The sequence below is a fragment of the Numida meleagris genome, chromosome 3, assembly GCF_002078875.1.
Source record: "Numida meleagris isolate 19003 breed g44 Domestic line chromosome 3, NumMel1.0, whole genome shotgun sequence".
Classification (NCBI taxonomy): domain Eukaryota; kingdom Metazoa; phylum Chordata; class Aves; order Galliformes; family Numididae; genus Numida; species Numida meleagris.
In genome coordinates, this window is record NC_034411.1 from 87,213,525 (window position 1) to 87,285,082 (window position 71,558).

The following is a 71,558-nucleotide window of genomic DNA, read 5'->3' on the forward strand; positions in this document are numbered from 1 at the left end:
CCTACCAGTTAACTCTGCTGCTCCTGTAAGTGACGCTGGTGGTTGTATCGTGTGACTTAACCATGTTTCTCTGATTACTGCTTGGTCTGATTACAGGTCACTGTTTTTGTGGTTATATTAAAAGTGTCAGTGTATTAAATAGCAAGAAATTGTCGTAACCCCATAGTTGTGCAACCAGAGTCTGTCCAGAAACCTGTGCCCAAGTCTGGCTTGCGCGCTGCCAACAGCTGGAAGCCAAGGGAGCACGTGGCACTGGCACCCACCCTCCTCAGAACAGCGTGGGCATCTCCAGCTAATGGAGACACGTTTTCTGAGCTCTTGCCTCTTGTTTTCTTCACCACAGAACTCAAACAGAAAATATGGATTCTGTTCTGCTCTCTGAGGTCATTTTAGTTTTCATAATTGATCTGGCTAACACAGTGACAGGGCTCAAATTAGCAAGCTATTAATAGGTCTGGCGCATTTTCTGAACGCAAACAGGGGTGACCAGTGCATTGATTTTCATGCTTAATTTCATCTAGAGTAGAGTAGAACTTGTGGCATCTGTGTTTGCCTCTTACAGAGGTACCTCAGGAACCCGGAAGGTAAAACAGTGCTGCTTCCTCTTGCATCCAATTTAGCACAGAGAAACCACTTGCTTGCTTAACACCCCAATAAGAATTAATTAGCAATATTTTAGGGAAGCAAAAACTTTTAATGTGAGAAAACTCACCTATTTGTACTGAGCATTTTGAGGTCAGGTGAGCACTCACCTGCTGTTAAGTGAAGGCCTCACGAAGACTGAAGCTTTCACACTGTCGAGTCTGGTCTTTTGCATGCTGTGCAGCAGCACCGTGCTCAGCTTTGGAAGCCGGATGGCCGCTTGGGGCAGCTTCTTGCTGCCACGCCCGAGGTAACCACTGGGAACACCCGGGTGCTCTCAGTCATGCTTGCAGATGTCCTGTTTTCAGGACTGAGGTGCTGGAAGGTGGAGCACAGCCTTGTTTTAGCGCTCAGGAGAGAATGGGCAACTTCAGTGCCTTTCCTTCACCTTCTTTGTCCCAATTGTTTTATACCTGCTGAACCTCATCTACTGTTTTGACAACAGATAGCCCTTAGAAAAGAGTAACTTTAATACATTCTTTTCTTGGTCTCCACCGCTTGTGTTGCCAACTATGTTTGGCTGCTTTAAGTTACTTTAACAGGGATGGATGTTGAAGAGAGCCAGTATGAAACTGGAGTGGAACGCACCATAGATGTTTTTTGCTGTGGCTTACAGCTGTGTGATGGCACGAGAGACACTTCAGACAGCACTGGCAGCTTTAAAGCTGGATTGTTCCGAACTAAGGGATCTTTAACGGATGTGGCATGTCTGCTTAGAGCACTGAGGACAGCAATAGTGGATGTGTTGCAGACCTTGTGTGGGGCAGATGACACAGGGTTTGGGAAAGTGGAAGGCAAATCAGAAATAATTAAAAACTAATGAGTAACTTAGGCCAAAGTAAGTTGAGTCCACGGTATCACTTCAGCTGTGGAGCTGCAGATTGTGACAATGACCTCCATGTCCTGAATAACCCTATAATGGCCTTAAAAAATAAAAATTGAAGAAATATTCTAAGCATCACTATGCTATTTTTAACATAAGAATTCCACATTGCAATTTCTGAGAACCTTTCACGTACAGTGTTATCAAGAGCTTTCACACTGTTAGTCAGCACCTCTTCTTCTCTTGCTAAGGTTCACAAGGACCTAAAACAAACACCCTGTTTCGAAGATGTGATTACGAAGCTAGTGATTCTTGGGAAGTAGGCACAGTCTCACAGCTGAAGACGTGGTGGCTTTGGAGGTCCCCACCTGAGTGCCACTTCTGCCCACAAGCAGCAGCAGCGATGCCCTCGCAGTGCTGCAAGCTCCCAGGAGCGCAGGGCAGAGGTCCCCACACCGCACGTATGGCCCAGGTTGGAGGCACGGAGCTCGGTGGCTGTGCAGTGGGACCTGAGGTGAGCTCCCAGCTCGGGTGGATGCTGCGAGGGTGTTGCTCCAGCTGTGGAGGCTTCCTCACACCCAGGGCGCTGCAGCTGCCCGCACTGCTCTTCCCTCCCACAGAGCCAACAGCTGAGCTTCAACTGGAGATCAGGTCAGGGCTGAGCAGTGCAGCACCAGCAGAATGCTGCCCTTCAGTGAACTAGCAGCAGAATGACAGGCTGCTCAGCGGGGGCTCTGAGCCTCCTCGGAAACAAACAGCAGCTGTCTTTCTCTTGTAAGTATGATGAACGGGGCCGAAACGTTCAAGTATAGGTGGTAATGAGTAAGACATTGTGCTGTTCATGAAAATACAATATACAGTTTATTGATTTCTTTTGTCGCTGTTTATTGCCATGATTTGTCTTTTTTCCCCCAAAGTCTATTTCACACGCTATGTATACAGCAGAGAAAAGTTGGTATCTCAGTATATGACAAAACAATTGTAGCTGCTTTTTTAAAAAAGGAGGAGAATGAAGGAAAGGCAAGATTTTGATTGATTCTGACAGTTCAGCAGAAGCACGTTACAACTTGCAACAGAGCAGTATCAACTCTACAGAAGAAATCCTGATAGCATTCCTTATTGCTGAAATAAAATGCCAATGCTACCGAAACCCATAGAATGCCTGCACCTTGCAATCCAAGGTACTTTGGTGCATGTGTATGTGTATATACGCGTGTACTTGTAAACAGGGCTTTTCCTTAGCTTCTGTGTGCTTTTTATGGAGACTCGATCACTCTGTGGTTTGCCAGAAGTAGCCACGAGGCAGTTTAATCCTGTTTGGTGTTGTAAGCCTGCCGCATAGAGGATTTCTGATGCTCCAGCAACGTGATGGACTTCTCAGAATTCTCCAGGTTTCGGAGCAGAGTCTCTAGCCTTCTTTTGATCTTCTTCTGATCCTCAATAGCACATCCAATTACAACGGACTGAAATTTCTGATCGATGGGTCCTGCCGGCACGTCAGACGTGCACGCACCATAAAGTGACATTAAGCGGATTTTGGCATCTTCCAAATCATCCAGGAGCTTATTGACGATTTCGTCGATCATCTTGGTGGCGTGCAGGAGGGACTCCTGCTGCTGGGCGTTCCGGATGGTTTCAACAGAAACCTCCACGGTGAGGGTTCGGCCCATCAGGCGGTTGGCGGTCAGGTTAAGTTCTTCTCTCTCACCTAGAGCGAAAGCAGAAGGTATCCTACGTTATTGGCTAACACATTCCAGTGCCAGTTATATCACTAAGACAAACAAAGTACTACCATTTTCCAACAAGGAACTCTGTTGTTTCTTTTTTTAAAGAAGCGACAATCAGTGAGATTTCGAGGGGCCTGAGCTTTTTTTAAATCTCTCTGCCTGAGTCCTACCTATGTCACAGAGGCTGGTGTCTTTCGATTTGAAATTAGGTCGTAAGCTTTACTAAAGGTATAAGCAATGTTTTTCCACTGCTGATACAGCACTTGCTTTGTCACCTTGAACTAAAGCATTTAGTATTAGGAAGAATTAATGGTTACGAAAGCAGGCACATGAGGGACTGACCCTCGGTGCCACTGTGAGGAAGAGTGTATGTATAAATATATAACACCACTAAAGGCCACAGAGAGAATGGTTATTTCTGCCTACCACATGCAGTTAGGGGCCATTAACAAAAAGGAAAAGGGGACCCCAGGGTGAGGGAAGGCCCTTCAGTAACTCAGCCAGCTGCAGCACAGAGCCTTTAGCTCTGGAGCAGCTCCCCTTGCTGTTTTGCCTTCAGGGCGGTCAGGAGGGCATGGCAAAGCAGCTTCTCACCTTCACTGATGTGCCTCATGTCCTGGCTGTTCTGTATGTTGTGGATCATTTCTAGCAGGGTTTCTTTTTCTTGTTCCATAGCAGATGCTGCGTCACGGAAAGCCTCTACCCTGGGCGTAGTTAAACCAAACAAAGTCTTTCAATAATAAAACAGTTTTTCCCCCAAACAACTGCCAAGATCTTTCAATTATTAAAAAAAATCAACAAAAGAACCCCACTGCAAGTGTAGTCAGCTCGCAAATATCTGTGGTCCTGCCTCTCCGACTCTGTGACCTCCTCCTATATAAGAACTTCGTTTTTCAAGACACAACATCATTTAAAAAGTGAACAAATGAGCCAATAAATAGAAAACAACCAGCAATTCAATCTTAAACCATTTGTTTTACCAACAGTGCTGTTGCATCCTACTGCACAGCCAGTCTGAGTACTCAGAGCCCAGCCCCACACAACCCTGCACCCTGGCCCACACCGAACTGGGGATTGCCATGAGCTCTCAGCTGAGAGCAAGGCCCCACGGCCCCTGGGCGCAGGCCGGCTGGCTCTGCTCCCACAGCGCTTCCAGGGCAGCAGCACTGCCACCCACCTCCATACCCCACAGGCTGTCAAATCCAAGATGGCTTTGGAACCCCATGGCTCCTCTGCAGGGTGAGAGGAACAAGAGAGACAGGCAAGGCGAGCGTGTTTGGTTGCCTTTATGGGGCTGTCCTGCCGAGCGCCTGCCCTCACGTCACTGTGGTTTGTTTCTCTCCATAAGAGATGCAGCAAACTGGCAGGAGGCTCTGTGACTCACAGAGAATGAAGCTCCGTTCTGGTCAGCTCCTATTTCTGGGCTTGCAGGAAAGCACGCAGTTGAGCCATCCTGAAATTGGACTCCTTTCCCAGCACAGCTCACCGTGCTGAAACTGACGCATGGCACAGTTCTGCCCAGCTGCATGCTGTGGCATCGCCACTCTTCACCGCACACAGTGACATCGTCTGGTCTCCAGCATGTGACAACACCACGCAAGAAACTTGGGTCCCTTTCCATATCTCATGGCTTGTTCCCTGCCACAGCTTTTAGGAGAGTGCTTTCACACTGAGCGATGTCACCTGGAACAGCACATGGGGAACAGCTGCCCAGGAGAGCGGGGCTGGGGCAGGTGCTGACTGCACCTGCAGGACAGGGCTGGGTGCTTGCAGAGACCCCAGCTCCAAACAGAGCATCACACGAGCCCGGCCAACGGCTTGTGGTGCTTTCAACACAGCTGGGAGACCTCGATGCTGCAAACAGCCAGGGAATGCACCCAGCCTGACACATTGGTTAAGCTTGGCCAAAAAGGGGAAGCAAACCAAAGCACTGCTTATTCTCTTCAGTTCATTCCTCTTCCTTGCTTTAGAGTGCTCTTCACTGGCCATCTGCTTGACAAAGCACTTCTCTTTCCTCCCGGTGTTGCTAACTCAACTGGTGGGCACCAGTGAGCCGTGCCCCTCTCGGCACCACAGCTGGGCACAGCCATGGGATAGTGACGGTCATCGATGGCTTCTTCTGCCGGACAGGACGAGCTGGTGCTCCTTCCCCAAAGGCTGGCAGGCAGCAGGGGTCGTGGGAAAGGCAGCGCTGGGAAGAGGGAGGAGGCAGGTGGGGCCAGGAACTCACAGCTTTAAACTCTCACACCTCACACACTCTGAGCTCAAGGAATGGCTCTGTTTTACGAAATCTTTAGGCCGAGTTACTCAGTAAAAGCGCACGCTTCAGGCCCTCCCTTTCATGTTAATGTGAGGAGAAATGGGAAAAGTTAATGCAATGCAAATTCTGGCCAAGAGTAAATATTCCTAATTATTATTTTGGATGGGTTAGTAAGAGTAATAAGGCAGGTGGAGTCACTCCATACTTCAGATGTCAGCGCTTTATAATTTAGGAAGTCTAGCAATATTTTCATACATGCCTCACCGTGCCTTTTAAAAAAATAGTATTGTCACAACGTGGAAAGTTCATTTTGGTCCCCAGAAAGCTTAAAATTAAAAGTGCAGAATTTCACTTTTAACAGCGTTTTTACATCAACTCAGGTATGGCACTGCCCTGACTTAAAAAGCAACAGCCTGCCCTCAGCGAGCGGGCTGACCTGTGGCTCTTGCCAGCTCTGCTGGGCCCTGTGAGCAGTGTGAAAGTGGCCCAGCAGCACACATTCTGACCTGGGTTATTTCCAAAGAGAGTGCCTAAAATACCGCTGCTTCCAAGATCAAGCTACCGGTTCATGGCCTACAAAGCCAGATGATCAGAGACGATGATTGTGTACTAAAAAAAATTACCAATTACACTTTTGATGGACATGAGTTTATAACCAGATCTTGAGAACTGATTTATTTGCAATAATTACTTCCTGGGAATTATTCTAACCACTTTGCAGAGCACCCCTGGGATTTTCGTATTTTAGTGTTTCCATGAACAGCAGCCCCACAAACGCCCGCTCTGGCACCAAGCACATTCCAGAGGGAGGGACAGGAAAGCAGCATCTCACAGCTTCCCCTCTCCCGTGTTACTCCTTCCAAAAACGCCCAGTTTGACCAATTGCTAGCAGCATGCCAGGCCTAGAGAACCCTACAAAACAACCTCAGCTTTGAAAGACCTGCAGGGCCCAGCACTTTGATCCCCACCTGGCTCCCAGTACCACTGCTGAGGAAATAACCACCTCACAGCACGAGAGGGGCTGGCCACGAGAACCTGGGAGCATTCACTCAGAAACATGCAGGTCTGACTTCAGAGAACTGGCCTTCTGGAGTTCAGCCATGAGTCTGACAGACGCACTCAGAGGACAGGAGAAAAGGGTTGAGAAAGGCCTGGCTGTAGCTATGGGGAGCTAGAGCCCAAGCAGGGCAGGATTGCTTCAGGAACCAGCAGCCTGGGAGGAAGGAAACAAACAGCACTCACATCGGCCCACATAGGCAGGGAGACAGGTAGGGATACGTGCTGAGAAGATGCTGGGCAGGCTTTGTCAAGGTGAGGGTTTGAGTTCCTACCAGTAGGTATTTCAGTGAATGGCTTTCTTAAAAAAAATAAAGAAAGAAAATAAACCACCATACGTCAATACAATCCGAACTGCCAATATACAGCCTTTGCCCACAGTGAAGGAGGCCCGGAAAGGTCACGAGGAGGTATCGGATTGACAGACAGGATTACACACCCAGTCACGCCACTGGCCATTTCTGTGGGTTCCGGCACTGCCCCTGCCCAGCTTGCTCTCCTGGCAGTGAGGGCACCTGCACAGAGTCCAAAGGAGACCCTGCTCCCAGCAGCTTCCTCTTCTTGTAGTAGGCTGACAGGTCCGTGCCTTACTGTGGTGAGTGCAGCAGTATGGGCTTCTTTCTGCTGGGTGAAAATATCCAATCACATTCTTACTGGCGTGTAGCTGTTGCTTTGATCATTAGCTCAATATTCCGTGGATCGTCTGAGACTAAAAGAACCATTCTTTACTTCTGACTTCCCTTGGTCTGAGAGCAATGAGATGTGCCGTGCTGTTCTTCCCTGCATGCCATGGACATGAGCAGAGCATTCCCTGGAGGAACAGGTGGGCCAACCCGTGCTTTGTTCCACGAGCAGAAACGTGATATCCGCTTTCCTGGGACAGCTGCAATAACGCATTAACCACGGGCTTGCTGAAATAGTGCACTGCAGCTTGCCTGCTGGAGGTGGAGGTGCATTTCCAAAGGGAATCGGGAACACTCAGCAAGGGCTCAGCTTTTTTGCTGAAACAGAGCTCAGCCAAGGTGCCAAGGCCAAGAGGGGCTCTTCAGCTCGCTGTCCTCAGCTGCTCCTGCTGGGCTGGGGTTTATGGAAATGAGCGGTGGGGAAAGGGCTAATCCGGTGGAGAATGGGAGAAGAGGTACAAGAAGTTATAAAGGGAAAGAAAGAAAACAAAAGCAGGAGTCTGTGTTTGTGCCTGTGCATCGTTAGACCTGGAACTACCTGTCCATTTAATGCTGCCATTGGAATACAGTGACTCATAAACAGAAAGCTGCTTCCAATGGCTGCTGAGATCCCTTGGCACTGCGCAGTAAGTCAGGGCAGCGGCATGTCCTGAGCCTCTGTCAACACCCACCCCTCTGCTGCAGTGGGGGCCCAACCCTGGGCACCACTCAGCAGCAGCTTCCAGAGGTGCCTCAAATATTGGCAGGAACTGCAAGGCCCCAGGGAGCCGTGCATCCCGGTGGCAGTGTGCTGGCGGGTACCAGCCCAAGGCAGCCCAGCACGGCCCTGGGAGAGGCAAGGAGGGGAGAGCAACTCAGAACAGCTCTTCCCAAAGGGATGTGGGCTGCTGACGGCCAGCCAGCCTTAGGCCACCTGATGGCCAAGCCCCTCCACAACCCCGTGGTACACCATGGCAGTCCTCACTGGTGGCATTCACAAGTCATCTTGCAGGGCTGCAGCTCAGCCACACCGTCTGGAAGAAGAATTAGCCCAGGTGATCTTCCTCCTGACATTCAAATGGCTTTAAAGTGAGGCGCCTTCACTAGTTACACACTGAAAAATAAAGACTTGGCTGACTTTAATCAGAGCATTTTGCCTCTATTCTGCCATCATTCCACACTTAGAAATACGCCTCTTCGAAAGGCCCATGGCAAACGGGAGGCTTTCGTTTTGGCCTTCATTTCTGGCTAATCAAACTGTCTGCTTTGTGTCAGAGTTGCTCAGCACATTTAAAACCACTTTTGCATACTCTCCTGCTCATCGAGCACGGCATTTTGTAATTACACACTACTGCACTCCATCTGGATGCGAGCAGTGAGACTTGTTTGCAGGCAGTAACTTTGTTTAGTCAAATCCAGAGAAGCCTGTGAAGAGCTTCGAGGAGATTTAATCAGTGAAAGGATAACACGCTGCTCCGCGGAGCTGCCTCCCGAATAATGCAAAGCAACGCATGCAGAAAGGGAAAAACCCAGCTCTCATGGGGCTCTGTAATTACGGAAAGACCTGGAAGCATCCCGGGTGGCTCTGAGAGCCGATCAGTGCGGGCAGCAATGCGGGGTGTGTGGGACAGCACTACTGCTGGGTGATCAGCGGCGCCCACCTCACCCGGGCCATGGTGAAACATGGGTTGTATCTGGAGCTATTTAGAAATACAACTATGCCATAGAGTGCAGTGCTTTTTATACCACAGATGAAGGTTTCAGACAGGCAGACGTTAGCGCGGGCAGCACAGCGAGCCCCCAGAGGGTTGGAAGTGCGGAACCTCGCCGGGCTCAGTGCCTGGCCTGAAAGAGGCACGGAGGGCACGAGCGTTATTGCACTTCGTTACCTCTGAGCTTCCAGCACCTTCCCGCAGAGCAGCGGCCTGGCGTTAAACCCACCGGGCCGGGAAAATCCGTTTTTCTGAGAAAAACGTCTCTTTCCACGCACCCATGCGCCCGCTCCCGGCAGCGGGCAGCCCCTCCTGGCAGCGGGCTCCCGCCAGGCCCGGCCGTCCCCTCCCTCCCAGCCCGGCCCTGCCCCGGGCCCGCGACCCCCCGCCGCCCCGGCCGCACCTGAGCTCCAGCTGGTCCAGGTTCTCGAGCAGGCGGCTGGAGCGGTCCGCCATGGAGGTGGAGCGGTAGAAGCGGCCTCGGAGCTGCCCGGCGGACGGCGGCTGCTGCTGCTGCTGCTGCGGCGCGCCTTCGCTCGCCTTGGCGCTGATCTTAGCCTGGGCCATAGCACTCGCCCGCTGCCGGCGGCGGCGGCCGCTCCCTCCCCGCGTCCCGCAGGCGGCGGCGGCGGCCGAATGCCGGCGTCCCGCTCATGGCCAAAGAAGGAGCCCGCCCGCCGCCTGCCCCCGCGGCACCCCGCCTCCGCGCCCCGCCTCGCGGCGCGGCCCGCCGGGCACCGCGGCCCGGCCCCGCATCCCGGGGAGAGGCCGCCCCGCGTCCCGCCCGCACTGACGCCCAGGGTCGCCGCGCCAGCCCCCCGCGGCAGGCCGCCGTGCTCCCACAGCGCGTCCCGCGCACGGGCCCGACCGGCACGGCCTCAGCGCGCTGCTCGGGTCCCCGCCGTGCTCCTGACAGGAGCTGGGCCAGTGTCAGCACCAGCGTCGTGCTTCCTCTCTTGCTGAAACTGGGACTAAAGAAAGGGAGGGAAGGCTTTCAGTATCTGCACTTTAGACGATGGCCATTATACAATCACGGACTGGCTTGGGTTGCAAGGTGCCCACCCAGTGCCTTCCCCCTGTCGTGGGCAGGGCTGTCCCCCACCAGCTTAGGTTGCCCGGGACCCATCCAGCCTGGCGCTGAGCACCTCTAGGGATGGGGTACCCACAGCTCTCTGGGCAGCTGTGCCACTGCCTCACTGCCCTCTGAGTAAAGAATTTCCTCCTGACACCTAAACCTCCTCTCTTTTCATTTAAAACCATTTGCCCTTGTCCTACCGCTACTGAACCGTGAAAAACTCAGTCTTGCTCCTGTGTATAATCTCCCCTTAAATACTGAAAGTCTGCAATGAGGTTTCCCAGATCCCTTTCCAGATTGAACACACCCAGCTCCCTCAGCCTTTCTTTACAGGAGAGGTGCTCCAGCTCTCTGATGATCTTCATGGCCCCCTCTGGACCTGCTCCAACACCTTCATGTCTGTTTTGTGCTATTAGTACAAGGACTGCAGAAAATTTGGAGGTCAGGGAAATCAGACTGTAAGCAGAGCCAGAACTGCCATTCTTAAAACCACGGTGCTTCAGATGCTCCCACGAACAGCACACCTTCCTGGTCCTAACTGTACGAGACCCTGACTTGCTGTTAAGGAGCAGCAGTTCTAACCACTGTAGTCTAATTCAATACAAAAAGGCTTATGCTGGAAATTTTCTGTTCTCCCTCAATGCCCAACAGAGCTATAAGTACACTTAATGGTAGGGGGAACCACAGTCAGTAATGATGTTGGTGGGAGATCACATTTCACTTCTCCATGTGGAACAGTACCTTCCATTGGAGGAGCTCAGGAACCAGCTCCCACAGAAACCCCTTGTTTCTCAAGTTCCAGCAATTCAAGGCATACAAAGGCTTCACTTGCCATTGCTGTGACTGTTTAAAAAGGAATTTGCTTATCCCTAACTCCAGGTTTGGGCAAATACTGCATGGCTCCAGCAGCCCAGTTTTTGGCACCCAGCTGAGTGGGATTGTGTTGCGCAGAGATACTGCTTTGTACGCCTGTTCTGCTGTGAATCCAAATAGCCGTTTTCTCAGACTTGTCCATTCAGAGTGCTATCATGTCCCAAGCCCTCTCATTAAATTAATTGTCCAAGTTTCTTTGTTTTACACAGATGGATAAGTGAGACTTGCCTGTGAGCTTGTGTGAACAACCTCATGTGAACAACTGCTCCAGCCATCTGACTACAGTCTTTGTAGAAGAGAATACCACTTTCCACCCCAAACACAAAACACAGAAAGCCTTTGTAGCCATGACACAGTTTGCAATCATTTTTTTCCTAGGATCTTGCTATTATTTCTATGCCAATTTATTACGTGTCAGTCAGGCTGTATCAAGTAATTGGCAGCTGAATGTTTATGAATACTTCTTCCTTGCATGTAGGATCTGCAACAAAATCTAGGCACAGAAGGCTTCTTAGCTGTGTACAAACATAGCCTGTGTGACTTATCCTCTGATGGCAAAATGTACTTTTACCCTGGGAGTGAGAACAGCACAAACAATGGAACCAAAATGCACAGTAAAAGCAAAAATGGTCTTCCTGTCAAAACTCATGGTTACTGTCTGTGCAGCCTAGAGTGCTTTCCCATTTAGAAACTTGCAAGGACTGTGGAAACCGCTTTTCCTGCCCCTGAGATGAGTAGATGCCCCCTTTTCTCCTCAGGTGCTCTGTTTCTTGGTGAGATAGAGAAAGGGGCAGTTGTCACCACTCTTCCAAAACTGTAGGTGGTTGGGCAGAAAGGCAGGGGTCATTCTCTGAGGAAAGGGAGGTGGTCCACAGCTGAATTGTGGCAGGAAGTGTGGCAACGCAGAAGGCAGTAATTAGATCCTGCAGGGCCAAAAGACCATAGGAGGAGGAAGGGCCCTCACACACCTGAAGCCAAGCACAGATTTCATGCTCCTCATGGTCTGTGGTGAAGAAGGTGACAGCTAGGTCAGGGTTGCTTCATGCTGACGTCCCTCTGTCCCTAACTCATCCACAGCTGTGTTCGTGACTGGCCTGTGCAGCCCTACGAGCACCAGCGAGAAGTGTGCAATGAGAAGGTGTGCATCTCACAGTGAAGTTGCAGCTCTCATTTAAACTACAGGCAGCATCATGAAAAGTGCATATCACTTACAAAATAAAGCAATGTAGAGGGTTTTCATTTCACACACACAAGATTTGTTGAGGCAGCAGAAAGAGCAGCTTTCCTGGGCCTCAGACACCTGATCTATAGAAGGCCAGAGGCAGTGTAATGATCCACACCAAAAGCAGCAGCATCCCATTCCAACATTGTCTTGTTCCAGACCTGATACATACCTTGTCACATACCTGAACGCTTACATATGAGCTGTCATGGAAGAGGATCAAAGAGAAAGTCCACACCCATGGAAATGCCACAACAGATCCTTTTCCTCCCTTCAGTTGCAGGACCTTCATCTGAAGAAACTTCTTTATACACAGGTGTTATGGAAACACAACAGTTGCAATATACACCATGGGGTGCAGCCACAGCTTTGGCCAGCCAGCCAAAGTCAGCTTGGAGCACAGGAAACAGCAGGAAAGATGGGCCAACATGAGCTTTTAGGGTACATCTTCAATAAAAACATGTGCTGCCTGTTACAGGAGGCTGGCCCCTCACTTAACACCTGCTGAACCTGCTACTGAGCATTAGTAGCAATAGCAGGAGGCAAATTAAAGCTAGCTTGCGTTTGCCTATACACACAGTCATTTCACTGCACAGGCAAGCCCTGCGGTCTCAAGCTTGTCAGAAGTCTGAGCAAGGTCCTCTATCTCAGCATCCATCTCCAGGCTGGTGTGACCATTTCAGGGCATGCAGCATTTCGTTCTCATGGAGAGGAACACAGCTCAGAAAAAGAGCCAGTGAATTCTGTGCAGCCACGGACGCTAGGCATGTTTTCAACAGAGCTCTGGAGCAAAACACAAGCTGAGGAACTCCTAGAAAACACGATACTGCAGTCAGAGAAAATAAGCTTCCACAGATTTAGAAAGAGAACTTCAAATCTAACTTTCCACGTGTGCACAGCTTTGCCATCTGAATGCACACGTGTTGTAACTTACCTTAAATTTTGACATATTTATACCCACTTTCATAATATCTTGGACCGTATTATTTGACCCAGAGCATAATTTCTAGAAGAAAGCTGGGGAAGGTTAGAAATGTTAAAGAAGTATGCAGATGAAGACTTTATTGATGCTACTTAGCTGGAAAGAATTGCCAGAATGCATCTTAGCGTTAATGCCAGCCAATTCTTCTAAATTAATTTTGAAACTATTCGTCATCCATCCTCACGTCCTCCCAATTTACAGCAGTCACTGTAAACACCGCTAGGACAGCATAAGCAGATGATAGAACACTTCCTTTTAAGAAAGACGGCAGCGTAACTTCATACCTCTTTAAAACTTCACCATATTTGGTAAAGATTTGGTAAAGGTTTGCATTCTGTGAGTGCTATAGGAACAGCAGAAGTCATTTCTGTACATCTTGAAGAGCAAAGAAAATCAAATAACCACCCAAAGACATACTGCTACTACATATACAAAGCAAGCAGTTTATAGTAAGCTAATCTCATCCCTTCATATTCTTGTATTTATTATTAAAGCTCTACAGAAGCAATAAGGCAGGCATGAAGTTCAAGGCTACAGCGTGTTACAGTTACACCAATTTATCTGGTATCTGAACTTGTCTCTGAATACGAACAACCTGGTGGTTGCCAGGTTGAGATGAGTTTTTTCCCTCATTATAGATAAACATAAAAAAGCACCACACAATTACTTTTCAGTAACAAAGGGGGAACTCAAACATCAGCATAGATGCAAATTATCTTAAAAAGAGCAAGAACAAAGGGATGCTGGGCAAGCTTCTTATAACATACAAGCTGTGCTTGTAAATGCAGACAGATCTCACAGAATACCTAGGGCAAACCTCAAAGAGTTCAGCCAGTTAAACAAGATTTCCCAGGCAGAAACATTAAATTCTGAAACCAGATGTTTACAAGACACTTATTTCAGCTGAAGAACAAGGTGCAGTACCATGAGAAGCTGGTGACTAACAAGTCACAAGTCTGCACATGCAGAGTTTTAAGAATCCTCATTTTCTCTGTTCTTCTGGAAACAGAAGTTATCAGAGACCTGTAGTGGCAGAAAACATTGTGAAGAAAAATTTCAGAGAGTATACGATTCTCAAAGAAAATAAGGACAGATTTGAAGACACAGATGATTCTGTAGACTATTTCTACTGGAAGAAGCATACAGACTAGAACTCTAGATGGTTTATAAGAGCCACAGAAGTAGAGGTTGGGATTTGCTACTCGTTTCAGTAAGCAGATGAGGAGGCCAGTATATCAAGGCTAACTTTAATAATTACAGCTCCAAGGATAGAGAATCTATATGCACACAACTTTTTTTAATGCAATTTATTAAGTCAAGGCTCATTAGGTAAAATCAACCTTAAATTTTATGACAGAATGAAATATTATGAGGAATAAAGTTTAAGTTCAAGATCTAACACAGCAGACTCTAGAGAAGACTATCTAGCCAGGTTTTAGACATTTGTTGTCAAGCAAAGAACATTCTCAAGATGAAACATTTTTTAATAGAAAAGAATTTGCAACTTTATAGTGTCTGTGCTGAAGAAACCTTCCCAAAACTTCTTACTTGGATTAATGAAAGCTTTGTCTCATTTCACTTTATATTACAAGGACTCAGTGTGAAAAATTCTGAAATTGATTTAGCTTGAGTCATTAGCTGAAGGCAACTCAGTGTCTTCTAGAACAGTGCTTGCTCAGCAGCAGTATGGCACTGCACACCCCAAACTGAACTAATTAATCCAAAATTTACAGTGGGAAAGCAAGCAGCTGATGCAATGGAAAAACATCGCGAGATTCTGTTCACTCTGTAGCATTTTCAGAGCCAATTCACTGAAAGTGTTCAATCTATTTTCTGGAGATTCAACTGTTTCTTCAGGTTGTATGATTGCAAATGAGTTCAGAAATAAAACTAGTGAAGAATCTGGTGAGTTGCTTGAGAGACAGCAAATACATAGGAAAAACAGTGTCAGTTTTCCAGCTTTTCTAATCACGATGACATATAGTAGTTGTTCTAACTCTTTGGAACTGATGGCAAGTAAAATCTAGCTTTCCTCTTCTCTGACTCTCCAAAAATAAGTATTCCTTTGCATAATAAATATTTAGATTTACAGCAGTTGCAAGCAAACTCACAGGGTAATGAATAAAAAGAAAAGCTGGCATTTTTGTTACATCAAGATTTCTTTCTTAGTGATTGACAAGAATCATTATAAAGTAGCACAAGCTGGTAAAGCTGGACACCTTGCATAAGAATTTTAAAAGAGGGAAATGAGAAAGGTGGCATAGACAGCTTCATTTTAAACATTATAATAATTATTCACCTAAAAATAAGAACAGTACAAAAACAATGGACACAATTTCTTTATCCCAGGCCACATCTTCATAAACAGAAGGGACCAGTAAAGACCACCAATATATAGGAATTATACATCTTAAATTTGTTCACATCTATTTCAAACTGGAACTGCAAAGTTTCCTTAGCTTTTGTTCATTTACAAATTTGTTCTGTCCTTAGATGAGAGAGATGTACCAAACCTGGTAAACTTCAAGCCACCTAATCCAACGCTTCCATACTACTACTGAAAAAATAGACACATTTATAAAAATAAAGATAACAGAAACTATCTGTGCAGTTCATGGTCCTGATTCTGCCATTTATAACAGACAGCATATTAAAAAAAACTGTGGTCTCTAAGGCAAGACCATCCACATACAAGAGCTGAGACCATATGTTCAATTTATACATCTGGGAACTAAGCTTCTCTTTATAACAAGATTAGCTAAGCAAGTCAGTCTGAGACAATTGAAGTTTACTATTTTTATCTGTTGCAAAGACCACATGAAAAAGTAAAGACAATCACATTTTGTGACAGAAAAATTAAATATAAGAACCAATTAATAAAATAATTAAAGCAAAACAAAAAACAACCAAACACATAGTAACATCAGCCCACTGATTGGGCAACAACTTATACAGCCAGACCAGTGAGACTTAGCCATCATCCATTAGAAACAGAATGTGTAAAGGCTTTAAAGTGTATTTTTATAATATATAATATATTGCAGCAGATATCCATAAACTCTATCAGCATGACAGAGAACATGAGATTATAGATCTAACAATTCAAGATACAGACATGTTTTTGAAGCAGAATTTCTAAGCCTTTGTAAAGAGATGAACAAGCTTCCATTTTTGCGAGCAGCTTTGATGACACGGTATTAGCATACAGAAGTATTTTCATTTACATTTCCTCAAGGCTTCTCTTGATAGCTTCTTCTAATCCTGCATCATCCTCTGTACGAATACAAAAAAAGATTATAATTTCAAACGGTGGTTGATAAGTAGTCAAACACAACTGCATTATTATTACTACACAAAGCAGCAGATTACTTCTGTGGACAGTGTCAGCAGACTGAGAAAAAAGGCACAAAATCAAAATGAGAGTTATTTCCCTTCTTACATCTTCTTTTGGCATGTTTGAAAGGTAGCACAAACAAACATCCTCTACAAACTTTTTCTACATTAACTAGGGGCAGCCTGGTGATTAGACTGAGATTGTCATGCAACTATGTGATTTACTGGTCAAAGATCAAGATTAGCACCCATACATATGCACCAATAAAGTATTAAAAGAAAGACAAACGCACAAGACAAGCAGAGAGGCCTCAGTGTTTTCACTCCAGTTCCTTATCAATTGATACTATGATATCTAAACTGTAATTTAACATTACTAGGAGGACATAAGTAGAGATAAAGCCATTAACCATAAAAGTAGTCCAGTTCAGGGCTGTAACGTTTTTGATGCTGGGAACAAGCCTACATGGGACTCATCTTGTTTATTAACAACCTCTCATAAACACTCTTCATAATTCTCCAAATACAAGCCCTATTTTGACCTTACCTTTAGGTTGTGTTAGGCACTAACTGTTCGGGGTTAGTGAATTAAATATCCTAAAGATAAACATGGTAAATAATAATATTGACACTGCCAACAAAATTATAGAAGCTTTCAGATATGCTATCATTCTTAAACAATTCATATTCTGCTTTAGGAGGACACAGGTATGTTCTAGAACAAAAAGATGACTGCGTTATGTCTATTCCTATGACAAAGGAAAATGAATAATTACATATATCACAGAATCACAGAATTGCAGGGGTTGGAAGGGACATCAAGACATCATTGAGTCCAACCCCTCTGCTAAAGCATGTTCCCTACGACAGGTTGCACAGGCAAGCATCCAGACAGGTCTTGAATATCTCTGTAGAAGGAGACTCCCCAACCTCTCTAGGCAACCTGTTCCGGTGCTCCATCACTCTTACCAGAAAGAAGCTATTCCACATGTTTGTATGGAACTTCCTATGTTCAAGTTTTAGGCCATTGCTCCTTGTCCTATCGCTACACACCACTGAGAAGAGCCTGGCCTCATCCATTTGCCTCCTGCCTCCCTTCAGATATCTATAAACATCGATCAGAACCCCTCTCAGTCTTCTTTTCCGCAGGCTGAACAGACCCAGGTTACTCAGCCTTTCCTCATACAGGAGATGCTCCAGGCCCTTAACCATCTTTGTGACCCTCTGCTGGACCCCTTCTAGGAGATCCCTGTCTTTTTTGATCTGGGGAGCTCAGAACTGGACTCAGTATTCTAAAGGTGTCCTTACCAGGGCAGAGTAGAGGGGGAGGATCACCTCCCTTGACCTGCTGGCTGTGCTCTTTTTAATGCACTCCAGGATACCACTGGCCTTCACACATAGACATAACATTTAAACAATTTTCATTATAGTTATGCACTTGCTGTATTTAAGGTTCATATTTAATATTTTTTGCAAGGCCTAGTTTTGAAAAAGAAATGGTATCAATTAATGCTCTCTCATGTCAGTAAACCCATCTTCATTCATATGGACTTTCTTGCAACATCTGATACTACTGAGAATGAGCTAAGTTAGTTTCTGAAACAAAAACATAAGACAGTCATGGAAACAAAGCCACACCTACAGGCAACTGCTCTCATTAAAATAAGTTGTCATTAAATCTCTAAGACTGTTCAGTTAAAAAAAGATTGAAACTATGACTCTGTTACTGATGTTGTACAGCTCATTCCACAGTGATACCTGGACTGTCCTATGTTCCCTGGAGCTGCTGAAGCAACAACTTCTGTCCCCAGTGCTTTAGCTTTCTCCTCTCAGCAGTTCCTATCTCTATTTCCTTTTTATCTATTTCTGGGGTTGATTTTGCCTCCTCATTTCCTCGTACTCCATTCTGCAGCCATGCACACAGCCGAAGTCAGGCTGGTTCCTAAGCTCAGATGTCTTCTGTACAGAGACAGAAGAACTGTGAAAACTTGTATGTACCAAATGCCACCCACTAATGGGAATATCCAGTGCTGAGGGCACCTGAGCATGGCAGACTTTCAGGAGTAGAGGTGAATATGTTGTATTTTTAATAACTATTGAGTAACAGTTTGTAAATTTGTAATTGAATAAATTCTGGGAGGAGTCAGTTATCTTTATCATTGCACTTGTCTGAAGTATTTATTTTATTATTGTTATTTGAAGTTATTTTTATTTCCATCAAGTGGAAAGCGAGAGTCAATCTTTTTAAGCAATGCATTACTTTCAAAGCGCAGTGTAATCTGTTATCAGAATTAAATGACCACATTGTACAAGCACCAGCATTAAGCACAACAGCAAAAGGATGAAAATACTTTCAATAAGGAAAGATTTCAGCAGATATTCGTACTGCTGATTCAAACCTGTGCATTAACCTACAGCTCTTTTTTAGAAGACAACAGTGCTTTATTTAGATACAATATCCAGTTTTGACCTACAGTAGTTCCATGCACAGCCAGAGTTAATATTAAACTGGTATCAAGTGAGCTCAGTCACGTCTTTAACCTCACAATACCCAGAGGTGAAGCAATAAAAATACATTTTGAGTCTGCTGAAATACTTTCCAAGATTGGAAGTTATTTTTTCCTTTTAACTCGCAGTATTCTTAACTACTTATGATTCCTCAGAATATTTTTGAGAGTATTCTTAAGAGGTCACTTGACATAAAAATGATTTTAAGTTTAGCTTCTGAATCTTCTGTAAATAATAGCATTCTGGAAAATACAGAAGTAAAAATTAAAACAGACCTTCTTGTTTCTTTGTTTCTTCTAAACTCCTTTTCACTGTTAGTTTGGTATCATCATCCTCTTCACTATCGGAACCTTAAATGCACAAATTAAATATAAATTAAACATTGCGTCTAAGAAAAAAAAGTCAGACACCTCTTACGTTTCTTTCACTGCAACAACATTGTATGTTGTATTTGAACTGCCCTTGTTACAAACCGAAAATCATGCCAAAACACGCCATACTGCATACATATAGTGGTATACAGCTGTATTTTGAAGTGTCTAGTAGGGATTGGTGCACCTAAACTTCTTTTCCCCCACTTGTTCTAAAAAGAGTCTCAGAAAACTAAGGGTTAAAAACCAAACAAGTCAATTAGTCCCAGCATATATTCATTTTCTCCCTAGAGGCTCTTGCTGTTTTAGGAGATGGTCTCTGTAATGAGGTTGCATAACACTCACAACAAACTAGGTCTCCTCTACGGTCACAGCAACAGAAGCACTTCACACACTAGAAAACAGATGCAGTATTGATTAAGTTCAAAGGTGAAGGATGTTTTGATACAGACATTTAAATGACTGACGGTGCGACTTTCAATGAAACAAGTTAAGTGTTTAAAGTGACTTCCTAAAATTTGTCTTCAAGCCTCTGACACATATAGCTTGTCTAAGCAGCAGCATTACTGACTCTCCTGTTTCCAGGAATAATCTTCAGCAGCTACTATCAAACAGAAATCACGAATCCACAAAGATGCCAGAATCCTCTGGATATCTACTGCAGCTAAAAACGTCTTTCTCTAGTCTGTTGGCAGCTCTAAAAAGGCTTCATAGGCAATCTGGGTAGAATAGATACCTCCCTGTATATCACCAACCAAAGCAAACAAAATAGAAGGAAAAAAAAAACCCACACAAACCCAAACCAAACACCATTAAAATCACTTACGAAGGCAAGAAAAAACACAAAGAAAAAAGACTACACAAGTGGCTTCTCCAACTCATTAATGACCATGTTAATCCACCAGACTGCTCTAAAATGTGATGGTGTGCCCCCCCTCACTCTCCCCTCTCCAGCCAGACCATTTCACCGAAATACCGGTTGCTTTCCAGCTTGGGCTGGCTGCTGGAGAAACCAGCACCTTGCTCAGCAGCTGACAGCTAATCAAGAAAGAACTGGCCAAACCACAAGGTAACCTCAGTGCTGGACGTAAGCAGTATGACTATGAGACAATCACCTTACCCCATAAACAGTGAGCAGCCCACAAACCCCTTCAGCTCTCCTGCATGACAGTGGACTGTACAGCAGAATTTCATAGAATCATAAAATCATTTGAGTTGGAAGCCATCTAGTCTAACTCCCCTACAATGAACAGGGACATCTACAGCTCGATCAGGCTGCTGATCCAGCCTGAGCTTGAATGTCTCCAGGAATGGGGTACCCACATCTCTGGGCAATCCGTTCCAGTGCTTCACCACCCTTACCGTAAAAACGTTTATTCTTATATCCAATGTACGTCTCTCCTCTTTTCATTTGAAACCATTTCCCATTGTGCTGTCACAACAGGCCCTGCTAAAGAGTCTTTCCCCTTCCTTCTCACAGCCCCCCTTTAGATACTGAAAGGCTGCTATCTGGTCTCTCTGGAGCCTTCTCTTCTCCAGGCTGAACAGCCCCAGCTCTCTCATCCTGTCCTCACAAGAGAGGGGTTCCAGCCCTTGGATCATTTTAGCGGCTCTCCTCTGGATGTGCTCCAACAGGTCTATGTCTCCCTGTACTGAGGACTCCACAGTACAGAGCAGAGGGGCAGGATCACCTCCCTCAACCTGCTGGCCATGCTTCTTTTGATGCAACCCCAGACACAGTTGGCTTTCTGGGCTGCGAAGGCACATTGGTGGCTCACATCCAGGTTGCCACCAACCAGTATCCTCAACTCCTTTTCGGCAGGGCTGTGCTCCATCCTTACATCCGCCAGCTTGTACTAACAGCGGGGATGCCGCAAGCCAGGTGCAAGAGCTGGCATTCGGATTTATTGAACCTCATGAGGCTCACCTTGGCCCACCGCTGGAGTCTGTCTAAGTCTCCCTGATGACATCCCCTTTGTTAGGCGTGTTGACTGTACCACCCAGCCTGATATCATCTGTAAAGTGCTGAGGGTGCACTTGATCCTACTGTGACTGTCACTGATGAAGATATTGAACAGCACTGGTCCCAGTACCGACCCCTGAAGGACACCACTCATCATTCAAGTTGGGATACCTCAAGGTTATGGCAACAAGACACCTTGCTGATACACATCCTCAGTAAATGATCAATAGTTTGCTTTAGAGAATTCACAGATCACAGGGGCTGGCAAGGACCTCTGGAGATCATCTCGTCCAACCACCCTGCTAAAGCAGGTTCCCTACAGTAGGTTACACAGGAAAACATGCAGGTGGGTTTTGAATATCTCCAGAGAAGGAGACTCCACAACCTCTCTGAGCAGTTTGTTTCAGTGCTCTGTCACTCTCAAAATAAAGACCATTTTTAATCAGGTACTTATGGAACTTCCCGTGTTCTAGTTTGTGCTCATTGCCCCTTTTCCATCACTGGGTACCGCTGAAAATAGGCTGTTTAAACTTTGTTAGCTTCACTAAGATTACATCTTAGATTGAATGTGCACATACGGTCCCTTAGAGATAGACCAAGTCTGAGACTAGAACTGGATCCAGCTGCATCTAGGCTCCTGACCTCTGCTGAGGTCCTGACGGAGTTTATAAAGCAAGGAGGTCCACTCTGAACCTCATGACTCAATGGGAGGGTCCCTGGTTGAATGTTTTGATCCCTACCCTCTATGCTGTAAATAATCACATGTACCTCGCCATCTCAAATCTTGTCATCTTATTCATGTTTAAGCTTTATTAAATCACTATTTTATATCAATAAATATATTGCTGCTTCTCTCTCACAACTGAAATGGATAATTCCATCTGTGACAACCTGTTAGAGATATTTGAGGCAATCACTCCCTAACTCATTTCTTGGCATAAGTATAACGGAAGAATTGAGATCTTGAGACCAATAAGTAGCAAGGCACAGTACAAGAGATTCTCTGGTTTGCTGCCATTTTAAATAAAAATGCATTCAGAGCACTTTTCTGGAGGTGGTTTTTTTTTTTTTTCCAGGCAATTTGACAATAGAAGCTGGCAAATTGGAAAGTCAATATTCTTCAGATGCAACTTGCATAGCTGGTTAAATAGCAAAGGATAGGAGCAGTCAGAAATTTAGCACCTTCTTCCAGATATTAGCTAAGGAAGTCGGCTTTCCTGGAACTGGTTATTGAATCAGAGAGTATTTACCACAAGAGAGATCACAATGGCAACCCAATGACACAGTGCTGGAGCACAGCGCATTTCTGCTTACTCCTGACTTCCCCAACACAGGCAATAGGTAAGCCAAAGACCCATTTTTTTCAGAATACAGCTGATTACTAAGGTGGATTTTACTGTCAATTAGAACAGTTATAAATATTCAAACAATTTGTAGATGCGTTACTATTTTAGTTCATTTAGAAGGTTTAGGATCTCAGGTATTAATTCAGGCCTCATCTTTCTGAACTGTTTTTTTTAACCAGTCACACCACTTTAATTACACTGCTGTAATAACATCGGGCACACATCATATTGGAATGGAGGTATGTGCAAACTGGCATGCAAAGCATTTAAATGTCTTAAAAACAAGTTGCCTGTTCCATGACTTATCATGACTGCTAATATGCAATAACTGAATACTGCTGAGTAGTTACATCATGGACAGGTTTGCTTAAAGCACAGCTGAAGAAATACCATTCCACTGGCTACACCTGTAAGCAAGCCTATTTCATTGGTACGTATGGTTTGAAGCCCGTGGACATGAAAGCATAGTTCAAACACAGTAAGTGGCAAGTGTCCAATCATGCACTGAGCTTTCCACATATTAATCTCGGTTCATAAAATACACTGATCCCAAGTCAATGGCACTATAAATTGAAATAGAAGAGCTCAAAGTATCTATGAAACTTGAAAACAATTAGAACAGATGATCTCCTGCCCGGTGGGAGGGGGGAAAAAAAATCAGCTCTGAGTCAAAGGTGGTTCTAAAGCATGTTGGAAGACTCATGAGCTACACTCTGCCCCAGACATCTCAAGGTTGGTCATTATTTGATAGACTCCGACCCCCTCCCTCTCCCCCCCCCCACCCCAACTAAATTAATGCATATTCAACTTTCCACAAAAGCAGTTGCTGGACTCTTAAATCTTTGAGCTGGTAAAAGCTATCCCATTAAGAGGTCAGTAAATGGCCAAATGTTATCTAGGATTTTTTTTAATGCAAAAGCTTGTCAGTATCTTAGACTGTACTGACTTTGCCTATCCAAAAACCAAAGCACAATGTTTATCCACAATGCCACCCTTCCCACCCAAATCTACACAGAGCAAAGATTAAAGGTGTCATGTTGGTTGTCTGATGAGGCAGGCACAAAAGCAGCAATGTTTCTATACCAGAGAATTTACAGGTGTTCTAATATGTCCCTGCTGAAATCAGGAATAAGACGGTAACAATCAGAATAAAGGCTCTCTGTAGGCAAAAATTCTAAGCAGAAATGTTTCAACACAGAAGGGGGTAAGGGACAGGAATTTAGCTTGCTTTAGGGGCTAGACAGCAAGAACTAAATATGGAATTCATCAGTTGCCAATCAAAGCGCTGGAACAATCAACTGATTGAACAGATGCATTTTTAAGTCAGAAGAAACTGGGCTGACTTTCCACGCTGTACAGGCCACTGTGATTGTTCTAATGTTGTTTGTAGCGTGCCTGTATCCCGTGGCTGAACTCTGCTTTCAGGAGATCTTGGATTCTAGTCAATATGCTCCACACGAGTATCACGGAACTACAGAATGGCTGAGGTTGGGAGGGACTCCTGGAAGCCACCTTGCCCATCCCCTTTGCTCAAGTATAGTCATCTAGAACTGCAGACGTCCAGGACCATGTCCATGCATCTTTGGGGCACCTCCAAGACAACTTGTACTGGGGAGCCCAGAACTGGACAGGGATGGCCTCACCGGTGCTGAGTAAGCAGGAAGTATCACCTCAACTTGCTGGTACAGTCCTCTGAAGGCAGCTCAGGAAGATGTTGGCTTTCTCTGCTTCAAGAGACCATTTCTGGCTCATGGTCAACTTGTGTCTACCAGGACACCCAAGTCTTTTTCTGAGGAGCTGCTTTCCAGCTGTTTGACCCTCAGCATATAGCAGGGTTGTTCCTGCCAAGTGCAGAACTTCACAGTTTCCCTTTGTTGAACATCACAAGGCTCCCGTCAGCCCACTTCTCTGGCCTGCCCAGGTCCCCTGATCTATCAGCCACTTCTCCCAGTTTTGTGTCTCTGCAAACTTGCTGAAGGTACACTGTCTCACCATCAAAATTAATGGACATATTAAACAAGACTGGATCGAGCACTGATTCCCAGAGTATACTGATAGTTACCAGCCTTCAACTAGACTTTGCACCAATGACCATAATATCCTCTGGATTTGTCCATTCAGCTGGTCTCCAACCCACCCCGTCATCTGCTCATCCCACCCACACTTCCTCAGCTTGTACATACTTCATCAGCGTACACTTCTATTTTTGCTGGCAACTTTGAAGACATAGCATAAATGAGAATGTATAATTTGAAGAAATCAGGCATTTCCCATTTCTCTTGTAAGAAAAGCTTAGCACACTCTGTTAGCTCCCAGAACCTCTGTGGTCAGAGAAGAAGCAACTGCCCAATTCACGAGTCAGGACATCTTAAGATATGGCCTCTTCTCTCGTACGTTTTGCTAAATAAGCAACAGACAAGAAACTCCAATTGTACCCATTCTCTCAAAGAAATCCTACTGCTCTCTACTGTTCTCATATATTGCCAAATTCTTGATAGAAGGAAAAAAAATAACAGGAAGGCAGATCTCGTAAGAGCATAGAGCTCAGTGATCAGGAAGATTAACCCTAAAGATGGGTGTAAATATAGTAACTTGCCTTGAGAGATACACTACAACAGTGCTTCCCAAACCTCAGAAACCTGCTCTCCAAAGGGACTGTTAAACTGCCACAGAACACAAAAGTGTCACCAAAAGTGACACGCGTTGTCCTGACACCAAAGTGTCAGCCTGAATCTGGATTAGCTGCTCTCAGAATAATTCTGTCTCAGAATAATTCCTGTCCTCTACCTGACACTCTTCTCTTACAGCCTCCCCAGTTACTACCACTCCCTCAATAGATTCCTTTAGGTTTGCTGGTTCCCCCATCACGCTGGAAACTGGATTTCCTTTCTCTGGCTTTCATCCTCCTCTCTTGCCTTACTGTGAAAACACACCTCATGACTGCTTCACACTTCAATCGCACACTAATTAATTGCACCCTACCTCCCTTTCCCTCTCCTACAATCCTTTCTCTTAGTCTTTTTACTAACTCCTTATTTCATCAGTCTTTTTATCATCCCGATATACAGTAACATAAACATCACAAAACTAACTCTCTCTCCAACCATTGGCTCTTTTCCTTTTTACAGTAGACATGTGAAGCTTTAGGGCTAACTTATAAAAATAGCATTAAAATTACTTCATTCGGGATCCTAAGGACTACTTCGCCACAACTGTGGCTATCAATCATGTACAACTTTTGTGAGCATTTTGACTTTAAAACAACGTTCCCTGGCTTCCATAATCCTTTCGTCTACTCCTCCTTCACTAAATCCCTGGAGGTTTTTCCCCACATACTCCTCCCCAGTATCTAGTACTCTGATCTCTGTTTCTTTGTTCAGTGACATCATCCATAAATGCAGGTACAGCTGCTCCCTGCTGAGGGCTCAAAAACCCAGAAAGCCATCTCTTCCTCAATGCAAACTAAAGCTTCATTCTGCATATCTCTCCCTGCAGACCTTCATTCCTCTGTTCATTCAAGTGTAGCATGACTAAAAATAAAGCTCTATCCCCAATTCTGCTTCAATTGCATTTTTTGGAAACTGTGGCCAGTATCACGGTGGTCACACAGACTTTCATTTAATCTTCATCTTAGACACCTCTCTAAAAACTCACAGTCAGGTTAAATTAAACCCTGAAGCTTTGTTTGTATAGTCCGGATGGTGAGGTCTTCCCAGTTCATCCACTTGGTTACAGTTCTTGTTGAGGCTCATTATCTTTAGTCTTAACATACTGCTTCCTCCCTAGGGCATGTATACGTATATTCAAATATACATCTAAGGGATGTCACTGACATGCCAAAGCTAGTAACGACTTCCTGTGGTAGCTAAACACAAGACCACAACTCAAGGGTGGCTTTCTTATCAGTCCCTATTGCTGCAGGTTGTGGCCACTCTGATAACTGTGTAAATAAAGCATTAAGTGCAAAAACTGTAGTTACTCTAGTAGGCATGGTGCAGCTACTGTGCATCACACTACAGATGCTCACGCCCTTTGCGTTAAGCCTCTTTGGACAGGAGGGGCTGGAGGCCATAACCTAATTACCTGCTGTCTGACACAGCTGATAACCTGCAACATGTACAGGAACTTCTCTTTTTTTTTTCCCTGTTTAAATGACTGCATGTAGTACAGTTTCCACAGCAGTTCTGCTGAAAAGGTAAAATGGTTCACAAGGTACAACAGTCAGACTGCCACCCATCCAAGCAATCCACCCGCTTGCAAGCTAATAATAGCTCTACAAAGATGATTCAGGTAAACTGCTTTTTCATTTTGAAGATCATCCAATACCAACAGCTGTTTTAATTTTTCAACACAACTCTCTGTGGTCACAGTTTTAATTTCACCTATTTCCTCCCTCCACAATAATGCCCATAGGTTTGAGACCATTGGAAGGCAAACAAACCTTGCTTATATTTCCTCATATTGAGCTGTGTTTCTGTAACAGGACAACAGGTTATACCAGCCCACAATACACAGCGCAACTTTCCACCTCAGCCCTCTGATACTGGTCTTGCTACATGTACGGAAAACTTGCAAATGCCTGCTGATGCTGCTGACCCACACAGTGAAGCGCATATTTTGAGGTGGCTGCATCTTTTTCAAAAACCTTCACAGACTCTTGGCCATGACACCAACTCACTGCCCTGAGTACACAGTCCTGTTATCAAAACTGAGTTTTCTAATGTCCTGTTTTAACATAGGAAGAGGAGAAAACAGGCAATTTTTACTGCCTGGGTTCCACTCTGTTGACACTGACAGCAGAAGGGACCTAAGAATGGCTCAAGACAATTCTGTTCACTGTGAGTTTGCCCAGGACCATGACACACACACGATTCCAGCAACTTCTTGCTCAAAGTAAGTAGTTGGTTTTGCTAATAACCACACATACAGCTTTAGTGAGATGCACAATGACTGTACAGTCAGTAAGTTCAAGTCTGGGGCCTCTCAACAATCCCCATCACCATAATAGTTATGTTAAATATTAACATAGTAAAGCACATGAAAAGAACGTTTATATAGGAAAATTCAGGTCTTCTATGAGAGCTTAAAATGTTTTGAAATACTAGGAAGTATTTAAACACATCTCAGCCTCAATATCCTTTACATTAAAACAAGACTGCTCAAACCTCTGATGAGTCTATATAAAAACAGTGTAATCACTTTAGCATGACAGTCTTCAGTACATCTGGTGCCTGTCTCATCAGGTTTACAAACCTGCAACTCATCTGCTCAAGACAAAAACTTTCCCATCTTCTGTTTGAAGATGAAGAGGCCCTGAAGGTATTACAAGTCCCATCACAACCCAGCGAGCTTTAAGTGGAGCACATTTTTAAAACATGCTTCAAAATATCCCAAGAACATGTAACACTGTGCAGTATTAAAGGCCTTCACTGGTATTTTTCCTCCAAATAGAGGTGTGAGCCATGTGCCAGTGAAGACAAATAACAAGGGACTGGACGTCAACACTTGGATGCAGGACAATCAGAGTTAAAATAGGCAAAGATTTTGGGAAATAACAATGGCTTTAGCAGGGTCACAGATGTCTCAGACACAGCACAGATCAAATAAAGCAGATTTCAGTAGAAATCAATAAGTAAGCACATCACAGTGCTCTAAACAGCTTTTCTTCAGACAGAAAGGAGGTTTCAGACTGAAATAACTGTTTGTTCCAGGTTTTGTTAGATACAACAAAAATGCGTAGTTAAGTCTGGTTTCAAAACTTGTACCAAGCAAAATGATCTTCTGAGCTGCATTTCATTGCAATACAATACAAGAAGCACCAAGCAACAACTTGTTTTCAACAGCACAAGAGCTCAGTTATTTTATTGACGCCTACGCTGCTCGAAAGACTGTATTTGATGTTGACTTTCTACCTTTTGTGGTATCTGAAATGCTGTTTAGCAAGGCACACATCATGTCTCCTTCAATGTGATGGGGATTCAGAATGCGAGCTGACCGCTGAGTCATCTTAAATTGAGCTTCCAGTTCCAGGAAGCTTTTGTCTCCAGAAAGTACAGTGAAAGGAATTTGCTTGGGCAGGTGCTCATCTAGCCGACCAGCCTGTATGGAAACAAAAGACAGATGTTAAGACTCTACTTTTATCTTATGGGCTTTGGCTAGCTTTTTGCAAGAGAGCAGTTCGTATGGACAATAAACAGCAACTTAGCTCCACTTTTATCATTATATGGAATTTATACTACCATGAAAGGTATTTTTTCCTCAGAGGCACTAAAACAGGTTCCCTGATAAAACTAACTGATAGAACACTACACTGGTGAGACGTCATGACACCTCAGATTCCTGTCCTTCATCTACACATCTCCCAACCCAAAGCCCTAGGTCTACTGAACACGGGCACTGCTCTTTGTCAGCTCAGCAGGGTCTCTGAATCAGGCACTCATTCAAGGCCATCCACCTCCAGACTGGGGCCACTTGAAGGGAGAGGGAAAAGTTACACTTCATTCTGAAACAGGAACTGTAATACTTGTTGTATTTTTTATTTTTATTTTTTTAATTCTTCATTTCCTAACCAGCTCCCACCTTTTCACAACAAACTGATGTCTTTACACATCTTATTTGGAATTACATTTGTATTCCTAAAGAAAAAAAAAAAAGCACAGGGCAGAGTGATGACGATAGCTACATTTACTGTATTTACCCATTTAATTTATGTTGTGTGGTCTTCATGCAACCCATAATTCAGTTCATATGGCAAGAATAAAACGTATGATATTCAGGGTTACCCAAAGGTATGAGGGGGTTCCTTCAAAATCACTTCTCAACAAGTTGTCTCCACTCAATTCAGCGATGGTTCTATAATTCTTTTTAGTGGACACAGAAGTTGTGTGAAGAGAATAGAAGTATCTCACAGCTAATTAGTATTTAACATTGATGGTATATGCCATCTGCCACCCTTCTCTCAAACTAAAACAACAACAAAGAGAGCACACACCAACTTACATGAACACAGAGTGCAAAGTCCGCTGCCTCTCTTCTGGTACCACAACGTGGATGAAGGAAGAAACATCCGATCTTGTTAAGGTAATTATAAATTTTGCACTGCACTGGAGGTTTCCAGTTACTGTATCCTCCTAATCATTCAAAAAAAAAGAAAAAAAAGGATAGCAATGTCACCATGTATTAAGAATGCAAGGCAAAAGTAAAAGGTAAAACAGGCTTTAAAGACAGAATTTATTTTGACAAACGTGAAAGCTGAAAAAATACATTACCAAAAGCCCCAAAGCCCTTGTTCTTGGGTTAGAAAACCAAAAATGAAAAAGGAGCTAGCCTGACCCATACACAAAGCCACTCAATTCAATTTTCTGTGTGTTTCTCTACATCACGTACGTTTAGCCACAGTAATGCATCTTTTCCAGTTTTAAGCACTGTTAATGGTCAACGTGCAGAAGCAAAGGAGCTCTTAGGAAACCAGTACAGTAATGGAAATGCTTCACTTACAGAACCCTGTACTAATGCAATGCCAAGATTATTCCCAAGAGAATTTATAAGTAGATTGTCACGTCAGAACTCTTGAAAGAGAAGATCCAAGAACTGGAGCAGAAGCTGGAGACAAATAGTAAGAGACCAGACAAACACTCGGATACAGTCAAGGATAAGAAAAATGATGCCATAATTAAAAAAAATAAAGCTGGAATTTTCTAAACAAAGTAGTCTAAAACATGTAGATACTAGCTGAGAAAATAGTTAACAGAGAACAGTAAAAACAGGCTGAAACAGGTTGCAAGGGAAAGGAAAGGAGCAGCAAGTTTTTCATGAAGGAAGCAAAAACCAGAGGATCTTGATATTACCACGACAACACAAAAACAAATGAAAAGACAATTTGAAGGAAGTGAATCTGAATTTCATGACATTCCCAAACGCTAAGAAACAATGGGTCTGCAATGGGGAGGAAAAAAAGTGTTGCTTGATCTTCCAGGTAATATAATAGCCGAATATAAGAAAGGATTCTGAATGGGAAGTGAAATCAGTCATTGACTGCACTTCATGTGAGGACTTGTGAAACAAACACAGAAACAGGCCACAGACGACTGCGTATTCCCAAGTGTGACAAAGAAGTAGAAGTAGTCTCCAGCAGATTTTTTTTTTTTTAATTAATTTCTAACCTAATGTCTATGAGGGCATCAGAAACAGCCACAAAGTTCAAGGATTTAGTAACAGATGACTATACAGAAAGGATTTAGGGGCGTTCTGTCCCTGAGAAAAATGGTCTTTCCAAGTTGTTCTCATCTGCTGTGACAGCCATGGCCACTGTCATTTGGGAAAGACCTGAAATTACCAACTCTGGCATGTGGGGGTCAAGAACAGCTGACAGAGCTGTAGTTACTCTAGTGGAGCTAGCCCACAAGACAGAAAACTGAATGTCTGAGAAGAAAAACAACATAGAACCCGCTCAATACAATGGGGGGAACTGAAAGAAAAGCTAAGATTTTATTTTAAAAGAACAGGAATTATAGACATAATGCTGCCCTTATCATTAAAAAACAAACAACACAGTCAGTGATGCTGTTCGGGAAGCACAGAAAAACATGAGACAGGGATGTCACTGTCTCTTCACAAGTTAAACGAACAGGAATAGCATGCATTAAGTAACTCTGTAAACTACTGTTACGGTCTACATGAACTTTAGTATTCCCAGGCTTTGCAACAATCCTTGTGACACTACTAAACTACTAAAATGTTTCTCAGTACAAATTGGGCCCATTTTAATGGCCACTAACTCTTCAGCATGGTTTTACAGTTCAAGATCTTTAGCAACCATTCACACTAGGCAGCCTGAATGCATCAACCCCATTTAGAAAGCAAGAAATTTAGTACAGAATGACCAGAGAGCAAAGAAAATTAAAGTACAGGAATGTAAAACCATGCCTTTTGGATCTACAAAGAAAAAAATATATGACAAGGACTTGGAAGTTAGAAACTAGCTAGAAAGAATTTTTTTTTTTCCTCTGAGTATTATGGGTTTCCTGAGAACTAAGAAAAAATAGCATGATATCGCCTAAGCAGGGAAGCCAAGAAGACTCCCAAAACCATTTAGCAATTCTGGAACAGTATTCTATAAGGAATAATAAGAGCAGCAGAGCTTACGGTAGAGTTAGAAAAGTTCAAGAACATTTCTATTACTTTGTATCTGTGATGTTATGACTTAAGAGGCCCCAGTGGCTGCTTTTTTCCCCGCGCTCTTCATTCTCTCAAAGAATCTCTGCTCAAATACGTGTGTAAACTCACTAATCTTCTCCTCCTTTGACCACTTTACCTTGAAAGCCCCAGATAAATGTTCCTTGGTTCAGGTTAGCTGGCAGCTGTGTGAATAAGCTTCCCCAGTTGTCCAGATCCACCAACACAATGTGAGTCATGGTACTCAGGTAGTCAAGATCAGGGAGTTCACTGTCTTCGATGAGATAAACAGGAACATTTTAAGTTTACTCAACTTTCTGGTCAACAAACATACATTAATTCAGATACATTTTGGAAAATTAATGTATTAAACTATTACATAAGCTGAAAGTCATAAAGCATTATCCTATTTAGTGGCTACATTGTTTCAGCATTGTTTTTAATCAATTGAAGTGGCCTTTAGTAATACATAAATTCGATAAAAGACAGTAGAATCTAGCAGTATGATGCTGTAGAGCTAGATGGTTTTATAGTAGGCACAGAGAGCTACTTCACTGAGACACTGATCATGTCTTTAATAGTATAATTAACATTCAGCTCTGCACTTTCTACTATGGCACATCTGTGACATTTAATTGCTTAAAACCATATTAGCACATAAAGTGTTCAGAAACATACTTTTTGCTGTACATTAATCAAAAGTATTATGACACCGCACGTAATTAAAAAATACTCCCAATTTCTGAATGCAGAAGGTACACTTTTAGCATTCTTGATATCATTCTTGGAAGTGACATGAATTAAAAAAAATTAGAAATGGACACTTCAGGCAAAGCCATTCCAGTACATACTGTGAAGAGAAATTCTCAGCTGAGATATATTTGCAAGCTAAACTCAAGTGAAAAGACGGTGTAATAACAGGACTGCCCACATAGAAAGCACTGCCAGCCTCACCAATTTATGCATACAAAGGAAGTAAGTTTACTTGTGTGTGTATTCTACTGTGCCTTCACATTTCTAGGAGTTCAATCTCCACCTGGGGTCCTGAGTTGTTGTTCTCCTTTTATCATCAAATTATACTCTCAAGTAATTTGAAAAATTACATGTGAGAGCCTTTGCACTCTCATCTGTCCGCTTTCTTTTTTTAAAACTTCACGCATAAAGGTATATAGCAATGAACTTAGATCTCAAGTATTCAAAATGCAACTTTGACAATAAAAATAAATAAATTCTGAGCTGATTTATAGACCAGATACAGGCAAATGATACATTACATACTTGTATCAGCATTAAAACAGTCTGATATTTTTCTAATATAAAAAGCCTTTAATTTCTGCAAACCCTCACCAGGCTCTTTGGAGCATGCCGAACTTTCAGTTTTCCCTTTCTTTCCATGGATTGGTCCCTGCAGGGGAGGAGACTCTGGTCTTCCCTGAGTCTTGGATGGATTCGCATGAAATTTTAGTTCATGGGTTTTTTTTTCCACGCAAGCCCCACTTGCCGTGAACTTGAATACTGCATTCTCTGGTTCTGATGCAAAACTTGATATATCAGGTTTCTGTAAGAAGCAGTGTTTCATGTGATAGTGCTGATGTGCACTCTGAAGATCGTCAAAATTCTTGTTGCATGCAGCACATCTAACAACATACATCTCTTGCTTACTTTTCACTGATGTGTGGCTGTTGAGATGACTGTTCAAATCTGCAAAATTCTGTGCAGTTGCAGAACACAAGCAGCAGCGAAACCATAAGTTTCCTTCCTGCAGCATGGCTTTCTGACAATTTATGGAATCATTCCTCCTGTTCACTTTGGATATATAAGTTGTCCGGCAACCACAGGTTAAATAGTCTCCTTTTTCTTCTGGGAGGAAGTCATCTTCTTTTTTTATTGATATTTCCACCCGCTCAGGCACAAATACATAGTCCATGCTATGAGACTCCTCATAATGGATTAGAAATTCTTTGTCTGTGTCAAAAAAGAGATTGCCACAAAGGCCACAGAAGTATTTAATTTTTATCTCCCCATTATGACACTCTTGGGAGTGTCGCTGCAGTGTTCCTACTTTCCGAAAGTGATTTTTGCAAAATCCACAGCAATATCTGTGAAATGCATGGCTTTCTAGGGACATGCAATGCTGCTTAACGCTGTCTTCAGATTCAAACATCTCCTCACAAATGTGGCATTGCCATTTTCCCAGATTAGGACATTTTTCAGGAGAGATTTCCATAGGGCTAGGAATGGCATCTTTCCTTTCATCTTCAGAAACGTACACTGTGTCAGAAGCTGATGCCATAGGTTCATCCTCCAGAGCTTCTTGCTCATAATAGTAACTATGTCCCCCATGGAACTCAGTCACATGTCTCATGATATCCTCTTCTTTGAGGAGATCTACAGAGCACGCTCTGCACCAGTAAAGAAAGTTAGTCAAGTGTGCTCCTCCATGGAATCGGCTCATATGCAGGCGGATGATACTTGAGTTTTCAGCAAGCTTTCCACATACTGCACATTTGTGACAGATCCTATTTGCTGACAAAATGTGTTTTTCTACTGACTCTTCTGTAAGAAACTTCTGAAGGCATTCACAAAACCAGGCTTTCACTTTGCAAGCACTACCTTGGCTTTGGTTTCCGACATGACCTTCGTTGTTTTTTTTTAAATCACTCTTCCGTTTTGAAGGAGTAAATTCACTTTCACTGGCTGACTCATTCGAGCTCAAATGTCTCTTAAGCAATGGTCTTGACCAATCCACAGTATGGCACAGATGAGATGCATTTTTATTTTTTTCATTGATATGACAGAACATCAAGATAGACTCTTCCATTGTAGTATGAACTTTAACGTTATGCTTAGTGCTTTGCTTATGCTGCATGACCTGATTCTCATCAGCAAGCAGCTTCTCACAGTTCTCACAGTGACCTTTTGTTTTGAATATCTCTGCAATCTGAGAGATCCTCTTCTTGGACACTGCCATAGGGCCAGAATTACGACAACGTGTTCTAGTATGGATTAAAAATATACATATATATATCATAAAGGTGTATATCAGAAACATTTTTAAACTTTCAGATATACTTAGAAATTTTAGCCAGTATCTACAACGGTGTGTGTAAGTAGTGCCCTGAGTTTACTTTAGCTGACTTACTAGCTTGTCAACAAAAATATGCAATGCCTAGCTAGTCTGCATTTTAAAAAGAATTAGGTATTCATTTCCAACGCTAGCACTTGGATTGATACTCTACGTTGCTCACGCAGTACATCTTAGAAATCAAATGCTGAAAACTGAGAATAATGGAACAGAGATCAATTAAGTTCAGTTGTTCTCTGTCACAAAAAACAACAACAACAACAACAATATTGACCAGTGATTTTATGGATCAAGAGAGAGTAAGAAACGTGGAAAAGGAGGGTTTTTGTTTTGGATAGTCTACCCAGTAAGCCAACATTCAGATGGTCCTAGGTGCCCTGTGAATTTCATTAGCACCGGAACATAACACATCAGTGTCGGTTATATAAACACGCTGGTTATCAGTTACGCATGTTCACATTATAATGACAGCTGCCTCTCACAAACCTGAAGTGAGCTGTTAATTCCATATGGGAGCGTAGTATCTGTAAGCAGGACATACATTTCACTTGGAAGGGAACCTCTTTGCAGAGAGATATCAGCAGCTTCTTTGCATAGGATGGGAAAGGTAGAGGAACACCAGCCTTCATTTCTATGACACAGAATGGCAGAAAGCACAGTCACACGTTAAGAGTTCTTTCATAGTATTTCAGCTTTCAGACATTTCTACAATTGTACTTATTTGTCAGAGGGTTCAGAACTGAAGTTACTGTGTTGTCAGCTGAGCTCCAGCATTTCTGCAATGGAAGCGCTGCGTAAAATTGCATTGATTTGTTAAAATTCTGTAACAATCTTATTTTTGAATGTACTAGCATCTTGGTTTTCATATTCAGCGATAGATGATTTCCCTCCTTCTACAAGTTCAGGTCAGATCTCTCTCTTGGGCAGCTCTTTACCAACTTTCTGACTTTCTGCCTCTCCATCTATCACTACCTACCTACTCCTACTACGTACACTTTTGCTTAAAGCCACAGTGTGTTTAAGAAAAAAATAAAAAAAAATGGACACTACTCATTTAAAAAGTTCTTACATACTTGGACCATCTCTCATTTCCAAGCACAGCGTTACAAATGTTATTTTAATCTTCTACTTAGTAAAATGTAATGACCAGTAGGATATAGCTTAAGTTTAAGTCTTTCAAGCATAGCCCCTGTTGACAACATTAATCCTGAAGACCTACCAATGCAAAGGAAAAGAAAAAAAAGGGGACTTTAAGTGCTATCCATCTCTCTATTTTGTGTTATTCATCTTTTCAAAGCAATAGGTCACCAGTAATTTTTTTTTTAAACCCACAACCTGATTTTCAATACATCTCCAAGTCAGCAAATTCACAATTAGCATCCTAATTGGGAATAAAACTACATTAGATGAGCAATATACATGAGAACTCCAAACAACACAGCTGACAGACATTTCCACAAAGATGACAGTACTATCTCAGTTTATAGGAATATCCTCAAAGCCCATCCTTACTGTGTACTTCCTGCAGCCACACTGGGAGAGGGCAGAAGTGACAGATACGATATGAAGATGAGAAACTCTGCAGATCCTTCGATCACATAAGGCTTATCCTGAAAGCTAAATTATCTAAAACATGGCAGCTTCTTGAATAAAAAGTCAAGTCCACCTACGTCTCAGCCACTTACCTAAGATTAAATGTTCTGTAAGAGGGGATGCTTTTAAGTTTATAAGGCACATACTCAATAATTTTTTAAGATCTTACAGAATATGCAAGGCCTTAAAAGAGAAACAAGAATTTATTAAACAAACTTAAAAGCCTTAAGCTTTTTACATAGCAGAAAAATATAATTCATATCACACTAAGTATAAATTATCAGAAGGAATGAGGAGCATGCTAAGTACACTTAGTAGCAACGCACCATTCAATTTAGAAAGATGGGAGAAGTGGTTCTTTCCTGACATATGATTCAAGCATTCATCTCTTTTGGTGAAGAGGAGGAAGCAGCATGGGCACGCAAAACACTGAATATGTTGTGGAGGGAGATCTTTTTCATGTCCGTCATTTTGATTAAGCTGGAAAATAAAATGATCTGATGAGAAGAAACACTGAATCAACAAAGGAGTCCCATTTCTTTTCATGTCTTTCCATTCCTCTCCACCTCATTGGCAATATTTTCACTTTTAGACTTTCAGCCACCACATGTATGTTTATTTTCACGCTATGTGCTTCAGCTTGTGAGACACAAGTGGAATGGTCAAACTTCTACCTCAACTTCAATCGCTGCTTCCAGGGACAAAGTCCTTCAATTTTACTTTTTTTTTTTTTTTTTGCTTATTCTTCCCTTCTTCTGTCTCCCTCAAGAATCTTCACAACAGGTTTTCGCTTTCTTGAGGATTACTCCCCCTTCCTTCCACACCAAAACAATTCCATCCTTCTGCCAGCTACAGGAGACAGTGCCTTTCACCAAACTTGCCTGTAACTCCTGCTAACGCCTCCAGACATACCACTGGCACACAACTTGGAATAAGAGGAGAAAGAGTAGAGACAAACTACGATGCAACCTGTCAAGCTTGTCAGATATGATAATGTATCAGGAGTTCCTGGTACTGCCTTAAATTAGTCTGATTTTCACAGTATTTAATATTTCCCCTGAATTTAACAGGCTAGGTGGGTAAACAACAATATTTGTTATTAAAACACTAAACTTTGAAACGGTGACCCATTACACAATTCAGCACCTGGCTGCTTAAATAAAACCATGCACTCTGAAGTTAGCATCTGAGCATCTGTGACTGAGCTGAAGGGAAAGACAGACGACATTATAAAAGAAAAAAGGGAAAAGAATGGAGGTAGGGAACAACAAAAACCGCAATTCTATTAGCTTATATTCAAATCAAAACTCAAATGCTAGATTGTCCTGTTCCCTTCTGCAAGTTAACTAGCATGTAGCATCAGACACGTATCAACGGAGACACTGAAGACAGCAAAGAAACAACTGCATCTGAGTTGACTCAAGTTTCTTTTCTAACTGTTGCCTCTTTTTTTTTTTTTAAAATATCCTTTTTTGTTGCTCTTTACCTCTTCTTATTTCACCTTAATTTCTTGACTTCATCTTTCATAGTTTTGGAGACACAAATAAAGGGGAATATCTATTGAAAATACCAACAAGGATAAAAGGATCAAGACAAAACTACAGTCATCTTTGATGTACACCACAGAGTACAAAATAATGGTCAGACTTAATGGGAGTACTGTCAGAATACACCAAGCATTTCAAACGCTGCAGAATAAGAAAAAACTATTTGGAAGAATAATCAATGGAAAGTGAAAGGAAGAGGGCTAAAAGGGAAAAAAGTGCATAATTACATGTCTTGATAACCCTCTATTATGTTCAGTCAGTTGAGTTACTTATCCTTATGGTCTTGCCTTAGATAAAAGATGGTCACTGTACTGCTGAAAGGTTGAAAATGTTTGGCAGCATATCACACAGGCAACAGCATTATTTGGGGGTCCATGTAATGTGACTGTTGGGTCACAAGGAGAATGATCAAACCTAGAGAGGAAGAAATAATTAACAAACTAGTACCCTATTGACAGTTTTAAAAATACGTATATATGTTCTTATAGGAAAAATGAGGTCTTTTGAATCTACTGGACAAAAACCTGCTAAATCAGCCTGAACTGCAAAATTCCTCAATCTGCCTACCGTTAGCTTTGTCAGTTGAAATATCCCACATGAAAGTGATTCTCTCTGCAGCTAACCGGTTATAGTGATCTACTGGTAAAGGAATCACACTGTTTTTAAGAGTAAGAGAATAAAGCCTCCATTTCCTACAAATCTGTATTTGTTTTTTTTTCATTTGTTCATTTGGTGTCTTTTATGTTTGTTTTTTAAAACTTGCCTGTATTGGTTTTGGCTGGGATAGAGTTAATTCCCTATGCAGCAGCTATGTTTTGGACTTGCGAACAAAACTATGTTGATAACACAGGGATGTTCTAGTTGTTGCTAATAAGTGCTCCTACAGAATCAAGATCTTTTCAGTTTCTCATGCTGCCCTGCCAGCAAGTAGCTGGCATAAGGGAAGGAACAGGACCAGGACCGGCCAACCTCAACTGGCCGACAGGATGTCCATTCCACATGGCATGCTTCACAGTAAAAGCCAGGGAAATGAAGGAGGATGAGGAAGACGTTCAGAGTTACGGCATTTATCTTCCCAAGTAACCACTAGCTGTGATGGAGCCCCACTTTCCTAGAAATGGCTGAACATTTTTCTCCCGATGGGAGATAGTGAATGAATTCCTTGTTTTGCCTTGCCTTCCAAGCACAGCTTTTGCTTTACCTAGTAAGCTCAATTCACTGCAATCCGAGTTTTCTCTCTCAGAATGGGCGTTGGAACGGCCTTCTGGAGACCATCTCATCCCTGCTAAACTAGTTCCCTAGAGTAGGTTACACAGGAAAGCAACAAGGCACGTTTTGGAGTATCTCCAGAGAAGAATCCACAACCTCTTTTGGCAGCTTGTTCCTGTGCTCTGTAACCCTCAAACTAAAGAAGTTATTTCTCATGTTCAGATGGAATTTCCTTGTGCCCATTGCCCCTTGTTCTGTCACTGGCTCAATCCACTTGACTCCTGAACATCAGATGTTCATAAGCATTGATAAAGATCCTCTCTCAGTATTCTCTCCCCCAGGCTGAACAGTCCCAGGTCTCTCAGCCTTTCCTCATAAAGGGGATATTCCAGGGCCCTAATCATCTTTGGGCCCCCCCTCTGGACTCCTCTCTAAAAGTTCCCTGTCTCTCTTAACTGAGGAGCCCAGAACTGGACACAAGACTCTAGATGTGGCTCACCAGGGCAGAACAGAGAGGGAGAATCATCTCCCTCATCTTGCTAGCCACACTTTCTAAACACATCCCAGGATACCACTGGCCTCCTTGGCCACAAGAACACACTGCTGGTTCGTGGTCAGCCTGTTGTCCACCAGGACACCTGGGTCCTTCTCTGCATAGTTCCTTTCCAGCTCAGCCCCTAACTTGTACTGATGCATGTTATTGCACCGCAGGTATAGAACTCTACACTTGCCCTGGAGGAACCACATAAGGTTCCTCTCCACACAACTTTCCAGTCTGCCTAAGTCTCACTGAATGGCAAGCACAGCCCTCTGGTGTGTCAGCCGCTCCTCCCAGCTCTCTTCTACATCTCTGATTTTCCTTCCAATCTCACTGTGAGGAGGCAGGTAAGCAAGTGACTGTGTGGTGCTTAGCTACCTACTGAGGTTAACCACAGCACTCTCTTTATTTCTCCCCTTACTGTCTACCTTGGAACACTGACACTAGCCAAAACACAGTGTATGCTGGAATAGACCGCAGATGTAGTGAGTGACAACTAGCAATAATCATCTATGAACACATGTCTGGTCTAAAGCTACTCTTTGCTCATCTTTCCCTTCATTTGGAGCATCTTTTTAATCCTACTATCAAGTTTTATACAGCTCGTATGTACTTAGTATGTTACCTCTTTTTCAAGTTTGGATAAAGAAGTAACACAAATGGAGCACTTAAATCCTGTTTCTCAGAAAACCACATATTGAAAATGCTTAAGAAGTGGGAGAGAACAATTCTGACTGAAGGAAAAAAAAAAAACAAGAACAAAAAAAAACAGCCAACAACAGAAGAACCTCAAACCAGTAAGTTACATCACCTGTATAAAATCTGCAACACACTGCTCTCCAAATGGAATTTTGTCACCATAGGCAGTTTAAAGTAGATCCCATGTAGATGTTTTAAGTTCAGACATACTCTTTCACTATTATTTCTTGTAATATGTCCTCACCTTTTCAGGTGACCTAGAAGCAGATGTCCATTATCAAACTTTCTGTTGCAATGCATCACAGGACAAGAAATGGGACTTCTGTTGACTTGTGTCTGACCTGCTCTCTGACAAACACCCCTTCTTCCACTGTTAACAGTGCCTGGTTTGAGACCTGTGTTATAAAACAAAACACTTGACCATGGTCTCAATTATAAAGGTTTAAAAACAAAGAGAAAACACAAACGCTAAAGCATTTAGAAAACACCGTAAGATGATTCTTAAAAGCGTGCTGGCAGTGACTGTAATGCAATTCTACAAGAAGTCTCCTCTTTCAGTTCAAGAATCTGTCTCTTCAATACCTGGAAAGATTTCTTCTAAATCTAAAAAAAAAATTTATTTTTTATTTTTATTTTTTACAGAAGTTATACTTATATACGCATATTTTCCTGAGCAACAGTACAATAGTAATATTTTTCTGACAACTTTGCTGGTAGAAATAGCTAACATTGCCTTAATGCCTTTTACATTTCATATATTTAATTTCCTAAGCAACAAAACACTAGATTAGTTTTTGAGGAAGCTAATGTAGAACTTTCAAATGCCACATTCTAGCAAAGTTAATATTCTAAGATTTGGCTATGTGTACAAGGCACCTGCAAGCTCCATGTCAGTACTGCTTAATGCAGCTACCAGATGTTCTATCCTGCAATGCAGCACTTAGAAATAATCTTAAGTGAAACCTTAAAAATTATATTAAGTGAATTAGCAGTGTCTTTAAAACCGTATCACTGATACCTCTTTTCAACATAACCAAATAATTGTTTATTTCTCCTGCTATGTATTTACTATTAATCTTTGATTCCTTATTACATATTTGAAATCTCATCTTTCCTATTCTTACCTGGCATTTTTAACCACTGGTCCACACATAATCTTGCAGCTTCTGTGTCACTGTGTTCCCGAATAAATTCTAGTTCCTGCAACCCGTGAGCATACTGGGAATCAACTTTCTCCTGACAGGGAAAACATGAGGCAAGGTGGTGATCAATTTTTACTTTTATTTATTTATTTATTTTTTAAGTCCAAGATTAAGTATGAAAATCAACTAAAACTTTCAAAATTTCCACGTGGCTCTCTACATTAAAAAAAAACGCAAGGAAAAACCTTAGAACAATGTCTCACTTCTATATCACACAACAAAGATGGAATATAGCAGCAATATAATGAGTACTGATTTTTATCACTTAAATACAGGCTACAGCTCTTGAAATGTGATTGCTGAAAATAACTAAATCATCCAGGGTGACCTGGACAGGCTTGAAAAATAGGCCCACGTGAACAAAATGAGGTTCAACAAGGCCAAGTGCAAGGTGTTGTACCTTCAATCCCAGTTACGAGAACAGAATGGGAGAAGAACTCCTTGAGAGCAGCCCTGCCGAGAAGGACTTAGAGTCCTGGTGGATGAAAACCTGGACATGAGCCAGCAGTGTGCACTCCAGCATGGAAGTTCAGCTCTTTAGTGGGCTGCATCATAAGAGTGGTGGCCAGCAGGATAAAGGAGGTGATTGCCCCCCTTGGCTCTGCCTTCACTGAGGCCCCATCTGGAGTATCATGCCCAGACCTGGGGCCCCAGCACAAGAAAGATGCGGAGCTGCTGCAGCGGGTCCAGATGAGGGCCATGAAGATGATCAGAGGGCTGGAGCACCTCTCAGATGAAAAAAGGCTGGGTTTGTTTAGCTTGGAGAAAAGAAGACTCTGAAGAGATCTCATTGCAGACTTCCAGTACTTGAACGGAGCTTATAATCAGGAGGGGAACCGACTTACTGCACGGTCTGATAGTGATAGAACAAGGAGGAATGGCTTTAAACTAAAAGATGGGAAATTAAGAATTTCTTCCTAACATCTAAAGTTAACTCAGGAAGTACTGAGGCACTGGAACACACTGCCCAGAGAAGCAGTGGATGCCCCACCCCTGGAAGCGCTCAAGGTCAGGTTGGATGGGGCCCTGGGTCCTATGACCTAGTGGCTGGCAACCCTGCCCATGGCACTGGGGATCGAATTAGATGACCTCCAACCTAAGCCATTCTATGATTCTATGAATATCAATCTTTTCCCTTTTTATTAACAATATTGGCTCTGACAATACAAAAAACTGCCAGTAGTAACAGCCAATTAAAACATCTCAGTGATATGTATACATTCTATGTATGCATTCTGAGCAATACAGCCTATAAAACTTGACCAGACTAGTCAAATAGGAAGTTCAAGAAAGCACTTTCTTTTCATATAAATTCTAGCTGAGAGAACTAATACAACACAGTTCAGGTTTTCACACAGACTGCCAAGCCCACAGGAACACCACCTTCTAGCTATATACCTTCATATAGTGCCTACTCACAACACACAGTTCCTTTGCAGGGAAAGGGGGGAAGGCAATTAACTTTCTTCTATCAAACTTAAGTTTCTGAAGCGCATGCATAACCAAAAAAGTTAAGGTCATACAGATAAATAAAAATGGAATGAAAAATAAATAAGAAGCAGCTTTTCTTAATATTTTCTTAGCAGCCTATCCCTGCTGACAGAAGGTTTCAGTTACCTACTCAAAAAAACCCTGCACTGAAAACCACAGACAGAAAAGTTTCCCAAGTTCCATGAGTTATCAAAATTCACTTAGCTCCTTCTTCGTAGATGGGTCAAAGCTAACTAAGATATATACATTCTAAGACAAATCCAGGTACTGAGCAAGAATGCCAACTTGAATCAGCTACGTCACATTTTAACCCACTGGTCTCACTTCTGTAGGAGCCCGTGCACGTGTGGCTGTTTTTTCCAGACACCAGTTATCTGATGGCTTGCAACTCTAAGACCATCTGTCTATGGGAAAGTACAGAACCATGATCCACATGCAGAATTAACACAGCGTAGCCCAGCCAGCACTTTCCTGGCTCCCTTTCACTCATGCTATATATATGCATATACATACACACTCAGTGAGATTCTATAATCTCTGGGCTCTGCACCCATTAAGCTTCCTATTCTGTACGTCAAATATCACGTCAAAGAGTCAAAAAGTGTGAAAATGGAAGGAAAAAAAAGGATGTGTCTCACTAAAAAATATATATATATATATATACTTACTGCTATAACAAAAACAGTATGCTATCTGTTAGTGGCCAGGACCATTAAGCTACAGTCCAATCACCACCTGAACAATCACAAATTATAGGGCTTATGACATTTGTAGTTCCTGAGAAGACATCAGAGAGAACACCTGAAAGTACACAACAGCAACGTCTGTAAACATCTCAAATTTCAAGCACTGCAGTTACAAACATTTGCATGTTGCACAGGGATCCACTGCTAGCAGCTTCCTCTGTGTGAGATGAAAACTCATGGCATATTTTGCTAATGCTTCCAGCATTCAGTGGGGCATGCGGGCTGTGGAGTACCATCTCTTCCCACAGCAATGCATAAATCACAGTATTCACCCTCCATTCTAGTAATCTCCTGGGTGGTACCATACAGAATAACTGCAGTGCAAATCGTGTGACTGAGGAGAGTACCTCTGCTTTATGGACAGTAACCTTCCAGAGTTTGGTTACTGTTAAGAGAGTAATCACTAGCTCCTTTGCAAAGATGGTGCTACACCTCAAGGTCTCATCTTCAAACCTTTTTCAACATCAGTATAAATAAAGACAGCATTACCTCACAGTACAGCATCTTACTGAAAAAAAACCCAAAAAACAAAAAAAAAACCACCAACAATCCTATTTATCAGATTACAGAGTCAGAAACACATGGTAAAACGTAGGCAACGAGAGCTTTATATGCTGAAACTGAGACGTCACCTCTGCTATATGCTCACAACACAAACGTATGTCATGGTATGACATCGTATGACAACATATCAGCTTCGGTATTGTGAGGGCTCCATTTGCTGGCTCCAGGTAAGGTGCTGAGCACCTGACTGCTCTGGAAGTAAAAGCCAATCAAGGGAAATTCTCATAGAGAACGTGGTCATTCAAAAAAGGAGAGGTGGATGAAGACATCCAGAGAGCATAGCAGGATGAAGATTACTCCACACTCCTCTGCAAGGTATTTTTACGATGGATAACTTTTGTAATAAACTATGAAAAAAAAAAATCTATTTTTAAAGCCAAGAACTGAATGCCCCAGGTAATGAAAAATGAGAGTGCTGTGTGTCCTACTGCATTCTGAAAAACAAGATATAAAGCCTACTATCTCCTAGCAATAAAAAGCAAAACTTCCTTGTCCCCTCACCCCTTTTAGGCAACATTCAAATGACAAAGTAGATGGTCTGGTTTCTTCATATGTTTTAAGAACAGGTCTCCTCTGACATCATAACAGTTTTGATTCTTTACAAGAAACAACGTCCATGTTGAATACACAGGCTGCTCCAAAAGTAATGCCTCCTATTTATTTCAAAACAAACAAACAAATCCTGCTCATCAAAGGCGGCCAAAGGCAACCTACCTCAAGAGATGGCTTTTGTTATTTCTCATGTGGACTGGGGTTCTTCTGCAGAAAGCACAGAACACCTCTCTTACAGACAGAAAGCACAGTTACCAAGTTTGGTATGGAGACATTTTAACAGAAAACATTCTGGTCTATTGGAGGGAAAAAACTTGCTACACCGCTGCAGAAATCCAAAGCAGTTCCCTTCTTTTCTCTGTACCAAGCAGGAATTTGCAGATTGATTGAATACCATACATGGTTTCAGTCAGCTGGGAACACCAGAAAGGATCGCTCATCTCCTTATAACCCAGGCATGTACAACCTGCAGCCTGGGCTGTATGCGGCCTGGTGCAGCTCGAAATGCAGCCCGGCTCCTGTCCAGGGCCATCACAGCAGCAGCTCTGCCCCTCCAGCAACCGTCACTCAGCACCAACCAAACACTGGTGCGCTATTAACTGCGTCTGGGCTGAAACCAGGGCACTGCTCTCAGAGCAGAGCTAACTCAAGACATGGCAAGTACGTTTATGGATTTTGATACACTGGCTAAACGCAGTCCTGTAAACAGAAAGAAAAAAAGCAACGCTCTCCATTTTGACAAAGGAATTTGAGAACAGGTTTTAAGATTGCCAAAATAATTATCAATTTTTTGTGCATTTGCAACTCCATTTTCAGCCAACATAAATAAATCACCTGCAAATTTTCAAGTGAAATTGGAGTTATACATATACCTTAAATAGATTACATATTTTATGGGGGCTGCTCCAAAAGTAATGCCTCCTATTTTATGATATCAGCCCACAGTGTCAGAGGCAGATGGTGGTGGTACGGCAGTAAAGGTTGAACCTTCTCACCAGTTCTCCCTGGCATGTTGCTGCCGTGTGACAGATGGCAGCAGAGGGGCGGTCTGACAAAACGGCATCTGACGCAGAAGTGCGTACAAAGAAAAGGTGTGGCACTGAATTCCTCCATGCAGGAAAAATGGCACCCACTGGCATTCATCAACAGTTGTGAACATTCATGGAGACCAAACAGTGGCTGTGAGCACAGTGAGGCGGTGGGTGGTGTGTTTCAGCAGTGGCAATAGCGGGTCGCTTCTGCTGGTGTAGGTTCTTACAAGCGTGGCATGCAGGCTCATCACTGACAAAAATGCAGAGCTAACGGTGGTGACAATGTTGAAGAAGTGTTTCGTAGCTGAGAATTTGCACTATCAAACAGTGTTACTGGGCTCACGGTATCTGTTGTTTTCATGGAAATAAATAGGATGCATTACTTTTGGAGCGACATACATATATGCAGCCCAAGACTGCATATATATGTACATAGTCCACCATTGTGAAGGTCAGTTATGGGGTCAGGTCAGGTTGCATAGGGCTTTTTCCACCCGAGTCTTTAACACCTACAAGCACAGAGACTGCACAAACTGTCTGAACTACTGGAACGTGCCGCTCATTGTCCACACATGCTCAACTTTTTTTTTTTTTTTCCCCACCACTACATCCCAGACAGAATCTTTCCTTTTTCAATTTATGACTGCTGTCTTATGTTCCTCTGTCAAACACTTAAGCAAAGAGTCCGGCTTTGGCTCCTCGACAATCTTGCTGTAGGTACCAGGTGCTGCTGTTCAGATCCACTGAAGCTGCCTCTGCTCCAAGCTGAACAAGCCTAGCTCCCTTGGTTTCCCCTCGCAAGGAAGTGCTCCAGCCTCTGATCATCCTGACAGCCATTTAAACTTGCTCCATTTTATCAACGCTTTTTGTTGGTAAAACAAGTACCAAAGGGAATATCAATCCTTTTCCCCTATCTACAGGCTGTGCCTCTGATAGCACTGCCCATCATTTTGTCTTTACCAATGCATATTGCTGGCTCACTTTGAGCCTCCTGTCCACAAAAACACCCAGGAATTTCTCAGCAAGCTGCTTGCTCCCCCAGGCACTCAGGCTTCAGCCTGAATCAACAGGAGTGTTAGTCTGCTCCAAGTGCAGGACTTTAGCACTATTCCCTGTGGAATTTCACAAGGTTCTTGTCAGTCCGTTCCTTCCAGCTGTCAGAGAGCAGCCCTGCTCTTAAGCTCATTGGTAATACAAACAAAAAATCCATTCTTTTCAAATGGCTGCACTATACAATTAAGAGAATTTGGCTTTGCAGTTATGTCTTTAACGTACAAAGTATTATCCCATTACAAAATAATACCAGATACAGGCACTTAATGGGGCAAAAAGCACTCTAAAAATCTCAGACAAGAGCAGGTACTTCACTGGATTTGCTGCACGGTGTTTTGTGACAATTGGCATTCTTTCATTATCTAACCAGAATAACTGATGCTAAGGTCCCTCTGCTAAGTACACAAACAAGTAAACTAGCCTTTTCCATTTGCATGAAGTTACTACTTTTTCCCCTTAGGAACTGCAGTGAGACTGCAAAGAGATCAGGTAAAAGCCACTGAAGAAAAGTCCACGTTGCATTTCATACAATACCCCAGAAGCAAAGAACTCTAATTGCTAGTTTCAGGTCTGGCTCACCAATGTATTTATTCGCTTTGTAGTGAAAGCAAACGCACTCATGACTAGGAGGCCTGCATTACACATTTCTACTGAAACAAAATACACACAATACCTTAAAGGCTTTGTTTTTTTCTTCCTTTTGCTGTTTCTCTACTTCAACATGGCGTGCCAGGCGATCCAGGGTCGATGCAACTCTTTCTTTCTGATAGTCAATGTAATCTTTACGCTTAGTATTTCTCTACAATTGTAAAGTTAAAAATTTTATTTGGTAATTGTTAAGCTAGTAACAGGTATTAATACAGCACAAAGCAATGCCCACTACGTTCATCAGGACACAATTCAATACAGAAACTTTAATCTTAAGTTCCACAAGGTTTCATAAGGGAGTGTGCCTGTATACATACAGGAGATCTGCCTTTCCTTAAGACCCAGCTTTACCGTGCAAATCTCCTATCAGATGCCAAGAGATGGTGGCTGCTGCTGCAAAAACAACTCCAGCAGTTCACTGTCAGCCACTGTCCCTCTCAAGGTCCCACAGAGTGAGCACAGTACAGCTGGGGAACACATGATTTGACAAGCCTGCTTCTGACTAAAATTCTTAGGAGAGCTTATGAAGAACAAAGCTAAGTTAAAAGCAGGATGACATCAGATCCTATGGCCTATATACTGCTCCCAAAAAGTCCTTCAAGAAAGAAAAGGTCTCAGAGCAGTCAGATACATTTGCAGGCTAGAGACTGGAATTTGACTTATTTGACTTCTGAGGTCACTTTAGAAGTGATGTTTTCCTCTCCTTTTCTTTGTTAAAGCACTGAAATACAAATAAAAGCACTAAGTTCATTTCAGGAAGGCAAGAATTGTCTCTGGAAAAAATGAAGCGTTGGCATACTTGCCCTCCACTTAACGTTAGGTTAATAAACAAGCTAGTACTAAGAAGTCTTCTATTTTTCATCACTTGTTAAAAAATGCCTCTAGGAAGTTTTCCATGAAGAATGGCTGGTGAGAAATAAAATACGAGACTGTAATTACTATTTTTTTTTCTCCAACTGAGAAGTCCCAAGATAAATCACAACATACTCACTCGAGCATAAGCACTGCTATTAGGTTCTTCATCATCACTACTGACAAGATCAATGCATTCCAGTACGGGTCTTAAGGGTTCTTCCTGAAAAAGTGTTGAAAACATGCACATACAAAAATATTAAATTGCTTTCCTCAAAAGTAAAATATTGCACACACTACAGCACGTTGTTAGCATTAACAATATCTTAAGGGAAATTTTACCAACAAGGTTTCAAGAGGGTATATTAAAATTCCTGAAGGGAACCTTAACAGACTTATGCAGAGAATTGGTAAAACATGCGTGTAAGTATAATTTGTACAAATAAATCAAATATCAACTTAATATACTAATATCAATGATGAAAAGTAAAATGAACAACCTGAGCCTTCTTAATAACATTACACTCTTCATCTTCTCAAACAATTTAAAACTTACTTTCCTAGTCAGAAATGCTCAACTCGTGCCATTATTTCAATGCTACCAGGTATCAGATCATTATCAAGAAGTGAATAGTCCTCGATTTTACTAAGTACAGCTATACGGTAGATTGTTCGTTGTTTTGTTTGTTTTAAGAAGACAATTTTAACTTCAACTCCAAAGGAAATTAGACTCCTCAGGAACTTCAGACATTATGAAAGTGGGAGATAGTTTCATACATATTTATGCCCTCAAGTCTACTCCTTTCTATGCAGATATTCCACAAGCAGGTTATCTGTTCCAAAAATAGCAAGGAGAGGTTTATTTTAAAAGAAAACATACTTCACCCAGTCATACTAACACCACGCACTCAGAAGCACCAAGACACGTCAAAATCATCTGCCTACCATTCACGTACAAAGGTAAGCACCTAGGCAGGTTGGTCGGGATCCCATGCTGTGACATGGGAGACAAAAGACACTGGCGATCCAGTGCCTGTCATGCCACCTCCATTCCTCCCAGCTAGGTAGTCCTGTTCTCTTGCACATCTCAGTTCTTCCACCCCACCATGCTGCTTCTCCGTGAGTCGCTAAGATTTATAGGGTTTGCCTTAGGATGTTCTAAGGCCTGTTCTCAGTCTTCTGCTATCATTTTATAAAAGGTTTGATCTGTATGAATATTGTCCTGATGAGAATCTTGAGAAACTTCACACAGACTGTCTGCGACCTCAGTGACCTGCTAGTCTAGATAACATCAATGCCTGATGATTTACAAGCCTTTAAATCCCTTCATTTTTACACTCTGTCTGGTGCTTCCAGATGTATATACTCACAGTCACTCTCAATTCAGATCAATTTTAACATTTCTACTCGCAGCTACAGAGTAGGTAGCAGAATGTTGGTAACCATGTGAAAAAGTAAATAAAGAAATCATACTTTCATGCTTTAACTAAATGAGATTCTGAGGTCAGAAAAAATAAAATCAGCAACCCAAACTAAACAAACAGGTAAGTTTTAAAAGAAGACAGAAAATACTGACTAGAGTTCCATGCATATCCATTGTGACAAGCCTTCAACTTTTAAATGCAAAAAGAAAAAAAGAAGCACTACATCCAGAGTCTGATGTCACACAGAAAACTGCATCATGCTACAGCATTATCGTTTGTCAACTAAATAATCAATATAACAAATATGCAATCAGTAAGTAAGCTTACGCACACCAAACGGAAATGCTCCCAGTTAACTCTAACTTGCACCCATGGTCACTGCCTGGGAACTTATTCATCCTCCCCGGTAACTACCTTGGCCTCATTTTTGTGAGAAATAGGCAAAAAGGAGAAACAAAGTTGAATTAAAATCTCTATATGCTACGAAAAGCTCCCCATCCAAATTTGACAATGTAACCTTCTAGAGTCTCAAAGTTACTATCTAACCTCAATGTCAATAAGCAAAACCAAACACAAGTCTAAGCTTTTGTTGCGCAGCTGTGCTTTTCTTTGAAGTCTGTACATTCGATGTCATCTACATCACGTGACAGTATTTGACTGAACTGCAGCATTACTCATCTGTCTGGCAATATTGCTGGCAGATGCCACAGAACTGTTATATACTCCAGAGATATTCCTAATTTAAGTTTTCCAGGCAGAAGAAGGACTTGAGACAGCCAGCAATTTACTGACTTCTTGAAGAGGTGCAGTACTGTATCCACCACCTCTGACATGTATTTGGCGGCGTCCTGAACATCTTAAAAATGGACCAAGTAGGGCACGCTGTGAAGATTTACTGCCTCATGAGAAGTAGCACAGAGAACTGCAGAAGCATGCAATTCTCTCCACAGTGTTTACTGCACTTCATTCTTTCCATTCTTCCACCTTTCAAGGCCGTAAAGCTGTTCAGCTGGCCAGCATAAACAATCTTCACTCTATCACTAGGAAGAATGAGGGATGAGACCTAGGACAGATGACAAAATTTATATGAACTAAGCTTTGTTACCCCAAAAGAGCACTTCACTTTTTACAATTAAAAAAAAGAGAATTTGATTTTCTAAATCTGAAAAATCCATGACAGTTTTGCTTTGGTAGAAAACGACAGCCTCTATAAATCCATAAGAAATTAAATACATATAACAACAGGTGCTAGCATGTTACTGTCCGAAAACACACTCAGACCATCTTGACTATCTAATCAGTAAAAATCAGACTTGAATATTTCAAAACAACTAACAGCTGTAGCTTCTTCAATTGCAAAGGTTTTCCTCATTTAAGTGTATTTGATTCCTTTGGTTCAGTTCAGCAGTGAACTAATCAAGAGACAGAAAACTGATAACTGAAAAGCAGAATTATTATCCTACTTACTATACTTGCTTTCAAGCCTAATGACCATAACAGTAAGTTCCTTTAACTGTAAGTAGTATTCACTTGTTTTAGTGTTGTTTGCATACATGAAACATCCTTTTGTCCTTCTGTATTTTCTACCTTTTACTAAACATTTATTTATGTGCTAGCTGGTTTGCATTTCAATTTGAACACAAATGCAATATGGCAAACAATTGACGTGACTTCTCAAAGATACACACCCTTATTTTCCACCCAGAAAGGAGGGGAAAACCACCTGCCCATATACATACACGAATAACAATGAAGTCTCAAATGTAGCAATTAGGCTCATTTGCATTTTATTGGTTGGAGGCTTAGCTTCTGCAATAAGATGGTAAACAAATACTTAAGGGTAAAAGGAACTACAATCTTGGGTCAGATCAACAACTCATCTGGACCACAACAGATATTTTGAGAAAGAATCAGGGAAAACAGTGATAATTCTATTCCAAGTCCATCCACCTGGCCACTGCTGAAGTCAACGCATGAGAACCCCTGACTAAAAGCCATCACTACATGTCACAGCACTGTGTTAGATCCATCCTAGTTGAGTGCAATGATGCAGAAAAAACTCCAAATACTTATTCTACAGAGCCAGTGACTTCAGCATAAGCTGATACCTACCACTGCCAGGAAGTTGTCAATACCACAATGAAAACTGGAGGTCAAAACCTCTTACTTCAGAGGCTCAGAACTGAAACCATTCTTAAGGATGGAGATCAAGACTAGAACTGTTCTTCCCTCAGATGTTCACAGAGGCCTTCTGAGAACTTCATGCAAGCAATAGCTTGACATAAACTCTGTATATTTTTTAGCTTGTTTGGGGGAAGTGGTGCCAGGTGAAACAAATCTTTTTTACAGACACAGAGCATTTACTACCAGTAAACATTCCCAATTAATACTCTGGTACCATGTGAAGGGAAAGGTCTGAACTGCAGGAATTCAGCTCTTGCTCTTGTTGGCTCACCTCAGTAGATGGCAGTCTCCAAATGGAAAGTTACGAGAATTACTTCATTTTTTTCCAACTGGTTTAAAAAGTAAAGCAATGCAAAGACAGCGCCAAGCTGAAGACTTGATCACTATAAGACAGTTAAGAAGCTGAGATGCAGTTAACTCCATCCAACTCCTTTTTTACCTTTCCATGAGATGTCCTGGCACACAAGAGCCTGAGATTATAGTAGAAAAAAATATGGACAAGCACTCGAGAGCTAGAAATTGCAGCGCCTCTAGCTGACCACACTGGCAACTTCTAGCAATTTGTCACCCAGAAAGCTATCCATGCTTGGTACTCAGTCTTCATGTCTTATAAACAGGTCTTTCAAACTCTGCATTCATCACTGGCAAGAGCAGCCTACTTGCCCCAGGATGCCAGCCCTGTACAAATAAGCCTAAGCAGTCTTCCTACCATACGGGTCAGCCTCTCTCTAATCAGTCAACACTGGGTCCACAAAGGGTACATGCTATCCACATGCAAAAACAAGAAAAAAAGGAAGAACTGTTGACTTTTTTAAGTCTTTTTTTCTTTCAGTTGGTGCTCTTGGTTCCTCACCAGCCCTCCAACCATTACATGCAAAAAGGTATATTATCTTAGTCATTTCCTGTCCAGTGTTTTATGCAAGTGAAGCTCATTCAATCGCGCTATGCATGAACACTCGACTGTTTATATAAAGAACGTTCAGCTCATTGATCAATTTTCATCCAAATCAACCAAAAGATACAGAAGTTTCAGAGAGAATCAATTACTTAAAGTTCCAGCAAAAATAAGCACGTGTCCCTCATACTGAAGTACCTTAATACCCACGCAGAAAGGAAGTCTGTACGCTGAATTTAGACTTTATCTAACACCATATAACACAGGTAAAAAAAGAAAAATCTACTGCCAGGTTTTTTTTTTTTCTTTAAGTATTAAAGACAAATCCACAGGAAGCCATCTGTTACCAATGTCGGCAGCAATGAACAATTTCTTTCTTATTGGTAATGACTACCATTTTAGGGGAAACCAACCCTCTGTTCTTGCATATATGCCTGTCACACAGCACCATCTCATTGACAGTGGATGGAGGCAAGAACACTAGCAGCACGGAAAACATCCTGTTTTCCTTGGATATTTATTTAATAGGTGCAAGCTCCTTAAGGTTATATTGACACAAGCCAGGTGCTGCACTGTAGTTACATAGTGCTTCACAATTTGAGAAGACAGCTAAGGCCTCTAATCCATTATTTCCTAACTCTTCTTGCAGTTCTGCTTTTTTGAGACCCCACCTGCAGTACTGCGTACAGTTCTGGAGTCCCCAACACAAGAAGGATATGGAGCTTTTGGGGTAGGTCCAGAGGAGGGCCACAAAGATGATCAGAGGGCTGGAGCACCTCTCCTACAAGGACAGGCTGAGAGATCTGGGGCTCTTCAGCGTGGAGAAGAGAAGGCTCCAAGGAGATTTATAGCAGCTTTTCGGTACCTGAAGGGGGCCTACAGGAAAGCTGAGGAGGGACTTTTTATAGCAACAGGACGAGGGGAAATGGTTTTAAACTGGAAGAGGACAGATTTAGACTAGATACTAGGAAGAAATTCTGTAGTGTGAGGGTAGTGAGACACTGGAACAGGTTGCCCAGAGAGTTTATGGATGCCCCCTCCCTGGAGGGGCTCAAGGCCAGGCTGGATGAGGCTTTGAACAACCTGGTCTAGTGGGAGGTGTCCCTGCCTATAGCAGAGGGGTTGGAACTAGATGATCTTAAAGGTCCCTTCCAACCCAAACCATTCTATGATTCTAAACAAAGTGTTTTGGATATCATTTTGCAGAGTTTGCAGCACTTTTATTTCATTAACTTCAGTGAGACTACTCATTAAACAAAACATTGTGTGATTGCCAGAAAAGTCATCTATAATGATGACAAATGGGTGACCTTCTCATACACATGGACTTGATGATCTTGAAGGTCCTTTCCAACCTGAGCGATTCTATGATTCTACACCCCACTGACCACTCTGCATCTTCACTCACCTGCTAGGTGCTGCTCTGTGGAACCAAGTGACATCACCTGCTGTTTTTACAATGTTATGGCCAAAAGTCCCTTTAACATAAACATATCTGCCACAAAAATTTCCAAATGAAACCATCTTTACAGCCAACACCAAAGCCCCAAAGATTTCAAAAAGAAATAATCTTTAAATCTGAAAACTAAAACGTTCCTTTGAGATGAAATCAAGGCCAGCAACACAGTACTCAGAAGCCTGCTCCCCTTTGGTCATGTTGCTGACAGCAGGCTTACTACAGCGGGCAGCTGTACATTTCCACGCTCCGGAGGTACTTACTCCAACAAACTCAATCTCATCTTCACTTTCAGAAGTCGGCGATTTGCTCTTGGAAATGCTGGTAGAGCTGCAAGACTCCATTACCTACAGAGAAACAAAACCAAAACACGCCTCATCACTTTATGAACCTTGCTTTAATTTCACATTTTCAGTTCCCTATCTACTTCGAGTTTGCAGCCTGCTTCCACCCAACAGGCCTCTCTGTACCGCTCAGCGACGATCTCCAGCACTACCAGAACTGTTAGAGGACAATTCTGACCTGGAGCACCTCACTCCACTCCCAGAGCAGCACGCATACCGCGGCCTAACCCACCAGGCCCGCACCGCCCGCCTTCCCCCAGCAGCCACGCGCGCACCACGCCCCAGGCGCCCAGCGGCACGCTGCAGCCCGCAAGCCGCCGGCAGGCCGCACCGCGGTACTGCGCGCTGCCCCGCGCTCCTCGCATCGTCCCCGCCCCGCTCACCCCACGGCCGCCCGCCGCCCCAGCCCGCCGCTTCCTCTTCCCCTCGGGGCGGCAGCGACGGGAGAGGTGGGGCGGGAGCGCGGCGCGGCTTGCCGGGACTTGTAGTTGCCGCCCGCTTCGCCCCGCTCCCCTTCCCCACAGCAGGTGCTACCGACCGCGGCTCCTCCCTTCCCAGGGCTCTTCCCGTCACAAGCTCCATTTCCCGCGCCCTCCTCCCTCAGCTCGCCCGACCGAAGTTCCCGTGCAAAGCAGCGAAACGCACACGACGCTTCCGGCAGGGGCCGAGCACTGCGGTGGGCCGCTCGGGCGGGAGGCGGCGGCGGCGCGGCGGGGCCATGAGCGCCCCGCTGTGGCGGCGCGGCCGCTGCCGGCCCCGGGTAGGCGGCTCGTCGCGCCGTTGGGCCGGGGTGTCTGTTCCGGCCGCCCCGCGCTCCGCCGGGAGGCTCGCGGCGCGTCGTTGTGCAGGCACCGCTGCCACCGTGAGGAACGGTTCTCTGCAGGGCTTGAAAGCTGCCTCCCTTCTGAGGGGGTGAAGCGCTCGTATCGCAGGGCTCTAGGGCTTCCTCCTCCAGTCGCCCTCAGTCCAGTTCATGGCAAGAGGTAGAAGTGGTGTTAACCTGCACACCGCACCTCTGGTAGCTTCCTGAAGGGCTGCTGTGCTTGGAGCTCTGTGCGCTTGTCCAAAAGGCGTCCCTGGTGAAAGCCTGAAAACCAGGCCTGCTGGGGCACGCAGAAAGGCTTACAAATGAAGTATCACTCTGATGCTCTGTGACCTTTCCTTTAAAATCGGAGTCCCCTGGCTGGGGTTTGTCAGCATGAGCTGCAGCGGGTGGGGTGGGGTGGGGTGTGAGCGGAGCTGCTTGTAGGCGTTTGGGATGTCTGTGGTGGGCTCTGCTGCTGAGAAATGGCCAGAAATGTTCTCGTGGGCATTCATGAGTTAAATGTTGGTGTGTTGAACGCCTATAATTTAACGAGATCCCAAAATAAATGCTCCTAAAACTAATCTGTGTTTTCTTTTTTTTCAACTTGCTTCCTGCCTTTTAGGTGTGCAACTGCATCTGCTCCTGCTTTCCTCCTTCACCCCATAGTTACTTTGAGCTACCCAAAGTAAAAGTTGGCATGGATCACCTTTGTTCAATGCATTGCCTTTGAGTAAGCTGACATGAGCGATGTCACCTTTGAGTTGTGTTTCTATACAAGAGAGTTGACTGCACACAGCACTCCTCCAGCATTTGTTAAATTCTATATTCAGAGAGAAAGAATTGAGGATAGTATGTTAATACTTGATGTTCTGGGAGCTTTGTGAAGAAATAACACATCACAAGGTACTTAATGTACCTATACTTAATGTAGTGCATTTACTTTTAAAAAGTTACAACATTTAGTTTAAAGCTTCATTTCATACATCATTGAAAAGGCAGCTTTATAACAGAAGGTGTACACATACTGAAAAGGAAAGTCTGGGAGGGTGTACCCTCCCTAGTGAGCAACAAAGGTAGGCTAGTAATAAGGAGAAGGCTGAGGTTTTCATCACCTTTTTTTGCCTCAGTCTTCATTAGAACTGCACACAGCCCTTGAGTGGGTGGTTCAGAAGGTAGGAACTGGGAGAGCAGTGCCCCCCTGCTGCAACCAAAGACCAGGTTCACAACTGCTGGAGGAACATTAGCCTCCATAAGTCTATGGGTCCCAATGAGATGCATCCCAGAGTCCTGAGGGAATTGGCTCATGTAATTGCCAAGTCACACTCGATGATATTTGAAAAGGCATGGTGGTCTGGTGAAGTCCCTGTTGACTGGAAAAAAAAGGCAAAATCACACCCATTTTAAAGAGGAATAGAAAGGATGACTCAGGGAACTACCAACATATTAGCCTCACCTTGGTGATAGGGAATATCATGGAGCAGATCCTCCTGGAAGCTATGCTAAGGAACATGGAGGAGAGGGAGGTGATATGGGATAAGCAGCATGGCTTCACCAACATCAGGTCCCACCTGACCAAACTTGTCACTTTTTATGATGGTGTAACTCTGTCAGTGGACAAGGGAAGAGACACTGATGTAATCTATCTATCTGAACTTCAGTAAGTTCACAGCACGGTAACTCATAACATCCTTCTCTCCAAATTGGAAAGATATGGATTTGATGGGTGGACTGTTTGATGGATGAGGAACTGGTTGTGAGATCATACCCAGAGAGTGGTGGTCAATGGCTCAGTGTCTCGATGGAGATTGGTGACAAGTGGAGTCCCTCAGGAGTCAGTGCTGGGGCCAGTGCTCTTTAACATCTTCATCAATGACATCAGCAGTGGGATTGGGTGCACCCTCAGCAAGTTTGCAGACGACATCAGGCTGTGTGGTGCAGTCAACATGCCCGAGGGACGGGATACCACTCATAGAGACCTAGACAGGCTCGAGCAGTGAGCCCAGGAGAACCTCATGAGGTTCAATAAATGCAGGGTCTTGCACCTGGGTTGTGGCAGCCCCTGCTATCAGTACAAGCTGGGGGATGTAAGGATGGTGCACAGCTCTGCTGAAAAGGACCTGGGGGTACTGGTGGATGGGAAGCTGGAAATGAACAAAAAGTGTGCTCTTGCAACCCAGAAAGCCAACTGAATCTGGCATTGCATCAAAAGAAGCATGGCCGGCAGGTTGAGGGAGGTGATCTTGCCCCTCTACTCTGTGCTGGAGAGGCCTCACCTGGAGTACTGCATCCCATCCTCAGTACAGGAGTGACAAAGACCTGTTGGAGCACATCCAGAGGAGGGCCCCTAAAATGATCCAAGGGATGGAACATCTCTTCTATGAGGACAGGATGAGAGAGCTGGGGCTGTTCAGCCTGGAGAAGAGAAGGCTCCAGGGAGACCTGATAGCAGCTTTTCAGTATCTAAAGGGGGGCTGTAAGAAGGAAGGGGACAGACTCTTTAGCAGCGTGTGTTGTGATAGGACAAGGGGAAATGGTTTCAAACTGAAAAAGGGGAGATTTAGATTGGATTAAGGAAGAAGTATTTACAATAAAGGGTGGTGAGGCACTGGAACAGGTTGCCCAGAAATGCCCCATCCCTGGAGACGTTCAAGGTCAGGCTGAACAAGGCTGTGAGTAACCTGATTTAACTGTAGATGTCCCTGTTCATTGCAGGGGAGTTTGATTAGATGACCTTTAAAGGTCCCTTCCAATTCAAAAGATTCTATGAATCTATATGTCTAAATTCACACAATGACTGAAATATTTTTTTCTATGTTTTTTCTGGATTTATTGTTCTGTGAACTCAAAATTATCCCTCCCTGTAAGAAATGATCCATGTGTTCTTTTTTCCTGTTTGACTGCTAATTATAATATACTAGTTAAGAAATTTAACTTAGTAACTATTGTTGGGCTGTATAAACAACACTGATTTGATTGGTTTTATTTCATTATTAAAATAACAGAAAACTGACTACTACTTAGAACATTAAAGTCTTGTTGATACCTGGACTTCCATATATTGCATTTCTAACTTCAGTGTGCTAATAGGTAGTTGGTAGCAGCCACTCTATTTGTAGCTTACATTTGCAGTTAATTACTTTTTGAGTATAGATAATAGGAAGCGGAGTAATAGTGGGTTACTAGAAGAACAGCAAGGTGGCAGTATTTTTTCAAACTGATGCCCTATGAAAATGACTCTCATTTGAATATGGACTTTTCAGCAGTAGCTCATGTGAATGAAGTGTACTTGCTTTTGCAGACCCATTCAAATGGCCTCTAGGTATGCAAACAATTAAGTAAAAAGAAGAATAGTATGAGAACTGATACATGCAATCATGTCAGCTTTTACAGTATGCTAACAAAATTCTGAATTTGAAAATTACAGTATTTTAGGTATTTATTGTAAAAGCACAGGCTTTCTGGTTTGGGTGAGCTTTTGACAATTCTTAGGCAGACTTTTTTTCACACAGAAGAGGAAGGATGTAGGCAGCCTGCTGAACTTCTTGGCTCTTGGACTATCCTCAAGGCAGATTCACTGTCTCACTTGCACAAGTACCCATTTTTTTAAAAAGAAGAGGCAGTAGATTGCCCAAGGTGGCAGCAAACCTAGGAGAGCGCAGCTACTCATGCATGGTCTGCTGTAGATGAGCTAAAATCTCCACATCCAAACCTCCAAAGTTGAGATTACAGAGGATGTGGAAGCTGTTCCTGAGCAGACCTTCTCAGAGAGACTCAGTAATATTCTCTGGCTACCACATCCTCATTATATGCTTTGAAAATCATTGCTTTCTTTCATAGAATTTAAACAGATTTTAATTTCCATGTTTCTTTCCTTGGTCCTTAAAATGAAACGTTGCCTTTTTAACCATTGATTTCCCTCTAGCATTAACATTGCATAGTGCCATATATGTCTGTAAAATATGGATGTTTTTTTCTGACTTCTACCTGTATACCATAGTAAGAGGGGATATGAACTTGACATGCATGAAAACCACTGAGAACACTGCTTATTCTATACTGTATTATTACAGTAAGGTTTTTATCCCATTGTTCACATATTGCAGTATCTTCCCTCCTTAGAGAACAGGTAGGTGCTCTTAATGAGCAGTTCATAACAAACAATGGTCCAATTCTTTTCTATTTTAACCTTAAAGTTCAATCTAAAATGCCGTAATAAAAGCAAATAGTTCAAGTGACTGTTTTTAGCATTGCTTACTTTATTGTCAGTACTGAATCTCCAGTAGTCTCTCTAAATGCTATGTGGTCATGTTGCTATTATGCTTTTCTTCAGTAGCTGTCAGCCTTCTCTGGTGCTGAGTAATGACGATAATGTGCCCTCTATCACGCATATCACAATTTTACCTTATGTGACATGACACATTTACACATTGCCAATTAATTTCGATTCTACTGCAACATTTGGGAGCAGTATTCAACTGTTCTGCCTTCTCCTTCTGTTACTTCTGTAGTTTCTAATCTGTAATTATTTAGTCTTCAGTTTTGTGTTCTCCAAGTTTGTTTGCACCATTTTGGAAGACCAGTCATACTTTCTTCCTTTGCAGTTATCTTGCACCAAGCGTGGCTTTTCTGTTACTTGGGTAAAAGCTATTTATCTTGTTTTATGCCATGGGATAACATCAGTCATATACTTCAGGGGAGAGGGAAGAATGGACTCTTTGCGTCTTCCTCCCTATTTACCTTTGGTTTCAAAAAAAGAACTAAGACATAGTAATGTTTCATTTTATTTGATAGAAATTTGCTTCAAAAATATGATTAATTATATACATTCTTGTATGCTGTATATACAGATACATATACAAAATATATATAGTATCAAACATCCTCCAGTTACATTTTATGGATGACAGTGAGGTGAAACTTACTTACATCATATTGTCCTATCTACTTTCATCTTAATCCTATTTACGAGGAATTGATAGACATGAGATGAATGAGGCTAGTAAAATCACTTTAGTTATTCCCCATCCCATCCAGAAGCCTTCTCTACAGTGTATTTTTGTATTTTATTACTGCATTGTTCTAATAAAGGAAGGTTTCCAGCACTTCTCTTCAGAGGTATTCAGTTGCTAACCTTACCTTCTGATTTTTTTTTCATTGCATTCACCCTAATACTGTTTCTAGTTCCAGAAATCCTCAAATGAAGCTAGTTATGGTTTGTTTGGTTGGTTTTGTTTTGTTTTTTTCCCATCTTGATTCATTAGTTGCTTGTTTGCCAAGTATTGAAATAGATTTAACCGTTAGTACTCTCTGTTCTGGAAGAAATACCCTCAAGTGTGAAAGCTATAATCCAAGTGTTCTCTCTTTCCCACACTGCAACACAAACTGGAATCAGTCCACAAAGGAAAAAAATGTACCATTCCTCATCCTCCTCAGGCAGTTACAGGGTGCATGACTGCTAGTTGTGCCCCTGGGACAATGGTGTCAGAGCTCAAGAGGAACTGCCCATCTGCTGGGGGACTTCTGGTGCCAACCCCGTGAGGAACAAGCTCTGCCTCTCCACCTACGCTCTAATCCAACAGCAGTGTACCAAAATCTAGACACAGGGAGAAAAAGCTGGCAGTTCTATCGTTTACTAGCTGCTTCCCAGAGATTATCTTCCATTTTTTGACTGGGAGGGAATTGTTACCCTTATCTTCTGGATTCAATGGTCGGGGAAGAGAGAACAAGAGCTGCCAAACCAAAGCACCAGCAGTAAAAAGCCTATGAGAAGCCATGGCCTCCACAACTCAGCAGGCTATCCTGGGGGACTCTTCCCTGAGCTAAGAAGGAATGAGGCTTCTTTCATTGCCTTTCCAAATTCTGGAGGTTAAAAACGAGCTGCTTCTTTCTTGCAGACATCTTGGGAAATATAGTTTCACTGCCCTGAGATTTTTTTCTTCCTTCTAAGTTAACGGCGTCCTCAAATATCTATTGTATTTCTTTTCATACTTCAGTATCTCTTTTGTATCGATATGTAATAGCTTTCTCTGATCAGTAAAGCAGTTCTCCATCAGCTGTCAAGGTGAAAGAAAGGGAATTAAGGATCCTCTTACAAATTCTCTTGGTGTTACTTTAAATAATGTGGTGTTTTTCTAACTAAGGGGAGCAGTTCTTGTATTCTTTGGATCATGTTTATATATCTTTGAATTACAGTATAACATGCATATATTTAATCATATCTTAAAGCCAAAGATATTAATATGCCTTCATTTTTTTTCTGTGCTGAGGGATTTTCACTTGAGGAAATGGCTCCCAAGCTTCTACTCTGCTTGCAGTGTCTCTGTCCAATGGTTCTAGGCCCAATAAGTATTATTTCATTTTAATTTTATACTACTCCTTCATCTCCAGCGGGAACTTGAATTGGCATGAAGTACATCCGTTATTCCTGGTCTGAATTCCTGAGATCCTGTCCACAACCCTGGTTGGCAGAGGGCGCTGCTGAGCTTCTGGAGAGACGAGACTCCACCTCAGAAGTAGGTCTGAAACACTCCTGCCGACCTCGGGTGCTGAGAGGTGGAGGAGTCAGATGGCTGTGGCTTTGCTGCTTTTGTGCATTAGCAGCTGGTGTATCATCATCCTGCTGGTCTTGCGTGCTGGGAGGAACAGCCGAAGGGATGATGCCCTGAGGAGCAGCTGCTGAACCACTGTCAAGACAGTTTATAACCGAGTGTGCAATATTAACATTAAATGTACTATTACTACTGTTCTTAGTTTCTGAGCAGCAGAGTTTATTAGCTAGTTAACTAGTTTTCTGCATTCACACATTCCCTTTTTCCTTGTTTCAGCATAATGGATCTGAGACAATGATTTGTCTGTCTCAGATTTTAATCCAAACTCTTTTTCCTGAATCGTAACTGCATGCTGGAGAAAGCCGAACAGGGAATGAGGAGATCGTAACTGCAGTATCACCAGTTTGGTTGTTTATAACCAATTTGTTATTAACCTGTAAGTTGTTACTAAGGCTCTGCACAGCAGGATTCTTTCTTGAAGTGAACCAAAGTGGAACGTTCAGACTGTGAGCGCTCAAATTTTCATGATTTTCCTACAGAGAAAATTTGTGTCACCTGAGTTAAAGGAAACACCACCATTACCCTGGGGATGATTAGTTACACAGCATTTAAATGCTTTTAGAGTGAAGAAACTCTGAACAGGTGTAAAATTAAACCATTACAAATGCGTTCTAAAAAGAATCCATTCAAGAGAGACTATGCAGAGAATATTTGCACTGGTTTCAGTGGATACTGGAATGAATTTTACATAAGCACATATGAACAATAGACAAATACATTTTTATTTTAAGATATCAAGTTGAAATTGAAAGGTCTTCAGGCAGCATTTAAGAGCAAGCCAGAACTGTATCTGTGCTAGCTCAAGACCCTCCTGACAGGCCTCCAGGAATACTGGGCCTGTACAGCATGGGAAGACACGAGAATTAGCAACATTTGTGGATTCATCTGATGAAGACAAAGACCATAAATATAATGGAATTAGCATTTAATATTTTCAGAGAAGACTAAGTCTGTCCTTCTGTGCTGTTATTTTTATCTTCCGGGTGAAGGACAAGGAAAAGTACTACAGTGAATCAATGCACTCTATACATTACAAATACAGAGGACCCTTGTTTTATGAGGCCGAGGACAAAAATATTAACATTGTAAACTGTATTTTAGCTAGGCTGGTGCATTTGCTTATTGTTTCCAGATGAGAAAACCTGTGCGTGTGTGCATTCTTCCAACAGATAATATCTGAGTATTTCTCAAGTAGTAATTTATATACCTCTGGTTGTTCATGGAGAAGGTGGCTGAGGAATTTTAATAGTGAAGTGCTGCTACTTTTCAAACAGTGGTGTTCGTAACATAGTCAAATATCTTTGTTTTTGTTATATAGTATGTTATAGTTGTAAATATGTATTTGAAACATGCATACTATAACTAAACTATAAAAAAATAATATATTATTTCAGCGTGGAAAGTCTAAGAACAAATCTGTTCTCCCTGTCTTACTGATTTTAATCTCTTACACTGCTCCTCCCATCATTCCCAGAAGAGCTATCTGTACTTTTTTTTTTTTGGGGGGGGGAGGGGGTGGTGATGTACGGTATATGCACGGGTAAATGTATACATACAATCTAATACATATGGGATATTTTTCTTTACAGAGGCTTCAGATGTGTCTGCACACTCTCACCAAATAAGGTTTTAGTTACAAAGGTCTGTAGACAACTTGAACTTATGAACATCTTTCCACTGTGAGGGGTGACTGAGCACTGGCACAGGTTGCCTAGAGAAATGGCAGAATACTATCCTTGGGTATATTCAGAGCCCAACTGAAGACAGCTCTGAGCAATGTGGCCTAGGTAGTCCTGCTTTGAGCAGCAGGGGTTTGACCAGATGAACTCCAGATGTCCTTCTCAACCCCAACTACTGCAATACGTATGTTTCATGTATATGGAAACAGTACTACACAAATAGCTGACTGACAATAGAAATGAGTTCAGCAGTTTTAGATTAGTCTTGTTCACAACTTTAAGTATCCCTATAATAAGAAAGATGTTATTTAATAGTTTCTTACCTTGATAATTTAAACTTTTCTGTTGGTAAAAGAATGTTAGTTCAGCTATCCTACAGTAATTTTATCAGCAGGTACTAAATAGGTAACTATTTTCTCTATCTTTACTTGTAGGTTAATTAAGGCACAACAGTTGTCATGAAAATGGCACTGCCTAGTCTGTGAAGAGTCTATAGAAAATAATATACATAGAAAAAATATATAGAGAATAATAAGAAAGGCAGATAATGGTAAATCTGGAACATATATTGATCAAAGTAACTCCATGCGTTTACTTCTGTCTTCTCATGTAATTTGTGATGCTTTATGTAGAATGAACAACTTTTGTTGTGCTGCAATGCCAAGCTGCACTGCTTTAGAATTATGTACTCTTTGTACAAGGTTATGAAAGTATTTACCTATTTGGCAATGCATATGTGAACATGTATCTTATCATAGAATCATAGAATCGCTCAGGTTGGAAAAGACCTTCAAGATCATCAAGTCCAACTGCAACCTAACCATACTACCCTAACTCTAACAACCCACCACTAAATCATGTCCCTGAGCACCACATCCAAATGGTTTTTAAACACATTCAGGGATGGTTACTCAACCACCTCCCTGGGGAGCCTGTTCCAGTGCTTAACAACCCCTTCTGTAAAGAAGTTTTTCCTGATATCCAACCTAAACCTCCCCTGGCGCAGCTTGAGGCCATTTCCCCTTGTCCTGTCACCTGTCACCACTGAGAAGAGACCAGCCCCGCTCTCACTGCAATCACCTTTCAGGTATTTGAAGAGAGCAATAAGGTCTCCCCTCAGCCTCCTCTTCCCCAGACTAAACAGCCCGAGTTCCCTTAGTCTCTCCTCATAAGGCATATTCTCCAAGCCCTTCACCAGCCTTGTTGCCCTTCTTTGGACCTGTTCCAGCACCTCCATGTCCTTTCTGTATTGAGGTGCCCAAAACTGAACACAGTACTCGAGGTGAGGCCTCACCAATGCCGAGCACAGGGGCAGGATGACTTCCCTAGTCCTGCTCACCACACCGTTCCTGATACAAGCCAGGATGCCATCGGCACTGCTGGCTCATATTCAGCCGACTGTCCATCAGCACACCAAGGTCCCTTTCTGTCAGGCAGCTTTCTAGCCACTCCTCCCCAAGCCTGTAGGGTTGCCTGGGGTTGTTGTGACCAAAGTGCAGGACCTGACATTTGGCCCTACTGAAACTCATATGGTTTACCTTGGCCCATCGATCCAGTCTATCCCCGTCCCTCTGTAGTGCCTTTCTACCCTCCAGCAGATCAACACACCCTCCCAACTTGGTGTCATCTGCAAACTTACTGAGGGTGCACTCAATCCCCTCATCAAGATCGTTAAAGATCATTAAGATCATTTATCTTCATGATAAATTTAAGATTGCTTTTAGTGTTTGTTACTACAGGGCAGTACATGGAATTCCACATTGCAGGCTATAGTATATATAAAAGACTTACCAAAAACCATGCTTCTGAAAAGCACCTGAGTTATGATCTTTGCTTAAAATTGGCTTCTTGGTGCAATTGTTCAGTTTTTGTCCCATCATTCGCCTAATTAAAGCATCATCTGTGTTTGGAAACAACTGTTTTGTGATTCCTGCAAAATACGTAAAGAGATGGCATGAATGAGTTCCAAATCAGGGAAACCACAGATGCATGATCTAAAATGCATTTATTGCCTCTCTGAAATTTCTGACTATTTCAGCTTCAGCTCCAGTTATTTTTCTGTCTTCATTCACTACTTCATCTATTTTGCCAGCTCCTGCTTTTCTCTCTTCCTTCCATACTTCTGTGCTTGTTCTTGGCATACTCAAAAGGAACAAGAGCTTCCAGAGTAAGTGTGCTCATCCTCTCTGCTTTGTTTTTATCACAGAGTGACCTATTCCTATCCATGCGAGTTCTCACACCTCTGAATCTTACAGGTTTTGTTCATTAATTTTGCATTTGCAGATAATGCCTCCTTCACCCAAATTTCTCTTCTGTTTTTCATCTAACTTTTTTGAATGCTGCTAGCAGGACTTAACATCAGGAATAATGAAGTTCCTTCATTGTCCTCACTTCTCTTGATTTTTTGTCTCCTCTTTTATTTCCTAGAATTCCCAGGCATACTTTCTTATTTTTCTTCTCCTCCTCTATAATGTTGACGCTTTTCTGTTTGAATTCAGGAAGGTTTTCCTTTCCCTTAACAAACTTCTTTGACTTCTCTATTAGGCTCCCCTTGTCACTGAACTCCCTACAGCACATAGTATTCAGTGTTCTGATTGTCTTCCCTGCTTCCCTCTTCAATTTTGCCTAGCTCTTTCCCTTAAGAAAAATTACTAATATATCTTCCCAGTAAATCTTTTTCATTTTTCTCATATTTTTGTTCTGAAATCATCTCATCTTACCATCAACCTCCTCTAAATTTTCACTATTTTACACACTCCTTCCTTCTCCTTTTAGGCCTTTTTCTCTGAGTATATTTTCAAGGAAAAGAGGCTTACACAACTGTATCATCAGTATCCAATTGATAACTTTTGAAACTGCTGGCCAACTTCAACAAAACTGGACAAAGGTACAGGAAATGAAGACAAACTGGGAAGAGAACTGAGTGAATGGTGTGGTCCGAGGGAATTGTCCTGGGGGAGGGATTCTGGTACAGGAATTTGGGCTATGCTGTTAAAGAATTAAGCTAAGGGTGTGAATCCAGTAAAAATCAGTTTTCATATGCTCCCCAAATACTGTTTTCTTTAAAGCTGCTACTTGCATCTGAAATGGTTCTCTACCCTATTCACCAAATATTTTCTGCCTTAAACCTCAGCATAAAACAAATTTTGCTTGCTTCTTTTATCACCGTTCCCGTCTCCCATACTTAGTGTCTCATTTTGCCTCAAGCACTATCTAAAATGTCAAAATTTATAACATTCACTAACTTCAGAATATGGCAGACATTGTTTAAATTTGATCTCAGTGTCTTCTCTTCGCTTTCTATTTTCTTTATCTGTTATTGCCATGGTCCAAGTTCAACCACTGCACATCAGCCCTTTAAAATCTAAAAGGTGATAATATCACTGTTCCTGAGTAGTCACTTAAAACACAAAATCCCCACAATAGAAATACTACTACTTAGCCTTTCACTGACAGAGTTCCTAACAGATGGGCTGAAAAAACCATGGAGATAAAGAAGGAAATATAAAACAGCACATAACCTGAGCAGACCAGCTGTTAAGTATTAGTGACCCTCCGTCAGAGAGAGCCCTCTGTCAAATCAGTGCCATATTGAGTAACATTAACAAGTTATCACCTATGATTTCCTGAACTTCATTCTGATTCATAGCTGGTTTCGCTGCTTTATCCTTTGAAGAGGATGACTTTGCACCTGTCAGGCTGTGTGTAGCCATGTATTCATGCGTATAAAGTGCTTGCATCAAGTCGTTTATAAACTTTTGAGGTTTGCTCTTGTTACAAAGTGCGATCTGCCACTTTTCAATCTTGAACTGGAAAACAAAAGTGGTCATAGACATAACTATTGCAGTTCACTAGAAATCATATATAGTACTGTCTCTGAAATATTATTTTTAAAAGTGTATTTTCTTTCTTTTACCATAATTTCAGAAGCAATCCCTCCAAACTGCAATTGATATCCATTTTTGAACTTGCACACCATTTGATGTTTAGAATTGTACACATGTATATATATTTTTTTCAGAAGCAAGCACGTAGCAGACTAAAGATCCCTACACATAATAGCAAACAGTTCACCAAGCAGTCCTTATTACTCACTAGTGGAGACAGGACATTTGCAGACATATCTAAATCCTTCTGTTTGCACTCCACGCAGGCTGGATGGGATCCAGTTCTGGCCTGCAATCTGTACAGCTTCAGGAGCATGGCACTATGCCCAACTAATATTTCTGCCTCTGAGTAGACATGCCCTAAGAACTGTGACATCTGGTCCTAGGCTTTGACAGTAATTTCTGCACACCACAGTTGTACAGATAAAGTATTTGAAATCTCTAATGTGCAATTTTGAATCACTTCTATCAAGGAAAGTCTAGGTTGCTTGGAAAATTTTTATTTCTTTGGAGATGTTAGATCAGATTTTGTATATTGCAATATATAGCCAAAGCATGATACCTTGATAATTCTTAACAGCTTTCATTGTTTTTTGGTACTCCATTAACTATTCTTTCTCTTGAGTCTTTATATTTTCCCTTACAGCTGCTGCGGCTCAAAACTCTCAGCTATGCTTTGTTACAATCATGGAGAACTCATGATCAGCTTTATTCAGTGACTATGTATATATTAGTTTTTCTACTTACTTAACTGTCTGGAACCAAAGCAGTAACATACAAGTCTCCATTTACTTGTTAACAGTTTAGACAAATTGCTGGCACTATCTCTGAAACACTACTGTTCCCCTTTGGAATCCAAAGCATTAGGCAGGAAGTTATCTCTGGATCTCAGTATTTAGTTCATGCACCCACATTCTGCCCTTAGTTACAGACACGCAAAGCAAAGCCACTGACATCAGTTTGAGCGTGTACCAGCATGCTGAACTAAACCTAATGTTTCTCTTGGAAAGAGCCTTCAGTACAAAAGGAGCTCAATGATAAAATGACATTTACCAATGCTTAATTTCATTACCCCGCAGCAGTAAAGTTTGTAGCATATTGAGATTTGTTTTTTATGCTTGAAGTTGCCTTCTAGCTGACCTGTTTTTCAGTCGGTTGCTCCTCATCTTCCACATTCAAAGTTACTGGTGAGCTGGAGTTACTATGCATAGTTGCATACACATCTGCTAAAGAGTTGTTAGATGCTTTCCAAACAGCGTGTGAATGAAGACTGGATGACGACGTTGTCACTCCCCCTTTGAGCAGTGCTTCAGCCATCCCTACCAGTTCCTCAAAATGGGTGACTGCCTGTGGCAACACTGAAATAAAATCAAAAGTGACGGATAAAATGATAATTGAAACTTTCAGACTCATTACATAAGCATATGTATTTTTGCAGTTAGATTCCTGTCATACTGCAAAGAGTCCAAGTAGTCAGCAATGATGCTTTAACACACACAGTTTCTATTCTCCCAAATACTTTCTTGTTGTTCTGCTGTCCCCAGCAGATCTGACTTGTTTTTAGAATGTGATAGACCAGCTCTCTGCACTGCTGAGAAGAATCATTAGCTCCTGCTCACTGGAGCACTAAGCTTGCTATTTCTTTTCTTTCTTTTTTTTTTTTTTGGCTTGTTTCAAAGGAGTTGCATAACCTGCATAGACTTTTTTCTTTTTTTAATTTATAGAAAATATATTCCACGTGTTCTTTCTCTGAATAATATTTATTTTCAAATACAAACTTTTATTGAGATCATTAATGATCCATTCAGCAAAACAAAAAGAATGCAAGGGGTAAAGAATCACTAAATTATTAAAAAACACTAAAGACTAACATAATTGCATAAGATGCAAGGGAAATGGGCCTAAATATGTAAGGAAAGTTGTCAGATTAATAAAATGTTTAAAAATAATATTCAGAAAGGTGGAGATGAATGATTCATGTGGAAGTGAATAACGTGCAATAGCGTTAGGTGGTCAACGAAACTGAAAAGCGCTTGCAAAACTGTATGACAAAGAAATATTAGGCAGTCTAAGGATGCTGTAATGAAGCTAGCAAGGGGAGCAGCAAGTCATCTTTAAACCTTATTCCTCCATTAATGTATTAGACTTTCAGATCCTGTTTCGGCTGTCCCAGAGTAAGGGACAAGAAGTAAGAGGGACTTCAGAGATGACCGTGATTAAAGGTTCATTTATTAAAAAAACAAATTAAAAAAAAATAGCCTAGACTCTGGAAGAGGACTGATTTTTTTGTACCAGAATGAATTCAGATGATCAATAATGAGGAATTTCTAAAGTAATGAGAAATGAAATCATTCCAGAATAAAGAAAATCTCAGCCGATCAAGAAAAACTGCTTAAAAAACTGTGTTTGTTGGACTGGTCAGTGGAGTATTTGAGCTAAGCTGATGGTTATACATGGCACACAGACAGATTTCTTCAGAACAACCGACAGGAGTTACATTTTTCCATTTCTAACTCTATGATTGCATGGCCTCCACAGAAGACAGTTGTTGTTGTTATTGTTTTTTAATACCACTGCTGCTGGAATTAAATGTTCCTATGTATTAAAGACTTTGGTGCTAACGGTAGGCCTTGATCACGTCAAGTGCTTGAGCATCCACAATTCCCCTTCAGACAGCCTCCTATAAATCAAGCTTTTCATGACCTCCAGGTTTCCCTCTTCATCAAAAAGCTTCCCCTGCTTGTACCTTGAAGCATCACCAGGGACTGCCTCAGGCGGCAGTTTTCTCTCATGGTGTCTGTCAGCTTCCTCTTGAGACTTTTTATTTTGGCACACAATTCCACCTTGGAAAGCTGAAATAGAGGCTCTTCATCATCACTGCTGCTTTCACTGCATAGAAAGTTGCTTCCTGAATATGGTTCTCTCTGAAAAAACACAAAACAACAACAACAAAAACTTAGTGCTATCTACAGCAACAACAACACAAAATTAAAGCATTAAACCTAAGATTAAAATTTCTAGCTAAATTAGAATATTCTCTTTGAACACAGAATGTATAAACAGACTCAGTGCATTATAATAATAATTGTTATGGAATATAAATATTACCGTTCCTATATGAAATGTTAAAATAATACAAAACTGTTAGGTATTATTCCCTTTGTTATCCATTCACCATTTACTATGGCAGTATCTTTTAGAACTGTTAACTTTACTAAAACATCTCAGTTTGCTTTTCCTTAATAGATTAAAATTGCTGAAAATGAAATGTTTACCTGTTTGTTAATTAAAGATGTTTCAAGTTGACTCAGGATGCTGGCAGGAGCAGATGCCTGAAATGCTTTTTTTCTTTTTATATGCTTCATCATCTTCTGCTGCAAACAAGAGCATAATAGCACCTTTGCATTCATACAGAGACTTTCATAGTCATCTCATTCATATCATGAACTTTTATTGACTTTGCACATAACATTAACAGTTAGTATTTATGAAAAATAAATTATAACAAAAAGTTAGTAATATATGTCTTTGCCCACATTATGTCACTGCACATCTCAGCACAATGGAAAGCTCAGCAAACCTGGTCTCTACTTTTCTTATGCTGTGATCAGATCTGTGTCCTATTGGAGTAAACAATCACAAAATCACAAATGGGTTTGGGTTGGAAGGGACCTTAAAGATCATCCAGTTCCAACTCCCTGCCTGGGCAGGTACACGTTCCACTAGACCAGGTTATC

General features: G+C 42.3%; 3 protein-coding genes across 14 annotated transcripts in view; all 3 read right to left on the reverse strand.

Annotated features, from left to right (window-relative positions):
* BAG2 (BCL2 associated athanogene 2) lies at positions 2,304-9,572 on the reverse strand. Its single transcript, XM_021391266.1, has 3 exons — positions 9,286-9,572; positions 3,787-3,896; positions 2,304-3,173 (listed from the first exon to the last, which is right to left on the reverse strand). Exons 1-3 carry the CDS (start codon positions 9,447-9,449, stop codon positions 2,773-2,775), a joined length of 675 nt encoding a protein of 224 aa, XP_021246941.1. The 5' UTR covers positions 9,450-9,572; the 3' UTR covers positions 2,304-2,772.
* Positions 13,495-55,594, reverse strand: LOC110395841 (E3 SUMO-protein ligase ZNF451-like). Of its 8 annotated transcripts, none has more exons than XM_021390772.1 (15): positions 55,488-55,594; positions 54,762-54,845; positions 48,679-48,762; positions 47,713-47,838; positions 41,525-41,636; positions 40,645-40,795; positions 38,242-38,368; positions 36,734-36,887; positions 35,301-35,445; positions 33,077-34,725; positions 31,869-32,003; positions 29,555-29,685; positions 28,468-28,654; positions 19,151-19,225; positions 13,495-16,307 (listed from the first exon to the last, which is right to left on the reverse strand). In XM_021390772.1, exons 1-15 carry the CDS (start codon positions 55,560-55,562, stop codon positions 16,255-16,257), a joined length of 3,288 nt encoding a protein of 1,095 aa, XP_021246447.1. In that variant the 5' UTR covers positions 55,563-55,594; the 3' UTR covers positions 13,495-16,254. The 8 variants fall into 8 exon arrangements, with proteins under 8 accessions (XP_021246447.1, XP_021246450.1, XP_021246448.1 ...); XM_021390775.1 differs by having other exon boundaries at positions 55,381-55,494; XM_021390773.1 differs by lacking the exon at positions 55,488-55,594 and adding an exon at positions 55,226-55,374.
* Positions 60,413-71,558, reverse strand: part of BEND6 (BEN domain containing 6) — a 23,943-nt gene continuing 12,797 nt past the window's right edge. For 4 of the 5 annotated variants that reach the window (XM_021391655.1, XM_021391657.1, XM_021391658.1 and 1 more), the window contains 6 exons: positions 71,097-71,195; positions 70,568-70,745; positions 68,962-69,179; positions 67,551-67,743; positions 65,726-65,864; positions 60,413-62,330 (listed from right to left, as the gene is read on the reverse strand). In XM_021391655.1, the coding sequence (XP_021247330.1) occupies positions 62,066-62,330; positions 65,726-65,864; positions 67,551-67,743; positions 68,962-69,179; positions 70,568-70,745; positions 71,097-71,195 (1,092 nt within the window). In that variant the 3' untranslated portion in view covers positions 60,413-62,065. The remainder of the gene's footprint in view (positions 62,331-65,725; positions 65,865-67,550; positions 67,744-68,961; positions 69,180-70,567; positions 70,746-71,096; positions 71,196-71,558) is intronic. The other variant, XM_021391660.1, reaches the window with a different exon arrangement.

Bases quoted from the DNA above. Each gene is read 5' to 3' on its own strand.
- BAG2 (XM_021391266.1), bottom strand. From the start codon at position 9,449: ATGGCCCAGGCTAAGATCAGCGCCAAGGCGAGCGAAGGCGCGCCGCAG. The intron at 3,897-9,285 runs GTGCGGCCGGGG...AACTACGCCCAG, and splicing joins CTGGACCAGCTGGAGCTCAG to GGTAGAGGCTTTCCGTGACG. The intron at 3,174-3,786 runs GTGAGAAGCTGC...CTTTCGCTCTAG, and splicing joins CATGAGGCACATCAGTGAAG to GTGAGAGAGAAGAACTTAAC.
- LOC110395841 (XM_021390770.1), bottom strand. From the start codon at position 55,207: ATGCGAGGAGCGCGGGGCAGCGCGCAGTACCGCGGTGCGGCCTGCCGG. The intron at 36,888-38,241 runs GCAAGACCATAA...TTTATTTTCCAG, and splicing joins GTGACCATCTTTTATCTAAG to CTTAATCAAAATGACGGACA. The intron at 16,308-19,150 runs GTCTGTTTTAAT...GTATTCGTACAG, and splicing joins AGAAACAAAGAAACAAGAAG to AGGATGATGCAGGATTAGAA.